This window comes from Macaca fascicularis, chromosome 6 (genome assembly GCF_037993035.2).
Source record: "Macaca fascicularis isolate 582-1 chromosome 6, T2T-MFA8v1.1".
Taxonomy (NCBI): Eukaryota; Metazoa; Chordata; class Mammalia; order Primates; family Cercopithecidae; genus Macaca; species Macaca fascicularis.
Window position 1 is genome coordinate 74887034 of NC_088380.1, and position 60948 is coordinate 74947981.

At 42.1% G+C, this 60948-nt stretch overlaps 2 protein-coding genes across 5 annotated transcripts in view; both read left to right on the forward strand.

The window, feature by feature from the left end:
- Nucleotides 1-2513, forward strand: part of KGD4 (alpha-ketoglutarate dehydrogenase subunit 4) — a 13128-nt gene extending 10615 nt beyond the window's left edge. Inside the window, exons 3-4 of the mRNA XM_005557070.4 lie at nucleotides 217-404; nucleotides 1559-2513. Of these exons, the coding sequence (XP_005557127.1) occupies nucleotides 217-404; nucleotides 1559-1576 (206 nt within the window). The 3' untranslated portion in view covers nucleotides 1577-2513. The remainder of the gene's footprint in view (nucleotides 1-216; nucleotides 405-1558) is intronic.
- Nucleotides 2514-7308: 4795 nt separating this feature from the next.
- CDK7 (cyclin dependent kinase 7) lies at nucleotides 7309-58804 on the forward strand. Of its 4 annotated transcripts, XM_005557071.5 has the most exons (12): nucleotides 7309-7498; nucleotides 7851-7910; nucleotides 27622-27655; nucleotides 29783-29850; nucleotides 30635-30703; nucleotides 34307-34417; nucleotides 36722-36840; nucleotides 39718-39817; nucleotides 49633-49719; nucleotides 53595-53744; nucleotides 58018-58165; nucleotides 58577-58804. In XM_005557071.5, exons 1-12 carry the CDS (start codon nucleotides 7433-7435, stop codon nucleotides 58603-58605), a joined length of 1041 nt encoding a protein of 346 aa, XP_005557128.1. In that variant the 5' UTR covers nucleotides 7309-7432; the 3' UTR covers nucleotides 58606-58804. The 4 variants fall into 4 exon arrangements, with proteins under 4 accessions (XP_005557128.1, XP_005557129.1, XP_005557130.1 ...); XM_005557072.5 differs by lacking the exon at nucleotides 29783-29850; XM_005557073.5 differs by lacking the exons at nucleotides 29783-29850; nucleotides 30635-30703.
- The last annotated feature ends 2144 nt before the right edge of the window (nucleotides 58805-60948 follow it).

Genomic DNA, 60948 nt, shown 5'->3' on the forward strand with positions numbered 1-60948 from the left:
CCTCCTCCTTTGTTTTTAGAAACCTTTATGAAATATATATAGCCAACTGAGTTACCCTACAATATTTACCTTTTGGAATTATAGTACTTCAAGAGTTATTTGAAGAATGACTTCATTTCAAGAATGACTTGATTATTTGATAGTATTTTAAGACTCAGTATTTTGACATCTGAACAATTTCTCTAATATGGTCTTTTTTTTTTTTTTTAATTTCAGTATCGGAAGCTTTGAGATCAGCAGGGCTACCATCTCACTCTTCTGTAATTTCACAACATTCTAAGGGAAGTAAATCACCAGATTTGTTGATGTATCAGGGTCCACCAGATACTGCAGAAATAATAAAAACATTACCTCAGAAATACAGAAGGAAACTTGTGTCTCAAGAAGAAATTGAATTTATCCAAGTAAGTCATTGCTCTTTGTCCCAAGACTATGCAAAACACCATAACATTTGGGCTTTGGGGATTTCATTTGCTGATTTACATGCTATTCCTATTGTCATGTCAGAGTGTGGTCAGAGCTAAGACAGGATGGTCAGGTAGGCCAAGACTACGAGAAACAAACCATAGTCAAATCCCTCTGTAAATATGCGTGGTATATCAATGTCAATAGATATAATCACATAAAAAAACAGTTCTTTGGGGTCCTCAATAATTTTTCAGAGTGTAAAGAGCTCTTGATACCAAGAAATTTAAGGACAGGTCAACCTTGAATCCCTTCCAGGTCTGACATTATGTTTATAAGAATTGATAAGAGGGCTGGGCATGGTGACTCACGCCTGTAATCCCAGCACTTTGGGAGGCCAAAGCAGGTGGATCACCTGAGGTCAGGAGTTGGAGACCAGCCTGGCCAATATGGTGAAACCCTGTCTCTACTAAAAATACAAAAATTAGCTGGATGTGGTGGCGGGTGCCTGTAATCCCAGCTACTTGGGAGGCTGAGGCAGGAGAATCTCTTGAACCCGGGAGGCGGAGGTTGCAGTGAGCCAAAATGGCACCACTGCACTCTAGCTTGGGCAGCAAGAGTGAAACTCCGGAAACTCTGTCTCAAAAAAAAAAAAAAAAAAAAAAAAAGAATTGATAGGAATACCCTAAAGTTTTGACTAATTCAAAACTATTTTTTAAAAACTAAAGATTGGCTGGGCGCAGTGGCTCAAGCCTGTAATCCCAGCACTTTGAGAGGCCGAGATGGGCAGATCACGAGGTCAGGAGATCGAGACCATCCTGGCTAACATGGTGAAACCCCATCTCTACTAAAAAATACAGAAAACTAGCCGGGCGAGGTGGCGGGTGCCTGTAGTCCCAGCTACTTGGGAGGCTGAGGCAGGAGAATGGCGTAAACCCGGGAGGCGGAGCTTGCAGTGAGATGAGATCCGGCCACTGCACTCCAGCCTCGGCGACAGAGTGAGACTCTGTCTCAAAAACAAACAAACAAACAACAAAAAAAAAACCACCAAAGATTACTTGCTGAAGATTGTATAAATTTGTAAAGTTACCATCAAAACATTTCCTGGGTCAATTTAACATCTAATCTTACTGCTTTATTTTTCCCTTTTCAGCGTGGAGGTCCTGAATAACCATGGTGGCTGCTGTTTGTCATCAGACAATAGAATTGTCTTTACAATAAAGGACGTCCAAAATGACAGATGAGAAACTGTATATTAAACACCTTTAATAAATACTATGAAAAAAATGAAATATAGAAAATTTAGATGGACACTTGTATTTCCTAATTTATGTATCTTGGTCAGCTTCTCCACAAGCTTACCTAATTATTTATACACTTTATACTTATTAAAATATACATTTTTAAATGTTAGCCTATTAATTTACTCTTGATTATCAAACATTACCAGTGTTGAACTATTAAAAGCACATAATGTATAGTAAACTATCATAGGATTCTTATAATTTCACTTTTCTTTCTGTTTAGACATGGAAAAATTTATCAATCAGAATTGCTGTTTTAGGTACATGATTTTCCTGAAATTGGGTAAGGATCAGTGAAATAATGACTCTATTACTTGTTCTTAATTCTCTGTTCTCTAATGTTTTTTCATTCACAAGTTTACTGGAGTATAACTGGCTTAGTAAGTGTGTCCTACTCTGAATGATAAAAATATAGTCAAGCTAAAATAGGTGACTATACTATTAAGATAGAGGAGATCATACAAAAGGTTCCAAGAAAGTCAGAGTATAAAATGGAAAATAAGAGACCAAAATGAATATAGCATAGGAATAAAGATTTCACTAGAAATTGCAATTTATTATGTTTCAGAGGTTGTAAGGAAGTCTTGTTCTTTGGTTTATTTTACTGTTTTGTGATCTTGTGTGCAAATCCTGATAACCATTAACTTTCTCAAACTTAATGTCTCAAAGCCTCATAAAATCAACATAAATATTTACTTATTAAGCAGTTTATGAAACTTGAATGGGGCCCCTCCTGTGCCAAGGGTATGTGTATTATGAAGTAAAACCTCACAAAGCTAAATAAATTCTCTTCCATACCTTTAACGATTTCCAGAATATGCTTTAAAGAAGTGGTCCCTGAGAGTTAACGGTAGCTCATGAGCAAGAAATAGAATTGGTTTTGAGTATGTTTCTGTATTTACTCAATTACCTGTGGGTTAATTTTTACTTATTTCTACTACTCCACAGAGTTGATCTACTTCTCTTATAAATTTTTTGCTGTAGCCTAGTGTAAATGTTGTTCAGCACAAATATGAGATAGGGATTGGGGTTTGATGCTGGCAATAAGCTGTTCTGGTGACTCATTGAAAAACATGATTCAGGCCAGGTGCAGTGGCTCACGCTTTGTAATACCAGCACTTTGGGGGGCCAAGGCAGGTTGATCACCTGAGGTCAGGAGTTCAAGACCAGCCTGGGTGACATGGTGAAACCCCATCTCTACTAAAAACATAAAAATTAGCCAGGCATGGTGATATGCACCTGTAATCTCAGCTACAGGGAAGCTGAGGCCAGTGAATCACTTGAACCCAGGAGGCAGAGGTTGCAGTGAGCCGACATTGCGCCACTGCATTCCAGCCTGTTCGACAGAGTGAGACTCCATGAAAAAAATAAAATAAAAACATGATTCATTTCTTTTTTTTATTATTTAAAAATTTATTGCTGGGTGTGGTGGCTCACACCTGTAATTCCAGCACTTCGGAAGGCTGAGGCAGGCGGATCACCTGATGTCAGGAGTTCAAGACGAGCCTAGCCAACATGGTGAAACCCCGTCTCTACTAAAAATACAAAAATTAGCTGGGCGTGGTGGCAGGTGCCTGTAATCCCAGCTACTCAGGAGGCTGAGGCAGGAGAATTGCTTGAACCCAGGAGGCGGAGGTTGCAGTGAGTGGAGGTCACACAACTGCACTCCAGCCTAGGCGACAGAGCGAAATTCTGTCTAAAAAAAAAAAAAAAATTATTTGGGAAAATTACTTTAGAACAACCACTGTTCTTTGCTCCTGCCCTGCTGCTATCCCTTAGTTTTCTTATTTCAGCAAAAGAAAGCCCAGGGCCGGGCCGGGCCGGGCATGGTGGCTCATGTCTCTAATCCCAGCACTTTGGGAGGCCGAGGCGGGCAGATCACCTGAGATCAGGAGTTCAAGACCAGCCTAGCCAACATGGTGAAACCTTGTCTCTACTAAAAATACAAAAAATTAGCTGGGCGTGGTGGCGGGCACCTGTAATCCCAGCTACTCAGGAGGCTGAGACAGGAGAATTGCTTGAACCTGGGAGGCGGAGGTTGCAGTGAGCCGAGATCACGCCATTGCACGCCAGCCACTCCAGCCTGGGCAACAAGAGAAAAACTCCATCTCAAAAAAAAAAAAAAAAAAGAAAACCCAGGGCCATTATTTTGCTTTCAGAAATAAATTCGGATTCAGGTAGTGAAGAATGGTATGAGTAATACTGTGAGCCAACAGTTAGAAATCCTAATGTCGAACTGTGGATGTATATCTGAAGGCAGTCTTTACTATAGCTGCTGCCATGAAAGTCAGAATGAAAAACATCTGTCACTGTTACAGAATTTGTGAGTATAGGTATGGCAAAAAGTATGCCAGTGGGAATTGCTGTCACAGGATGAGCTCCCAAGGAGAGTATTACAGACTTCTGGTGAGGCTTACAGTCAAATAGCCTGTGTTTTCATTTAGAGGTTAGGCACTTAAATATATGTAATCAGCAAATTGCTTAATTTGTCCGAGTTTCTGTTTTTCTTTCCAGTACTACACAGTGTGATAGGCAGGATCAAATTAGTGTATTATCTATTACTTTGTAACAAATGACCCCAAAATTAAGTGGCTAAACTCTTAATTTGTCTGGTTTCTCTGGGTCAGGAATTCAGAAGCAGCTTCACTGGGCAGTTTTGACTTAGTGCCTAATGCGGTTGCAATTAGAAATCACTTGAGGCTACAGTCATCTGAAGGCTTGGCTGAGGCTGGCTGATCCACCTCCAAGATGGCTCACTCACATAGCTGACAAGCCGATGCTGGCTGTTGGCAGGAGGCCTTAGTTTCTCTCCACGTGGTTGCGTGAGTGAATTCATGACATGACTGGCTTTCACCGGAGCAAATAATCCAAGCATGCAAGTCATCCTTTTATGTTCTAGCCTCATAAATCACACTTCAGCCATATTTTATTGGTCACACAGAACAGCCTGTTTCATTGTGGGAGAAGACTACGCAACAGGATTAATACCAGAAGGCAAGGATCATCATGGCCATCTTACAAGCTGGCTAATACAGACGTGTGGAAGTGCTTTTAAACTGAAAAATGCTTTGCAAATGTGTAATGCTATTTTCTTTTTTTTTTTCTTTTGGTTCAAAGTGCTCAAATGATATTTTATATATACAGTATCTCACTGTCCCAGAATATCATCTAAATGCTGTCTTCATTATCCTAAGTGTCCCAAAATGGGAATTTACTTGTCAGCAGCATGCTGTAATATACTGATTACCAACTCATATGCCATGGCACACTTGGGGACCTCAAGTCTCACAAGAGTTTCATGAAATTTAGCTCACTACCTTTTTTTTTTTTTTTTTTTTTTTTTTGAGACGGAATTTTCACTCTTGTCACCCAGGCTGGAGTCCAATGGTGTGATCTTGGCTCACTGCAACCTCTGCCTCGCGGGTTCAAGCAATTCTCCTGCCTCAGCCTCCCTAGTAGCTGCGATTGCAGGTGCCCACCACCACACCCAGCTAATTTTTGTATTTTTAGTAGAGACGGGGTTTCACCATGTTGGCCAGGCTGGTTTCAAACTCCTGACTTCAGGTGATCCACCTGCCTTGGCCTCCCAAAGTGCTGGATTACAGGCACGAGCCACTGCACCCAGCTGCTCACTAGCTTATTTCTACAAGTGAGGTTAAATTACTATTTCAGTGATATCTATCAGAAGAAACTGTGACAACAGCACCACTAGGTATGACTTGCCTCAAGAGAGATGGTGTGTTTTCTGCAACGTGTGAGTTTTGCCTAGACCCAAGTAATGACAAGGGACTGAAAGATAATGGCTAACATATAGTAAATACTTAGTTGTCAAACACTATTCTAAGGGCTTTGCAGGTGTGAGGTCATTTAAGCCTTGGAGCAGTCCTCTGAGTAGATCCTATGACAGAAGAAACTGGAAACAAAGTAAGTAATTTACTCTAGTTGTATCTAGTGGCTGAATACTGATAGGGCCACTATCAAATGCAGGCAGTGTGATTACAGAGTTTAAAAAAAAAATGACTAAATTATTGGCCTTGGTATTTTGCTACTTTCTTAAACATATCTCTGAAACTTAGGATTTTCAACTCCTAGAAATATCAAATGTAGGCTGGGCGCAGGGCTTATGCTTGTAATACCAGCACTTTGGGAGGAGGAGGAGGGAGGATCACCTGAGATGAGGAGTTTGAGACCAGCCTGGCCAACATGGTGAAACCCCGTCTCTACTAAAAAATACAAAAATTAGCTGGGTGTGGTGGAGTGGGCCAGTAATCCCAGCTAATCGGGAAGCTGAGGCAGGAGAATCACTTGAACCCTGGAGGCAGAGGTTGCAGTAAGCTCAGATTGTGCCAGTGTACTGCAGCCTGAGCAACAGAGCTAGACTCTGTCTCAAAAAAAAAAAAAAAAAAAAAAAAAGGAAAGAAAAAGAAAAAAAAAGGCAGGGGGGCTGGTGGTGCAGGGGAACATTTCCAGGTTGACAGCTGCTCTGGCTCAGAACCTTGTAATTATCCATTAGTAGAGCCATCTGGATTACTGCAATAGTTCTCTAATAGGCCTTCTTTCTTTTCCTTGTCCCTCGAAATCTATAATATAGTCTCCCATCAGAGTGTACCTTTTAAAAGTGAGTCAGGTCATATCACTTGTCTGCTCCAATCCCTCCAGTGGGTTTTTAGTGATGCCTTTCTTGTACCACCCTATTAAAAACCTCCATCCCTGCTCCTGCCCTTATTTGTTATCCTTTATCTGCTTTATTATCTCCATAGCACTTACCACCTACGTATCATAACACATATTTGACTTGTTTTTTATCTGCTCCCATTGGAAGGCAGGCATCTTTGTTCCCTGCTGTTATCTCAGATTCTACAATGGTGCTTGGCACATAGAAAACACTCAGTATCAGCAGCGTAAGAGAGGGAAAAATGAAAAAGGAAAAGCACTCAATATATTTTTTTGAATAAATGAATTAGTGTGTTTGTTATGGCAATTTGTGATAATCAAGGGGTTGGGTACTCATCACTGCTAACAGTTAATTGAGCATTGTCTCAATTAATTGAGTTAATGTCTAAGCTTTCTGCATGTTTCATTTAATATCCACAACCACCTGTGATGTAGTTCCTTATTTTTTCCATTTTACCGAGTAGAAAACTGAGGACTAGAAGCCGATTCCCACAGCACGTTTCAGTTGAGTTGGATTTTGTTTCCCTGGGCCTGCCTCTTCATAAAGGGACTGGACTAAGAATACTCTTGACCAGCCCGTAAGAACTTGGCACTCGTCTCAGTAATCTGAGATAGTATGATTTGGCGTCCATAGCAACCATGGCGACAGGACGCGCTCAAGCGAGAACCAAAAAGCGAGAACAGGTACAAGGCCAAACCTTCTACATTCACAGACACCTACCAAATCCCGAGCATGGAACACCAAATTAGAACGCTGACTAGTGCCTGGTAATGTAGAAAATACCCAAGTTAAAACGGTAACAGAGTGACACAGCAGCCATTGAAGATGCTCCACTTAAGGCACCGACAGGCGTCACGTGACGGGTGGGGAACGCCCACCGCCCGGGCCTAGCGCAGCTTCCTCCGCCCACCACGGAAGTGGGGCGGGGATACTAACGCGGCGGACCCGGGTGGACGGAAGTGGCTGTTGGAGGCTTTAAGGTAGCTTTAAATTCGTGCTGTCCTGGGAGTTCGCCCCTTTCGCCTGGAGTCGGGCTTTGCGGCGCCGGATGGCTCTGGACGTGAAGTCTCGGGCAAAGCGTTATGAGAAGCTGGACTTCCTTGGAGAGGGACAGGTGAGGCTCTCTGGAGGGACGGGGAAGGCCCCGAGCGGACAGTCTCGCGCCGCCTCCACCTTTGCCGGTTTTCCCGTGGAGGCCAGAGGTCTGGCTTGGCTGCTCATTCTCTTTGGGGGAAACCTCCCAGACGCACTTGCTGCCCCTTCTTTACATCCTGGGGGTGAATCCCTGAGCGGCCTCTCCTTGCTGAAGAGTAGCCTGGAGCTGGACGGAGACTGACCCGCCACGTTTCCAGCCGCCGCGAGTCCGCTAAGGAACTCTGGGCTCTCTGCTTCGCGAAATGTAAAAATGCAAAAAGGCAAACACAGAAACTCCCATAAACTTACGTTATTCCTATTTTTCTTTCTAGTTTGCCACGGTTTACAAGGCCAGAGATAAGAATACCAACCAAATTGTCGCCATTAAGAAAGTGAGTTACCTTTTTGTGTCGTGTTTCTTCAAGTCTCCTTGAAGATGTCTGTATTATGAATTGACTGATAGCCATTTTATTAGTCTTGACCATACTCTGATAATGAGTTACTCATGTCATGTTCAGAGACAAAATAATTAGTACTTTATGTTCCCAAACGGAACTCTAGGGTTGAACCCCTTTTAATTTCTGTTGAAATGAAGAAGCTGTATGTTATTTTCACTGCATAAACTCATGTTGGGGGTAAGTATGCCATCTTTTCGGTCTTCAGAACTATTTGATACCGTGATCTTTCCAGGTCACTGTTTCTGCCACATCTGCATCCACTCAGTGTGTCGTATCTGTATTTTCTGTGTACAGATTTACCATGAAAGATTTTCGCTAGCATTAACAACATTGATGTGAAGTCTAAAATGAGTTCAGTAGCTTCTTATATTCATTCAAAAGACTTGGGTCGGCCAGCCGCGGTGGCTCACGCCTGAAATCCCAGCACTTTGGAAGGCCGAGGTGGGCGGATCACTTGAGGTCAAGAGATGGAGACCATCCTGGCCAACATGGTGAAACCCTGTCTCCACTAAAAATACCAAAATTAGCTGGGCGTGGTGGCGCTCGCCTGTAGTCCCAGCTACTCGGGAGGCTGAGGCAGGAGAATCGCTTGAAGCTGGGAGGTGGAGGTTGCATTGTGCCGAGAGGGCGCCACTGTGCTCCAGCCTCGTGAGGGAGCGAGACTCCATCTTAAAAAATTTAAAAAAAAAAGACAGACAGACTTGGGTCATAATTACGTAACTCACATTCACCTACATTGTTTCATTTAACCTTCAAAACAATCTGTAAAGTGGTTAAAAGTAATCCTATTTTATACTTGAGGTACCTGAGGCTGAGAGATTAGGTGATTTGTCAAGATCACGCAGCTAGTAATTGCCGAAGCTAGGATTTAAATCCAGGTGTCCTGATGTTGCTTTTGTTACCGTTGCTACTTTGAATCTGCTTCTCCTCCTTCAAAAACCCTAACTCCTTGGAAGTCATTCATATTTAACATTAATTCCCCCCTTTTTTGGTCATCTTCCAGCCTCCAGGCACTCTCTTGCATTCATTTAAAACCTGACTGACTCTTCTTCTCAACTATTCTTGCCATTATTACTGTTGTTGTTATTTTTGAGACGGAGTTTCGCTCTTGTCGCCCAGGCTGGAGTGCAACGGTGCGATCTCAGCTCACTGCAACCTCTGCCTCCCGGGTTCAAGCGCTTCCCCTGTCTCAGCCTCTCGAGTAGCTGGGACTACAGGCACCTGCCACTATGCCCGGCTAATTTTTATATTTTTAGTAGAGACAGGGTTTCGCCATGTCGGCCAGGCTGATCTCTAACTCCTGACCTCAGTTGATCCACCCACCTCGGCCTCCCAAAGTGCTGGGATTACAGGTGTGAGCCACCGTGCCTGGCCATTTTTTTTTTCCACTTTTTTACTTTTGTCATGTCCTACTTTATGTTTTATGATCCACCACTACAGCCTCTCCCTTGTGAAACCCTTAATTCAGAAGAATCTTTCCTCCTCTTTCTTTTGTGGGGGCTGGGGGAGGGCTCTCTCTGTCGCCCAGGTGGAAGTGTTGGAGTTCAGTGGCACAGCCATAGCTCACTGCAGCCACGAACTCGTAGACTAAAGTAACCCTCCCACCCCAGGCTTCAAGGTAGCTGGAACTAAGGACACATGTCACCAAGCCTGGCTTAGTCATCTTTTTAATTCTGTCTCTGGTTCACTATATCATAGCCACACTGACTTTTCTGTCCCTGTACAAATTAAATTCATGCCAGTCCCAGAATCACAGGGTCATTGCATTTGGTCTGGCTTCTTGGTTGGTATATTTTCCCTCTAGAACATGGCATGGCTGATTCCTTATCCAGGTTTCACTCAAATGTCTCCTCCATAGAGGCCTTCTTTGTTCATTCCAGCTAAAACAGATATGCCTCCCTCCTTCCCTATGCTTTGCTATAGTTCTGTCATCGATGTGGCATTTGTCGAAATTTGAAATCCTCCTATCTATGAGTTTATTGTCTGTTTAATTCCATTCACACTGTACCTAGGGCTATGGCTAGTGCATTTGTAGACACTGTTAAAAATGTATTGGCCTTTCGGCTGGGCGCGGTGGCTCATGTTTGTAATACCAGCACTTTGGGAGCTCAAGGCAGGCAGACCACCTGAGGTCAGGAGTTCGAGACCAGCCTGGTCAACATGGTGAAACCCCTGTCTCTACTAAAATACAAAAATTAGCCAGGCATGGTACCCCTGCTAGTCTCCTGGCCTCAAGTGATTGTCCTGCCTAGGCCTCCCTAATTGCTGAGATTACACCTGTGAGTCACTATACCTGGCCTATTTCTTGAGGTGTTTCTTTCCCCCAGTTTTAGACGTTGTATATACTTTCTACTATGAACATTGAGGATTTGGTGTTGTAGACCTTATTCCAACACTCATAATTTCTACTCCCATTCATTTGCTAGCATGTGTTTAATTTTATAAAAAGGGAAGGAATCATTAAATAAGCTACTCTGTACTCATTCACCTGTTGCGTCTTGGACTTTAGAAATACTGATTATCTCACCCTTTTAAAAAGATTATGTGGAATTTGTTTCCTAATTTATTTAACCAATCCCCTATTGATGGCCTTTGGGGTTATATCTCATTTTTCAGTGTGTGTCTCAAATCTGTGTATCTCAAAACAATATGTAGTATTGCATACTTTTTTTTTCCTTTTTCTTTTTTATTTTTGAGACAGCAACTTGCTGTGTGTTTCCCTGGCGGGAGTGTAGTGGCACAATCATAACTCACTGAAGCCTTGACCTCCTGGTCTCAAGCATTCTGTCTGCCTCAGCTTCCCAACCAGCTAGGAGTACAGGTGCATGCCACCATACCCCACTAAATTTTTCCTTTTTTTGTAAAGACAGGGTCTCACTAAGCTGACTAGGCTGGTCTTCAACTCCTGGGCTCAAGTGATCCTTCCACCTTAGTCTCCCAGAGTGCTGAGATTACAGGTGTGAGCCACTGTACTCAGCCAGTATTGCATACTTTAAGCTATATATGTATATTTGGTATATTCTTCTGCACTTTGTTATTTATTTTTATTTATTAGTTTTTGAGATGGGGTCCTGCTCTGTCACACAGGCTGGAATGCAGTAGCGTGATCTTGGCTCACTGCAACCTCCACCTCCCAGGCTGAAGCAGATCTCCTGCCACAGCCTCTCAACTGCTGACCTCAGGTGATCCGCCCACCTTGGCCTCCCAAAGTTCTGGGATTACAGGCGTGAGCCACCACACCCAGCCTGCAACTTGTTATTCTGAGTCAACATTATTTCCGAAATCCTCTGTATCATATGATACATGTAGACCAATTGATTCATACTCATTGAGTATCAGTTTCCATTATATGTCTACACTGAAATTTTCTATCCAAACTCCCGTTGATAAACATTTAGGCTGCTTTTTAATGTTTTCCTCTAATACATTCCTTCTCTGGGTAGTCATCTGTGAGTCATCTTGTATGCAGGTTTGAGTTTCTCTAGAGAATGTATCTGTAATTGAAACAAATTATGAATTGTTGCTTCAGAGTATCACAACCATCATCTTCACCAGATATGGTCAAATTGTTCTCCAGAATGATTGGACCAGTTCACTGTCCCACCACATTCTCAACATCATTTGCATTGTCAGACTTTAAAACATTTGTCAATTACATAGATTGAAAATGATATGTACTTATGTTCGAATTAACATTTTTCTGATTACTGGTAAAGTTCATCATCTTTTCTTACACTTACTGGCTTCTTAGATTTTCTCCTGTTTTTCTGTTGGATTACTTACTTTTTTTGTCCTATTGATTTATTGGACTTATTCTTATTCATACTTTTTGGTTTTTTTTTTAATAAAGACAAGGTTTCACTTTGTTATCCAGGCTTTTGTCAAACTCCTGGCCTTAACCAATCCTCCAGCATCAGCCTCCCAAAGAACTGGGATTACAGGTGTGAGCCACAGCAAGCAGCCAGAATTCTTTATATATCATCTCCCAGTCTTTGGCAAGACTTTTAGTTTATTTATGGTATCTTTGAGGTACTGAAAGTTAAAATTTTAATATGATTGAATTTGTTAATTTTTTTCAAACCTTCAAAGGCTTCCTTTTTATGTGCTTTCCTGTTTCTGGATTACAAAGAATTTTCCTGTATTTTCTTCTAAAATTTTTTTTTTTTTTTTTTTTGAGACGGAGTCTCGCTCTGTCGCCCAGGCTGGAGTGCCGTGGCCGGATCTCAGCTCACAGCAAGCTCCACCTCCCGAGTTTACGCCATTCTCCTGCCTCAGCCTCCCGAGTAGCTGGGACTACAGGCGCCTGCCACCTCGCCCGGCTAGCTTTTTGTATTTTTTTTAGTAGAGACGGGGTTTCACCGTGTTAGCCAGGATGGTCTCGATCTCCTGACCTCGTGATCCGCCCGTCTCGGCCTCCCAAAGTGCTGGGATTACAGGCTTGAGCCACCGCGCCTGGCCTAAGATTTTTAAAATATTGATTTTAATACTTAGATCTTTATTTCACCAACAAGTTTTTTCTTTGTTGTATGATATGAGGATCCAGTATTTTTTCTCTTTTTTTTTTTTTTTTTTTTCCAATAGAGACAGGGTCTTTCTGTGTTGGCCAGGCTGGTCTTGAATTCCTGTCCTCAAGCCATCCTCCTGCCTCAGCCTCCCAAAGTGCTTGGATTACAGGCATGAGCCACTGTGCCTGGCTAAGATTGAGTATTTTTTCTCCAGTTGTCCCAGTACTATTAATAGTCTGTCATTTTCCCAATGAGTTGTAATGCCAAATTCCCCATACCCTTGCCATACCAAGTTCCAGTGTCGGAACTTGGGTCCAATTTCTGGGCACACTATTCTGTTCCAGTGGTGGGTTTATTTTTTGTTTTGCTTTGTTTTTCCCATTGCTGCTGAAATACTACAGTGTCTTTAAAAAGTCTTGAAATCTGTTAACTCCCATACACCTCGTTTTTCTTCTTCAGAATTGTTTTGGCTACTCTATGAGACAATTGGGAAATCTGAATCAGGAAAATTTGAGTAGGAACTAGATATTAGATGATACTGTAGCATTATTGTTAATTTTGTTAGATGTCAAAATGGCATAGTTATGTAAGAATGTCCGTATTTTAGAGATGCTTACCTAAGTATATTGGAGTGAAATGACATGAAGTCTGGGGTTTTAAAATACTTTAGCCAACAAAAAGGAGAGGTTGGATGAAGTAAGTGTGGCAAAATATTGGTCACTGTTGAATCTGGGTAATGGAGTAGAGGGTTTTATGAAATTACTCTATTTTTTATTATGTGTGGAAAATGTAAGAATTTTAAAATCAACTGTTCTTAGCTCCTTCCTTTTCTTTCTTTTTTTTTTTTTTTTTGTTTGAGACGGAGTCGCCCTCTGTTGCCAGGCTGGAGTGCAATGGTGCAATCTTGGCTCTCTGCAACCTCTGCCTCCCAGGTTCAAGCAATTCTCCTGCCTTAGCCTTCCAAGTACCTGGGATTACAGACACGTGCCACCATGCCCAGCTAATTTTTTGTATTTTTAGTAGAGACAGGGTTTCACCATGTTGGCCAGGATGATCTGTATCTCCTGACCCCAAGTGATCTGCCCGCCTTGGCCTCCCAGAGTGCTTGGATTACAGATGTGAGCCACAGTGCCTGGCCTCTTTTTTATTTTTGAGTAGTACTCCTTGTGTGCATGTACCACATTTTCTTTATTCATTCATTTGTTTGACAGACGCATAGATTGCCTCTAAATCTTGGCTATTGTGAGTAGTGCTGCAATAAACATGGGAGTTAAGATATCTCTTGGACATACTGAATCCGTTGGCATATATACATAGTAATGGAATTGCTGGATCATATGATAGCTCTATTTTTAGTTTTTTGAGGAACATCTAAACTGTCCTCCGTAGCAGTTACACTAATTTATATTCCCACCAACAGTGTACCTAGGGTTCCCTTTTCTCCACATCCTCACCAGGATTCATCCGTATCTTTTGGATAAAAGCCATTTAAACTTAGGTGAGATGATCTCTCATTGTAGGTTTTGTTGTTTTTGTTTTTGAGACAGTCTCACTCTGTCACCCAGGCTGGAGTTCAGTGGCACAATCTCGGCTCACTGCAACCTCCGCCTCCCGGGTTCAAGCAATTCTCCTGCCTCAGCCTCCTGAGTAGCTGGGGTTACAGGTGCGCACCACACCACCGCACCCAGCTAATTTTTGTGTTTTTAGTGGAGACGTGGTTTCACCATGTTGGCCAGGCTGGTCTCGAACTCCTGACCACGTGATCCACCCGCCTCAGCCTCCCAAAGTGCCGGGATTACAGACATGAGCCAGCGGCCCCAGCCCTCATTGTAGTTTTCATTTGCGTTTTTCTGATGCTCAGTGATGTTGACCACCTTTTCATATGCTGTTTGCCATCTGTATGTCTTCTTTTGAGAAATATCTATTCAGATCTTTTGCCCATTTTTAAATTGGATTATCAGATTTTTTTCATATAGAGTTGTTTGAGCTCCTTATATATTCTGGATATTAATCCCTTATCAGATGGATAGTTTGCAAATATTTTCTGTCATTCTGTGGGTTTTCTCTTCACTGTGTTGTTTCCTTTTTTCTCCAGAAGCATCTTAACTTGATGTGATCCCATTTGTCCACTTTTGCATTGGTTGCCTGTGCTTGTGGGGTATTACTCAAGAACTCTGTCCAGTTCAATGTCCTGGAGAGGCTTTCCAGTGTTTTCTTTTAGTAATTTCATAGTTTGAAGTCTTCAATTTAAGTCTTTAATCCATTTTGATTTGATTTTTGTGTATGATGATTGATACGGGTCTAGTTTCATTCTTCTGCATATGGATATCCAGTTTTCCCAGCACCACTTATTTATTTTGTTTGCAGCAAAGAAAGAGTTTAATTGTCACAGTGCCAACCAAGTGAGGAAGACAGTAGATAATTCTCAAATCTGCCTCCCTGAGAATTCGGAGGCGAGGGTTTTTCAAGGGTAGTTTGGGTAGGCAGTGGGCTAGGGAATGGGGAATGCTGATTGGTTGGGTCTTGGATAAAATCGTAGGGAGTTGCCCTGTCTTCTTGCGCTGACTCAGTTCCTGAGTAGGGGTCACAGAACCGGTTGAGTCAGTTTCTTCATACGGGCTCCTGGTCCAAGTGGCGCCAATTGGTCCATCAAAATGCAAGGTCTGAAAGATACCCCAACTACCAGTTTTATGTTTTACGGTAGTGATGTTATCTATAGGAGCAATTGTGGAGGTTACAAAATTCTTGTTACCTTTGGCTACATAACTCCTAAACAATAATTTTAACCTCGTGTAATTTTACAAAGATGCTTTTAGTCTCTGAGCAAGGAGTGGGTTAATTTTGGGAAAGGACTGTTATCATCTTTGTTTCACAGTTAAACTCTACCCTGAATTTCTCCCATAGTTAGCATTGCCAACACTCAGGAATGAGCAAAAAGCTTGTGAGGTTAAAAGCAAAGATAGGGCCAGGCGCAGTGGCTCACGTCTGTAATCCCAGCACTTTGGGAGGCTGAGGCAGGTGGATCACCTGAGGTCGGGAGTTCCAGACCAGCTTGACCAACATGGAGAAACCCCATCTCTACTAAAAATACAAAATTAGCCTGGCATGGTGGCGCATGCCTGTAATTCCAGCTACTTGGGAGGCTGAGGCAGGAGAATTGCTTGAACCCAGGAGGCGGAGGTTGCGGTAAGCTGAGCTTGCACCTTTGCACTCCAGCCTGGGCAACAAGAGCAAAAACTCTGTCTCAAAAAAAAAAAAAAAGCAAAGATGGAGTCACCTATGTCAGGTTTTGCTCACTGTTGTAATTTTTGCAAAGGTGGTTTCAAAAATATGCCTCTTTGGCATGTTGATTATTGTGAGCTGGTTATCCTGAGAAACTGCAGATACAGGAGTAGATCTGAAAAGCTGCCCTTTTTTAAGGGAATTGTACGTTTATAAAGGAGTATCTCTTTGACAGGGCATCTCCTCTGCACCAGGAAGAGAAGAAAGACTAAATCTCTAGAGACTATTAATGCAGAAGGCATCAACTTAAATCTGTACAGCAAACCTAACCTCTGCTTAAGGCACAGCACCATTTATTGAAGAAAATGTCTTTGCCTCATTGTATGTTGTTGGCACCATTGTTGAAAATGAGTTTGCTGTAGATGTATGGATTTTTTTCTGGGTTCTCTATTCTGTTCCACTGGTCTGTGTGTGTGTTTTTATGCCAATATCAAGCTGTTTTGGTTATTATAGCTTTGTTATATGAAGTCGGGTAATGCGATTCCTCCCTTTTGTTCTTTTTTCTTAGGATAACTTTGGCTATTCTGGGTCTTTGTCGTTCTACACAAATTTTAGGATTGTTTTTCCTATTTCCATGAGGAATGTCATTGGTATATTGATAGACATTACATTGAATCTGTAGATTGCTTTAGGTTGTATGGGCATTTTAACAATATTGATTCTTCCAATCCATGAATATGAATTATCTCTCCATTTTTTTGGTGTGTTGTCTTCAGTGTCTTTCACCAATGATGGTTTTTTGTTTTGTTTTGTTTTGTTTTGTTTTCCCGCGACAGAGTCTCACACTGTTGCCTAGGCTATAGTGCAATGGTGTGATCTCAGCTCACTGCAACCTCCGCCCCCCGGGTTCACGCCATTCTCCTGCTTCAGCCTCCTGAGTAGATGGGATTACAGGCACCCTCCACCACACCCAGCTAATTTTTTGTATTTTTAGTAGAGACAGGGTTTCACTATGTTGGCCAGACTAGTTTCAAACTCCTGACCTCATGATCCACCCGCTTTGGCCTCCCAAAGTGCTGGGATTACAGGTGAGAGCCACCGCACCTGGCCAATAGTTTTTATTTTAGAGAACTTTCACTTAATTTGGTTAATTCCTAGATATTTAATTTTATTTGTAGCTGTTGTGAAGGAGATTACTTTCTTGATTTCTTTTTCAGATTGTTCACTGTGGGCATATAGCAGGGTTATTGATTTTTGTGTGTTGATTTTTGTATGCTGCAACTTTTGTGAATTATCAGTTCTAGTCATTTTTTGGTGGAGTCTTTAGGTTTTCCCAAATATAAGATCATATCGTCTGCAAACAAGAAGAATTTGACTTCTTCCTTTCCAATTTGAATGCCCATTATTTCTTTCTCTTGTCTGCTTGCTCTAGCTAGGACTTCCAGTGCTATATTGAATAACAGTGGTGAAAGTGGGCATCCTTGGTGTGCTTCAGCTCTTAAAGGAAATAAGTTTTCCCCCATTCAGTATACTGGCTGTGGGTCTGTAGTATACGGCTTTTATTATGTTGAGGTATGTTCTTTCTATACCCAGTTTTTTAAGAGTTTTTATCATGAAGTGATGTTGGATTTTATCAAATGCTTTTTCAGCATCAGTTGAAATGATTATATAGTTTCTGTCCTTCATTTGTTGATATATCACTTTGATTGATTAGCATGTGTTGAACCATCCTTGCATCCCCAGGATAAATCCCACTTGGTCATGATGAAGGATGTTTTTATGTATTGTTGAATTCAGTTTGCTAGTATTTTTTTGAGGATTTTTACATCAATGTACATCAGGGATATTGGCCTGTAGTTTTCTTATTTTGATGTGTCTTTGTCTGATTTTGGTATCAGGGTAATACTGGCCCCATAGAATGAGTTTGGAAGTATTTACTTCTTTTCTGCTTTTTGGAATAGTTTGAGTAGTATTGGTATTAGCCCCCTCCCCTCCTCCCCCTCCCCTTCCCTTTTCCCTTCCCCTCTCCTTCCCCTCCCCTCCCCTACCCTCTTCTCTTTTTTTTTTTTTGTCTCTCTCTATTGCCCACCCAGACCTGGAGTGCAGTGGCATGATCTCAGCTCATTGCAACCTCCACCTCCTGGGTTCAAGTGATTCTCCTGCCTCAGCCTCCCAAGTTGCTGGGATTACAGGCATGCACCACCACGCCTGGCTACTTTTTATATTTTTAGTAGAGATGGGGTTTCACCATGTTGCCCAGGCTGGTCTCGAACTCCTGACCTCAAGTGATCTGCCTGCCTCGTCCTCCCAAAGTGCTGGAATAACCACTGTGCCCAGCCTAGCCCTTCTTCAAATGTTCGGTAAAATTTAGCATTGAAGCCATCAGGTCTTGGGCTTTTTGCTGGGAGATTTTTTATTATGGCGTCAATCTTATTACTGTTAATGGCCTGTTTAGGTTTTCAATTTCTTCATGGTTCAATCTTGGTAAGTTGTATGTGTCTAGGAATGTATCTATTTCTTCTAGGTTTTCCAGTTTCTTGGTGTATAGTTACTCATAGTAGCCACTAATGATCCTTTGGATTTCTGCGGTATTGGTTGTAATGCCCCCTTTCTTCACATCTGATTTTATTTATTTGCATCTTCTCTCCTTTTCTTTTAGTCTAAAGGTTGGGTAAGGTTTTTAGTGGTCAGGATTTTTATTGGAACTGGTCATGCAGGCATTTTCTGCCTAGCATGTACCAAAAATCCATACTCAAATCATGGTGGAAGCAAGGCACCTCTTCTTATGGTGGCAGGAGAGATTTTTGTTTTTCCTAGAGCAGGAGTGCAAGTTTGTTTATTTATTTTTTGAGATGGAGTCTCACTCTGACGCTAGGGTGTAGTACAGTGGCGTGATCTCGGCTCACTGCAAACTCCACCTCCCAGGTTCAAGTGAGTCTCCTGCCTCAGCCTCCTGAGTAGCTGGGATTACAGGCGCGCACCACCAGGCCTGGCTAACTTTTGTATTTTTAGTAGAGATGGGGTTTCACCATGTTGGCCAGGATGGTCTCGAACTCCTGACCTCGTTATCTCCCTGCCTCGGCCTCCCAAAGTGCTGGGGTTACAGGTGTGAGCCACTGTGCCGGCCGGAAGTTTATTAAAAAGCTTTAGAGTAGAAAGAAACAAAAGTGCACTTGGGAGAGATCCAAGTGGGCAACTTGAAGAACATGTGTCCAATTTTGATGGTCTTTTCAAAACACCAACTTGTTATTTTGTTGATCTTTTGTATATTTTTTTTGTTTCAATTTCATTTATTTCTGCTCTGATTTTTATTATTGTCTTCTAACTTTGGGATTGGTTTGCTCTTGCTTTTTTAGTTCTTTGAGATGCATCATTGTTTATTTGAAAGTTTTTTTTTTTTTTTTTTTTTTTCATGTAGGCAGTTGTAACTATAAACTTTCCTCTGAGTACTGCTTTCCCTGTATCCCAAGGTTTTGGTATGTTGTGTTTCCATTATCATTTCTTTCAAGAAATTTTTCAATTTTCTTCTTCATCTATTCATTGACCCACTGGTCATTCAGGAGTGTATTGCTTAATTTTCATGTACTACATAGTTTCTAAAATTCCTCTTGTTATTGATTTCTGGTTTTATCCCAGTGTGGTCAGAAAAGATACTTGAATCAGATTTCGGTTTTTTGCAATGTTTTAAGATTTGTTTTGTGGCCTAACATATGGTCTGTCCTTGAGAATCATTCATTTGCTGAGGAGAAGAATGTTTAATCTGCAACCATTGGATGACATTCTCTATAAATATCTACTAGGTCCATGTGGTCTGTGGTGTGGATTAAGTCCAGTGTGTCTTTGTTGATTTTCTGCATTGATCTGTCCAGTAGTGAAAGTGGGGTGTTGAAGCCTCCAGCTATTATTATATGGGGTTTGCCTCTCTCTTTGATGCTAAAAATATTTTATATATCTGAGTGCCGCATTGTTGGATGCATATATTCAATTTTTATATCCTCTTACTGAATTGACACCTTTATCATTATATAGTGACTTTGTCTCATTTTATAGTTTTTGCTTGAAATGTGTTTTATTTAATATAACTACTCCTGTTCTGTTTTGGTTTCCATTGGCAGTGAATATCTTTTTCCATCTCTTTATTTTCAGTCTGTGTGTGTCTTTATAGTTAAAGTGTTTCTTGTAGGCAACAGATCATTGGGGCTGCTTCTTTTTTTTTTTTTTTTTTTAATCCATTCAGTCACTCTGTGCCTTTTGATTGAAGAGTTTAGCCCATTTATATTCAGTGATATTATTGATAAGTAAGAACTTTTATTCCTACCATTTTGTTATTTGTTTTCTGGTTGTTTTATGGTCTTTTCTTCCTTCTTTCCTTCCTTCCTGTCTTGCTAGTAGTAAAGGTGATTTTCTCTGGTGGCACGTTTTAATTTCTTAATTTTTATTTTTTGTGTATCTATTGTATGTTTTTAGATTCGAGGTTACATCAGGCTTGCAAATAATATAACCCATTATTTTAAACTGATGACAACACTGATTACATAAACCAACAAGCAAAAATAAAACTAATAAAAACTCTACATTTTAACTTTGTCTCCCCACTTTGTTGTACTATGTCTTGAACAATTGTTATTGTTTTTGATTGTTTCATGTTTTTTTTGTTTTGTTTTTTTTTTTTTTTTGAGACGGAGTCTCGCTCTGTCACCCAGGCTGGAGTGCAGTGGCGCAATCTCGGCTCACGGCAAGCTCCGCCTCCCGGGTTCACGCCATTCTCCGGCCTCAGCCTCCCGAGTAGCTGGGACTACAGGCGCCCGCCACTGCGCCCGGCTAATTTTTTTCTATTTTTAGTAGAGACGGGGTTTCACCATGGTCTCGATCTCCTGACCTTGTGATCCGCCCGCCTCGGCCTTCCAAAGTGCTGGGATTACAGGCGTGAGCCACCGCGCCCGGCCGATTGTTTCATGTTTTTATCTTTCTGCTGGATATGAGTAGTTTACATACCGCAATTACAGTGTTATAATATTATGTGGTTTTCTGTGTAATTACTATTACCAGTGAGTTTTGTACCTTTAGATAATTTCATATTGCTCATTAACATCTTTTCTTTCTGATTGAAGAACTCCCTTTAGCATTTCTTGTAGGACAGGTCTGGTGTTTATGAAATTCCTCAGCTTTTGTTTGTCTGGGAAAGTCTTTTTTTTTTTTTTTTTTTTTAATTTCTTATAAATCATTTAAATTGTAATTATTTCCTTTTTTTTAAATTTATTTATTATTATTATACTTTAAGTTGTAGGGTACATGTGCATAACGTGCAGGTTTGTTACATATGTATACTTGTGCCTTGTTGGTGTGCTGCACCCATCAACTCGTCATTTACATCAGGTATAACTCCCAATGCAATCCCTCTCCCCTCCCCCCTCCCCATGATAGGCCCCGGTGTGTGATGTTCCCCTTCCTGAGTCCAAGTGATCTCATTGTTCAGTTCCCACCTATGAGTGAGAACATGCGGTATTTGGTTTTCTGTTCTTGTGATAGTTTGCTAAGAATGATGGTTTCCAGCTGCATCCATGTCCCTACAAAGGACACAAACTCATCGTTTTTTATGGCTGCATAGTATTCCATGGTGTATATGTGCCACATTTTCTTTTTTTTTTTTTTTTTTTTTGAGACGGAGTCTCGCTGTGTCTCCCAGGCTAGAGTGCAGTGGCGTGATCTGGGCTCACTGCAAGCTCCGCCTCCCGGGTTCACGCCATTCTCCCGCCTCAGCCTCCCAAGTAGCTGAGACTACAGGCGCCCGCCACCACGCCCGGCTAGTTTTTTGTATTTTTAGTAGAGACGGGGTTTCACCATGTTAGCCAGGATAGTCTCGATCTTCTGACCTCGTGATCCACCCGCCTCGGCCTCCCAAAGTGCTGGGATTACAGGCTTGAGCCACCGCGCCCGGCCCTGTGCCACATTTTCTTAATCCAATCTGTCACTGATGGACATTTCGGTTGATTCCAAGTCTTTGCTATTGTGAATAGTGCCGCAATAAACATACGTGTGCATGTGTCTTTATAGCAGCATAATTTATTTATTTTTATTTTTGTTTGTTTGTTTGTTTTTGTTTTGAGACGGAGTCTCGCTCTGTCGCCCAGGCTGGAGTGCAGTGCCCGGATCTCAGCTCACTGCAAGCTCCGCCTCCCGGGTTCACGCCATTCTCCTGCCTCAGCCTCCCGAGTAGCTGGGACTACAGGCGCCCGCCACCTCGCCCGGCTAGTTTTTTGTATTTTTTTAGTAGAGACGGGGTTTCACCGTGTTAGCCAGGATGGTCTCGATCTCCTGACCTCGTGATCCGCCCGTCTCGGCCTCCCAAAGTGCTGGGATTACAGGCTTGAGCCACCGCGCCCGGCCAGCAGCATAATTTATAATCCTTTGGGTATATACCCAGTAATGGGATGGCTGGGTCATATGGTACATCTAGTTCTAGATCCTTGAGGAATCGCCATACTGTTTTCCATAATGGTTGAACTAGTTTACAATCCCACCAACAGTGTAAAAGTGTTCCTATTTCTCCACATCCTCTCCAGCACCTGTTGTTTCCTGACTTTTTTTTTTTTTTGGAGATGGAGTCTTGCTCTGCCGCCCAGGCTGGAGTGCGGTGGCCGGATCTCAGCTCACTGCAAGCTCCGCCTCCCGGGTTTACGCCATTCTCTTGCCTCAGCCTCCCGAGTAGCTGGGACTACAGGCGCCTGCCACCTCGCCCGGCTAAGTTTTTGTATTTTTAGTAGAGACAGGGTTTCACTGTGTTAGCCAGGATGGTCTCGATCTCCTGACCTCGTGATCCGCCCGTCTCGGCCTCCCAAAGTGCTGGGATTACAGGCTTGAGCCACCGCACCCGGCCGTTTCCTGACTTTTTAATGATCGCCATTCTAACTGGTGTGAGATGGTATCTCATTGTGGTTTTGATTTGCATTTCTCTGATGGCCAGTGATGATGAGCATTTTTTCATGTGTCTGTTGGCTGTATGAATGTCTTCTTTTTTTTTTTTTTTTTTTTTTTTTTTTTTTTGAGACGGAGTCTTGCTCTGTCACCCAGGCTGGAGTGCAGTGGCGGGATCTCAGCTCACTGCAAGCTCCGCCTCCCGGGTTTACGCCGTTCTCCTGCCTCAGCCTCCCGAGTAGCTGGGACTACAGGCTCCCGCCACCTCGCCCGGCTAGTTTTTTTGTATTTTTTAGTAGAGACGGGGTTTCACCGTGTTAGCCGGGATCGTGTCTCGATCTCCTGGCCTCGTGATCCGCCCGTCTCGGCCTCCCAAAGTGCTGGGATTACAGGCTTGAGCCACCGCGCCCGGCCAGAATGTCTTCTTTTGAGAAATGTCTGTTCATATCCTTTGCCCACTTTTTGATGGGGTTGTTTGTTTTTTTCTTGTAAATTTGTTTGAGTTCTTTGTAGGTTCTGGATATTAGCCCTTTGTCAGATGAGTAGATTGCAAAAATTTTCTCCCATTCTGTAGGTTGCCTGTTCACTCTGATGGTAGTTTCTTTTGCTGTGCAGAAGCTCTTTAGTTTAATTAGATCCCATTTGTCAATTTTGGCTTTTGCTGCTGTTGCTTTTGGTGTTTTAGACATGAAGTCTTTGCCCATGCCTATGTCCTGAATGGTACTACCTAGGTTTTCCTCTAGGATTTTTATGATATTAGGTCTAACATTTAAGTCTCTAATCCATCTTGAAAGTCTTTATTTCTCCTTCCTGTTTGAAGGATATTTTTGCTGAATATGCTATTCTAGGTTGAAAGTTACTTTCTTTCAGCACTTCAAATATATTCTGACACTCTCTCCTAGCCTGTAAAGTTTCTACTGAAAAGTCCGCTGCCAGACATATTGGGGGCTCCATTATATGTTATTTGTTTCTTTTCTCTTCTTGCTGCTTTTAGGATTCTTTCTTTTTCTTTTTTTTTTTTGAGACGGAGTTTCGCTCTTGTTGCCCAGGCTGGAGTGCAATGGTGCGATCTTGGCTCACCACAACCTCCTCCTCCCGGGTTCAAGCGATTGTCCTGCCTCAGCCTTCCCGAGTAGCTGGGATTACAGGCATGTGCCACCATGCCCGGCTAATTTTGTATTTTTGGTAGAGACAGGGTTTCTCCATGTTGGTCAGGCTGGTCTCGACTTCTTGACCTCAGGTGACCCACCCTCCTCAGCCTCCCAAAGTGCTCAATTACAGGCGTGAGCCACAGTGCCTGGCCTAGGATCCTTTCTTATTCCTTGACTTTGAGAGTTTGATTATTAAATGTGTTGAGGTAATCTTCTTTGGGTTAAACCTGCTTGGTATTCTGCAACTTTTTTTTTTTTTTTGGAGATGGAGTCTCATTTTTCTTGCCCAGGCTGGAATGCAGTGGCACAGTCTTGGCTCACTGCAACCTCTGTCTCCCAGGTTCAAGCAATTCTCCTGCCTTAGCCTCCTGAGTAGCTGGGATTACTGGCGTGAGCCACCATCCCGAGCCCTATGTTCCATAACTTTCTTGTACTTGAATATTGGTACCTATTTCTGCGTCTCGGAAGTTTCCTGTTATCCCTTTGAATTAACTTTCTACCTTGCCTCTCCTCTCTACCTCCTTTTTAAGGCCAAAAACGCTTAGATTTGCCCTTTTGAGCCTGTCTTCTAGATCTTGTAGGTATGCCTCATTTCTTTTTTTTTTTTTTTTCTTTTGTCTCCTCTGTTTTTAAATATCCTGTTTTCAAGCTCATTAATTCTGCCTTCTGCTTTATCAGTTCTGCTATTAAAAGGCTGATGCGGCTGGACACAGTAGCTCATGCATGTAATCCCAGCACTTTGGGAGGCCGAGGTGGGTGGATCACTTGAGCTCAGGAGTCTGAGACCAGCTGGGCGACATCATGAAACCCCATCTCTACAGAATATAGAAAAATTAGCTTGACATAGTGGTTTGTGCCTGTGGTCCCAGCTTCTTGGGGGGTCTGAGGGGAGAGGATGGCTTTAGCCTGGGAGATGGAGGTTGCAGTGAGCCGAGATTGCACCACTGCACTCCAGCTTGGGTGACAGAGTGACAGAACAAGACTGTGTTTCAAAAAAGGAAAAAAAAAAGGGTTGGGCATGGTGGCTGACACCAGTAATCCCAGCACTTTGGGAGGCTGAGGCGGGTGGATCACTTTAGGTCAGGAGTTCGAGACCAGCTTGAACATGGTGAAGCCTCGTCACTACTAAAAATACACAATTAGCTGGGTGTGGTGGTGCATGCCTGTAATTCCAGCTACTTGGGAGGGTTAGGCAGGAGAATTGCTTGAACTCAGGAGGCAGAGGTTGCAATGAGCTGAGATTGTGCCGTTGCACTCTAGCCTGGGCAACAAGAGCGAAACTCTGTCTCCAAAAAACAAAGACTGATGCATTCTTGAGTATGTCAGTTGCATCTTTCCACTCCAGAATTTCTGCTTAATTCTTTTTAATTATTTCAAGTATTTGTTGAACTTACCTGATAGGATTCTGAATTCCTTCTCTGTGTTATCTTGAATTTCTTTCAGTTTTCTGAAAACAGCTATTTTGAATTCTCTAACTGAAAGGTCACATATCTTTCTCTGCAGGATTGACCCCTAGTGCCTAATTTAGTTCATTTGGTGAGGGTATGTATTTCTGGATGGCCTTAATGCTTGTGAGTGTTCATTGCCATCTGTACGTTGAAGAGTCAGGTATTTATTATAGTCTTCACAGTCTGGACTTGTTTGTACCATTCTTATTGGAAGGCATTCCAAGTATTCAAAGGGAATAGAGTGTTGCGATCTATGTCATTGGTCACTGTAACCATATCTGCATTAGCGGGTACCCCAAACCCAGTAATGCTGTAGTTTTTCTACACTCATAGAGGTACCGTCTTGGTGGTCTTGGATAAGGTCCAGAATTCTCTGTATTACCAGACTCTGTATTACCATTCTTTCTTCCCCTTTCCTCAGGTGGAGGAGTTGCTCCTGTGTCCACCAGCAACACAGGACCATGGGGGAGGGAGTATTGCCAGGGTACCACCAACGTTCACTTAAGGCCCAGGGCTCGTCAGTCAGCTTACGCTGCATGCTGCCAGGCCTGGGACTCACCTTCAGGGTAGTGGGTTCCCCTCTGTTCCAGGGGTAGGTCCAGAAATGCCATCCAAGAGCCAAGGCCTGGATTCATGGACCCCAATAGCCCACCTGGTACTCTTCCCCAGTGCAACCAAGCTGGTCCCTAAGCTGCAAGACAGAATCCCCTTTACTCTTCCCTCTCCTTTTCTCAAACAGTAGTCTCTCCTGGTAGCCACTACAGCTGTGAATATGCTGTGTCATACCTGAAGCCAATATGTCTCACAGTTTCACCTGAGGCCCATGGTGAGGCCCTGGTTACCACTGCTGATTATTCAGGGCTCAGGGACTCTATAGTGAGCAAATCATGAATCCTAAATGGACTACTTTAAATAAGAAATTCTGTGTTGTTTTTTTGTTTGTTAGAAGTAGGATCTCCTGTTCTGTTGCCCAGACTGGAGTGCAGTGATGCAAATATAGCTCACTGCAGCCTTGAACTCCTGGGCTCAAGCAGTCCTCCTCCTTCAGCCTCCCAAGTAGATGGGACTACAGGCACATGCCACCGTGCCCCAATAACTTTTTAAATTTTTCTGTAGTGACAGAGTCTTGCTTTGTTGCCCAGACTGATCTTTAACTCCTGTACTCAAGCGATCCTCCTACCCAGGCCTCCCAAAATACTGGGATTACAGGCATGAGCCACCTGTATGTTTGTTTGTTTGTTTGTTTGAGACAGTCTCTCTCTGTTGCCTAGGCTGGAGTACAGCAGTGTGATCATGGCTCACTGTAGCCTGCCTCAGTCTCCTGAGTACTTGGGACTATAGGTGTGTGCCAATACTCCTGGCTAATTTTTAAAAATGTTTATTAGTCACAAGGTCTTGCTATGTTGCCCAGGCTGGTCTTAAACTCCTGGGATCAAGTGATCCTTCCACCTTGGCCCATCAAAGTGTTGGAATTTACAAGTGTGAGCCACCATGTCCCGCCAGTCTTTTATTGATTGCTGACATTTTTTTTTAAAAAACAGAACATTTTTTTTTTTAAATGTTCTTTACTCAGGTAATTTATTTTGTGTAAGACTAAACCTGTTAATGTAAGTTGTTATGTTTATTCAGAGTAACAACATTTTAACCATCACAATTTGTAATTTTGCTTTTTGAAAAATGTGGTGTCTAGGCCGGGCACGGTGGCTCAAGCCTGTAATCCCAGCACTTTGGGAGGCCGAGACGGGCGGATCACGAGGTCAGGAGATCGAGACCATCCTGGCTAACACGGTGAAACCCCGTCTCTACTAAAAAATACAAAAAAAAAACTAGCCGGCCGAGGTGGCGGGCGCCTGTAGTCCCAGCTACTCGGGAGGCTGAGGCAGGAGAATGGCGTGAACCCGGGAGGCGGAGCTTGCAGTGAGCTGAGATCTGGCCACTGCACTCCAGCCTGGGCGACAGAGCAAGACTCCATCTCAAAAACAAAAAAAAGAAAGAAAAATGTAGTGTCTAAGAGCATATTATTGGACTTATTACCAACTATACAGCATGTTATTTTCTGTATCTTTCCCTCCAAGTAGGCTAACTTGAAGTACATATTTATTTTTAATCAGGGTACCCTTAGTTATTTAGTTCACATTGAACCTTGAAAAGGTAATTCTTAATTTTATTATTTGAATGTGTAGTTCGGAAACTTAAGGGACAAGGGTAGGTGTTTGATTCTTATATTGTTAATTTTATCTTTCCGATCATGATTCCTACTCTCTTTTTGCCTGCTAGGTACATATCGGTTGCTAATTGTGTTTTTGCTGTGGTGAAGTATTTGAAATGTTTACATATTATTTGTTGATTCTAAATAATTTAACACGTTTTTAATATATTTGGTTTTTTTTTCCCTCTCTACCAGATCAAACTTGGACATAGATCAGAAGCTAAAGATGGTAAGTATTTCATGTAATCTGACAGATAGGAAAAGTTTTATCCTTTTTTTTAAAAAAGGACAGGGTCTTGCTCTGTCACCCAGGCTGGAGTATAGAGACACAATCATAGCTCACTGCAGCCTCAAGCTTCTGTACTCAAGCAATTCTACCACCTCAGCCTCCTGAGTAGCTAGGGCTATAAACATATGCCACCACTTGTGGTTAATGTTTTATTTTTTGTAGAGATGGGGTTTGGCTGTGTTACTCAGGCTTCTCTCAAACTCCTGGCCTCAAGCTATCCTCCCACCTCGGCCTCCCAAAGTGCTGGAATTACAGGCTTGAGCCACCATGCCCAGCATAAAGTTTTCATTCTCACTGAAGAAACTAGCAAAGTATTAATTAATAAGAGTTAGCAGTGGTTCTGGATAGAGTTACTGCAGTGTCCCCGAAGAGTAAAGATAGACTCAGGATAGAGGAGTAGTATTTGGTGATTTTTACCAATTGGATGTTCAGAAAAACATTCTAAATCACCCACATAAATGGAAGGCAGCAAGCTTAATTAGTTTGTCTTTCTGTCTTCATTACGGTTTTACGTGTTACAAGCCATTGTTTTTTCTGTTTCTGAGTTTCTAATTTGAAAATTCAGGATACATTTTCATGAAAGTACATAAAGCTAACTATGGAATAGATATATGGGGAAAGGATTTCATTAAACTTTCTTCCAAAGTCTTATTTATTAGGAGTCATCATAAAATAGCTCTTATAAAAGAGACCCATTGTCTGTGTAAGTGCCAATACTATATCTTATTTTTATTTTATTTATTTATTTTTGAGACAGTGCCATGCTCTGTTGCCCAGGCTGGAGTGCAGTGGTGCGATCTCAGCTCACTGCAACCTCTGCCTCCCGGGTTCAAGCCATTTTCCTGCCTCAGCTTCCTGAGTAGCTAGGATTACAGGTGCGTGCCACCACGCCCAGCCAATTTTTTGTATTTTTAGTAGAGATGGGGTTTCACCACGTTGGCCAGGCTGGTCTCGATCTACTGGCCTCAAGTGATCTGCCCACCTAGGCCTCCCAAAGTGCTGGAATTATGAGCCACCGCACCTGGCCTATATCTTATTTTTAATTTTGAAATCTGTCATTTGTATTGGAATATATACTGTCTTATTACTAGTTTGCTTTTAGCACAAACAATATGCCACTAACATTTGTAGGGCAAGAGTAGGGAAGCTTATCATCTATATGCTGCACACTTATATATGTTCTTAGTCTGATGGTCTTCAGATCCTGATATCCTATAGATAAAGTGAAATTTTTTTCACCATTTGTCATAGTCTTTGTTAAGCTATTTTTTAAAAAAAGCAATATAGGCCTGGTACGGTGGCTCACGCCTATAATCCCAGCACTTTGGGAGGGTGAGGCGGGTAGATCGCCTGAGCTCAGGAGTTCGAGACCAGACTGGCCAACATAGCAAAACCCTGTCTCTAACAAAAGTACAAAAAATTAGCCAGGCGTGGAGGCACGCACCTGTGGTCCCAGCTACTCGGGAGGCTGAGGTGGGAGAATCACTTGAATCTGGGAGGTGGAGGCTGCAGTGAGCTGAGATCATGCCACTGCACTGCAACCTGGCTGACAGAGTGAAACCCCATCTCAAAAAAAATTAATAATAAAAATAAAGCAATGTAAAAGAACAACAGATTTCACATAAAAATTGTCAAAGTAGCCCTTATTTTTGTGTGGAATGTTCACTATTTTCTGAGGTGACTAACCTTTCTTTAAAAATATATGTTTGTGGCTGGGCGCGGTGGCTCACACCTGTAATCCCAGCACTTTGGGAGGCCGAGGCAGGTGGATCACGAGGTCGGGAGTTCGAGACCAGCCTGACTAACATGGTGAAACCCTGTCTCTACTAAAAATACAAAAATTAGCTGGGCGTGGTGGCGCATGCCTGTAATCCCAGCTACTCAGGAGGCTGAGGCAGGAGAATTGCTTGAACTCGGGAAGTGGAGGTTGCAGTAAGCTGAGATCACGTCACTGCCCTCCAGCCTGGACAACAGAGTGAGACTCCATCTCAAAAAAAAAAAAAAAAATGTGTTTTTAAGGTTTGAGATTTCAGAATTACTCACATTTTGCTTTGCCTTTTTATATAGGTATAAATAGAACAGCCTTAAGAGAGATAAAATTATTACAGGAGCTAAGTCATCCAAATATAATTGGTGTGAGTATGATCAAAACTGTTACTGGGATTTGGGACTCTGCCTTTTCTTAATATAATGGATGTTGATTAAAGGCTCAGCAAGATGACTTGTTCTAGATGAGCCTTACAGAAGCTTAAAGGAAATACATTTCCTATCCCAGTTGTTTTGGTAGACGTTGTCTTTAAAACTATACCACTGATTAAATAAATGAAATATTGACATGTAGGCTAATTTTGTCAGAAATAATTTTGAAGTCTAGGGAGCTCTAGCATATAGTGGCTGAGAGTGTGAACCTGAATTCAAAACCTTTCTTTCTGCCTGTGTGAGACCTTGAGTGTGTTTACTCACAACTCCCCGGAGTCCCTGCCCCATAGGGTAGTTGTGAGACTAGCCAATTGAACAGATGTATCTGGAATAGTGCCTGCCATGGAAAATGTATTCATTCATTCAATGATAGCCGCTGTTATTTAGAGGAGTTCTTAAGAATCACATTTGGGACTTTTCTTTTAAATTGGAGACTGGAATGAGGTTTTCACTGGTTAATTTCTTAATTATAACTCCAAATATTTGGGGAAAGAGGTTGGGTATTTTTTTTAAGTAAAATTTAATATTTTTGTGCTTCAAAATACTAATTCCTTTAGTACTGTCCAAAAAAGGAAAATGTCAAATTAATCAAATGATTTAAGCTTTATAGGGAATTACCAACAGTTTAAATGCTTTTTAAATTTTAAAAAATTGCCTCAGTTGCTATCATACTGTCAGGTATTAAATAGTGAATCACATTTTAATTTTTTTACTTTGCAGCTCCTTGATGCTTTTGGACATAAATCTAATATTAGCCTTGTCTTTGATTTTATGGAAACTGATCTAGAGGTAAGATTAAGATTCCTGGAGAAATTCCTTTGTCCCAGTTTATCAAACAAGAACCTAAATACTTGTTTTCTACCTAAGAAGATACTGCTAGTAAAAGGAAAAAAAAAGCTTAATTTTGTTGAAATTTGGATATACTCTAAGTCAAAAGGATCTCTTGAGTTATTTTCTTCTAATCATTTAGTGATATTCCCAGTGTTACATACAAAGATTTGGATTTCATTGGCCTTTCTCCCTTCCAAGTTCCCATAGCTAGTTGACGTCATTTTTGGAGAAATGAGCATTAGACCTGTAAGTTTTTTTTTTTTTTTTGAGATGGAGTCTTACTCTATCCTGGAGTGTAATGGCATGATCTCAGCTCACTGCAGCCTTCACCTCCTGGGTTCAAGTGATTCTCTCACTTCAGCCTCCCAAGTAGCTGGGATTACAGGTGCCAGCATGCCTGGCTAATTTTTATATTTGAAGTAGAGACGGGGTTTCACCATGTTGGCCAGGCTGGTCTTGAACTCCTGACCTCAAGTGATCCACCCTCCTCAGCCTCCCAAAGTGCTAGGATTACAGGCATGAGTCACCATGCCCAGCCAACGTATAAGAATTTTATTTCCGGACAGGTGCAGTGACTCACGCCTGTACTCTGAGCACTTTGAGAGGCCAAGGCAAGAGGATTGCTTAAGCCCAGGAGTTCAAGACCAGCCTGGACCACATAGTGAGATCCTGTCTCTACTTTAAAAATTATATTAAAAAATAAAGAAGCTTATTTCCATGTAACCAGAGTAATGTCATTCTTTTGAAAGCCAAGTTTGTTTTGTTTTTTGGTTTTTGTTTTTGAGACAGAGTTTCGCTCTGTTACCCAGGCTGGAGTGCAGTGGCGTGATCTCAACTCACTGCAACCTCTGCCTCCCAGGTTCAAGCGATTCTTGTGCCTCAGCCTCCCGAGTAACTGGGATTACAGGCACCCATCCCCATGCCCAGCTAATTTTTGTATTTTTAGTAGCGATGGAGTTTCACTTTGTTGGCCAGGCTGGTCTCAAACTCCTGTCTCAAGTAGTCCACCTGCCTTGGTTTCCCAAAGTGCTAAAATTACAGGTTTGGGCCACTGCATCTGGGCAAGTTTCTTTTTAAAAAATATAAAATTCATTAATATTAGTTGAATCTCAAAAATCGAATAATCCAAGGATATGGAACGGCTGGAAGTTTGTTGTTGGTTTTTTTGTTTGTTTGTTTGTTTGTTTTTTGAGATGGAGTCTCTCATTGTCACCCAGGCTGGAGTGCAGTGGTAAGATCTTGACTCACTGCAACCTCTGCCTCCCAGGTTCAAGCAATTCAACTGCCTCAGCCTCCCGAGTAGCTGGGGTTACAGGTGCCTGCCACCATGCCTGGATAATTTTTGTATTTTTAATAGAGACAGGGTTTCGCCATGTTGACCAGGCTGGTCTTGAACTCCTGACCTCAGGTGATCTGCCTGCCTCAGCCTCCCAAAGTGCTGGGATTACAGGCGTGAGCCACCTCGCATGACTGGAACAGCTGGAATTCTTTTTTTTTTCTTTTTTTTTGGGGGGACGGAGTCTCGCTCTGTTGCCGTGGCACGATCTCAGCTCACTGCCACCTCCACCTCCCGGGTTCAAGCGATTCTTCTGCCTCAGCCTCCCGAGTAGCTGGGATTACAGGTGCCTGCCACCATGCCTGGATAATTTTTGTGTTTTTAGTAGATACGGAGTTTCACCATATTGGCCAGGCTGATCTTGAATTCCTCACCTCATGATCTACCTGCCTCAGCCTCCCAAAGTGCTGGGATTACAGGCGTAAGCCAGCATGCCCAGCCCCAACAGCTGGATTCTTATACACTGCTGGTGCGAAAGCAGTGAAATGATAAAGCCACTTTGGAAACAGCTTGGCAGTTTCTTATACAATTAAATACACACCAGCCAAATTAAAGCAAAAAAAGATTTCACACAACACATCAGAAAGTAATAGGAACACACTAAATGCTCAGACTGGTGGTGATTGAGTCCATAGCCTATTGTGATAGGTCCTTCCAGCATCAGTACCACTAGTATTATGATCTATAATAGCATCACTAATATTGTGATTGATAATACTAATCAATAATCTTGTGATCTAGCAATACCTCTGCTAGGTATTTATCTAAAAGAAAGAGGCCGGGCACAGTGGCTCACACCTATAATCCCAGCACTTTGGGAGGCTGAGGCAGGCAGATCACCAGAGGTCAAGAGTTTGAGACCAACCCGTCCAGCATAGCGAAACCCCATCTGTACTAAAAATAAAAAAATAAAAAAATTAGCTGGGCGTGGTGGCGGGTGCCTGTAATCCCAGCTACTTGGGAGGCTGAGGCAGGAGAATCAATTGAACCTGGGAGGTGGAGGTTGCAGTGAGCCGAAATTGTGCCACTGCACTCCATCCTGGGTGACAGAGTGAGACTCCCATCTCAAAAAAAAAAAAAGCCAGAATTCAGTTGGTACACAGATGTTGGGCTTTATTAATAATTGTCAAAACTGGAACAATCCAAACATCCCTCATTCTGACTGTACAAACAAACTGAAATACTATTCAGGTATAGAAACAAACTATTGATAACTGCAACAACATAGATGAATCTGAAATGCGTTATGCTAAGTGAAAGAAGCCAGGCTAAAAAGACTATGTATTGAATCATTTCATTTATATGATATTCTGGAAAAGGCAAAACAAAAGGAACCAGAAACCAGATCAGTGGTTATGGGAACTTTGGGGTAAAGGAAAGGAGTAAGTACAGAGGGGCCTCAGGGAATTTTGGGAGGTTACGGAACTATGCTTTGATTATAGTGGTGGTTACATGACTGGATGCATTTGTTAAAACGCATGGAACTATACACTAAAAAGGGTATGCTTTACCTTAAATCTGATTTTAAAAAAAGAAAAGGGGAACTTTTAGTTCCTAACTGATAAATCTAGAAATAAACTGACATTAGGCACAGCTCACAAATAATGCCATCAAAACTCAGTCTTACAGTTTAACTCAGCTCTGTTTTCTTCTCTGTTGCCTTCTTCATGTGTACAGTTCTCAATATGGTGTTCCAGATACTTCTAGGTATATGTTTGTAGAGTTTAATAATACCTGAGGAATGAAAGTGCTTTCTTTTCTTTGATTCTAGCACACTTGTCTTGTATCTCTGAACCAGTCACTTGGCCAGGAGACTGCAGTGTGATAATGGGGATGCCTGGGTCATGTGCCTACCTCTGGAGGCCTTAGGTTGGCTCAGTCCTACCTTAACCATGTGGACTAAGCTGAGAAGAGATGGCTTCCCAAAGGAACACTAAATGCTATTGTTAGAAGCATTTAGAAGATGCAAGCAAAAACAACAGGTGTTTGCTACTTTCATGCGAAAGCAGTAGAGGACAAAGTACTGCTTTCTTTCCAAACCAGAAATGCTCTCCCTACCCATCTAACTCTGGAGATTCTGACAGTGCTTCCTGAGGAAACTTAGATAACCTCTCTTGAGAGTCTCCTGTATTGATACTTATATTTTAAGTCTATAAATTGTTTTATATGGTAGAGTTTATTTGAAATAATAAAGGGTACCTGTATATTGTATACTTGCTTTACAGGTTATAATAAAGGATAATAGTCTTGTGCTGACACCATCACACATCAAAGCCTACATGTTGATGACTCTTCAAGGATTAGAATATTTACATCAACATTGGATCCTACATAGGGTAAGGTTTTTAATATTGCTTCTTTATAGCAGTCAAGTTTTATAGAGCCAATTTAGTACATAATGGCCTGAACATGTAAATTGTTTAACAATATGAATTTATAGCTGACCGTTTTATCCCATCTTTTACCTATATATTGTTCTCTTCAGTTGTTCCAGCAGTTGGTGCTGTGAAGACTCCATATTACTATGTGAAATTTAGAACTAGAAGAGATCCAGTCATTCTTTTTTTTTTTTTTTTTTTTTTTTGAGATGGAATCTTGTTCTGTCACCCAGGATGGAGTGTAGTGGCACCATCTTGGCTCACTGCAAGCTCCGTCTCCTGGATTCACGCCATTCTCCTGCCTCAGCCTCCCGAGTAGCTGGGACCACAGGCGCCTACTACCATGCCCAGCTAATTTTTTGTATTTTTTTTAGTAGTGATGGGGTTTCACTATGTTAGGCAGGATGGTCTCAATCTCCTGAACTCGTGATCTGCCCGCCTCGGCCTCCCAAAGTGCTGGGATTACAGGCGTGAGCCACTGTGCCCAGCCCCCTCATTTTTTTTTTCTTTTTTTTTTTTTTTTTTGAGACGGAGTCTTGCTCTGTCGCCCAGGCTGGAGTGCAGTGGCGTAATCTCGGCTCACTGCAAGCTCCACTTCCTGGGGTTCACACCATTCTCCTGCCTCAGCCTCCTGAGTAGCTGGGACTACAGGCGCTTGCCACCAAGCCTGGCAATTTTTTTTTTTTTGTATTTTTAGTAGAGATGGGGTTTCACCGTGTTAGCCAGGATGGTCTTGATCTCATGACCTCGTGATCTGCCTGCCTCGGCCTCCCAAAGTGCCGGATTACAAGCATGAGCCACCACGCCCAGCCCCGGCCCCGGCCCCCTCATTTTATAATAGACAAAGAGCTAAGTTGCTAAGTGACCTGGCCATGGTTATTTTTTTTTTCAAGGTTAGCTGCTGATAACAGACAGAGTATTAAAACATGGGTTTTGGCCCAGGCGCAGTGACTCACTTCTGTGTTCCCAGCACTTTGGGAGGCCGAGGCAAGCAGATATCTCGAGCCCGGGAGTTCTAGACCAGCCTGGGCAATATAGTGAAAACTCATACAGAAATTAGGTGGGTGTGGTGGTGCACACCTGTAGTCCCAGCTGCTCAGGAGGCTGAGGTCGGGGAATCACCTGAGCCCAGGAGGCGGGGGTTGCAGTGAGCTGAGACCTCACCACTGCACTCTAGCCTGGGTGACAGGAGTGAAACCCTGTCTCAAAAAAACAAAAAAGAAAATAAGTCTTTTGGCTTTAAGTTCAGTATTCTTTGCGCTACAATGTTGTGGGGGAAAAAATACAGTTATAGTGATTGTCTTGGATTAACTCATACAATGCCAAAATACAACTAGAAAAGTAATGTTTCTTGTAGCTCTGAAATTCAAGGTACAAAATACAGTTTATGAAATAGTGGGAATATTCAGCTTTTAGAACAAAGCTGATGATTTAGCTAGGTAGATGCTAGCTACCTAGCTATTTAGATAAGTAGTTAAGAATATATAATTTGTAACTAGTAATTCTCATATCGTAAGTTTGGAATCCTTTTTAGGTTATTGCTGATGTCTTTTTAGCATAGATTTTGAAGAATGTCATCCTCATTCTTATACATTAACAAATGTATATTATGAAAGTTCTGGCCGGGCGCGGTGGCTCACGCCTGTAATCCCAGCACTTTGGGAGGCCGAGGCGGGCGGATCACAAGGTCAGGAGATCGAGACCACGGTGAAACCCCGTCTCTACTAAAAATACAAAAAATTAGCCGGGCGAGGTGGCGGGCGCCTGTAGTCCCAGCTACTCGGGAGGCTGAGGCAGGAGAATGGCGTGAACCCGGGAGGCGGAGCTTGCAGTGAGCCGAGATCGCGCCACTGCACTCCAGCCTGGGCGACAGAGCGAGACTCCGTCTCAAAAAAAAAAATAAAAAAAAAAAAAAAAAAAGAAAGTTCTTATTTATTATTAATAGTAGGAACCATTTATCGAGTGCCTACTATGAGCCAGTTATTACACTACACTACGGAAAATATCAGATTTAATCCTCACAGAAACTCTACGAAGTATGTAAATTGAGGCTTGGTGAAATTAAGTGCCTTACCAAGATTATATATTATAACCAATCCAATTTTGCTTTGATGGGATTTTATATCAGTGGAAAAAATATTGATTTTTTAGATTTCAGGTGTTACCGTTTTTGCTAAATTTAAAGTTATGCCAACTAAATGTAGCACTACAGTGTTCTCCCCTACCCTGCTTATTTATTTGTTTAAAACTTCTGTCATATAGGATCTGAAACCAAACAACTTGTTGCTAGATGAAAATGGAGTTCTAAAACTGGCAGATTTTGGCCTGGCCAAATCTTTTGGGAGCCCCAATAGAGCTTATACACATCAGGTTGTAACCAGGTAAGAATCCCTTAAAGCTACATGTGCAGGAGATTAATCAGAAATGAGCATCAACTGGCTTCTCTGAAATATCTTGGCAGAGTTAAGGAATCATTGTTGATAGATATCCTCTTAAAAAATACTGCCATTTGGCCAGGCGTGGTGGCTCATGCCTGTAATCCCAGCACTTGGGGAGGCCGAGGCAGGTGGATCACGAGGTCAGGAGTTCAAGACCAGCCTGGCCAATATGATAAACTCCCGTCTCTACTAAAAATACAAAAAAATTAGCCGGACGTGGTATGGTGGTACACGTCTGTAACCCTAACTACTCAGGAGACTGAGGCAGGGGAATTGCTTGAACCTGAGAGGCAGAAGTTGCAGTGAGCTGAGATTGCGCCACTGCACTCCAGCTTGGGTGACAGAGAAAGACTCCCTCTCAGAAAAAAAAAAAAAAAAAAAAAAAAACTGCCGTTTTTATGTTAGGTATACTTTACCGCGATGAAAAAATACACAGCCCTTTTTCAGACAGAGTTTAGCTCAATCCTAAGACATTTACCTTGTAAATGGAAACAATTTATACTTTTAGTTAGATAATCTAGAATTTCAGTGGCTATTCTTCTACCTAATCATCTGATTTATTGGACCCATGTTTATTATTATGTTGATCAGTCCTGATTCTGTATCCTTCTATGTAAAGGAAAATTCTCTCGACAGAGCAATGTCTTGATATTTGAATTTTTCATATTGATAATTATATTTCCATTTGTATTTTTGATGTGTAAAAACAGAAAATCACATTAAATAGGAATGATAGATTTTATAATTTTTGTCCCAATGGCATTTTGTTAATTTCCAAGACCCTTTTAAGGATCTGCAAAGATTTTCAAATTCTCTATTTTTTCTTTCTGTTTTTTTTTGTTTGTTTGTTTGTTTGTTTTTTTTTTTTGAGACGGAGTCTCGCTCTGCCGCCCGTGCTGGAGTGCAGTGGCCGGATCTCAGCTCACTGCAAGCTCCGCCTCCCGGGTTCCCGCCATTCTCCTGCCTCAGCCTCCCGAGTAGCTGGGACTACAGGCGCCGCCACCTCGCCCGGCTAGTTTTTTTGTATTTTTTTAATAGAGACGGGGTTTCACCGTGTTAGCCAGGATGGTCTCGATCTCCTGACCTCGTGATCCGCCCGTCTCGGCCTCCCAAAGTGCTGGGATTACAGGCTTGAGCCACCGCGCCCGGCCTCTTTCTGTTTTTTGAGACAGGATCTCACTCTGTTGCCCAGACTGAAGTGTGGTTGTGCAAACAATACTCACTGCTGCCTTGACCTCCTGGGTTCAAGCGATCCTCCTATGTCAGCCTCCCGAGTATCTGGGGCCACAGGTATACCCCACTATGGCTGGCTAATTTTTTAAAGTTTTTATAGAGATGGGTTTCACCATGTTGCCCAGGCTGGTCTCAAAGTCCTGCACTCAAGCGATCCTCCCACCTCAGCCTCCAGTAGTTCTAGGATTACAGGTGTGAGCCATTGTGCCTGGCCCCAAATTCTCTATTTTAAATTATTTCACTACCTTCTTCCAAATAGATGTCACTGACTATAAATCACCTAAGCCCTGAGGAGGAAGTAGGGGATGTGAGTAATTGTTTATGTAATTGCTAGAAGAGTTAAGCTCATCATTCAGGAACTCATAGAAACAGGGACCTGTGTACAAGAGCATTGTTAACTGGTGCTTTCTCATCTACCAGTTTCTCATATTTTCTCTGTCTATAAATCAAATACTGCTGGTAAGTCAAATTAAGATGAAGACTCTGAGAATTGACAATGGGATTTAGCAGTATGGACATGACTGATAAGCTTGATAAGAGCAGTTTTGGTGGAATGGTAAGGATGAAAGCCTGATTGAAAAGGTTCTTGTGTGTGTGTTTGTTTTGTTTGAGACAGAGTCTCGCACTGTCGCCCAGGCTGGCGTGCAATGACGCGATCTCTGCTCACTTCAACCTCCGCCTCCCGGGATCAAGCAATTCTCCTGCCTCAGCTTCCCAAGTAGCTGGGACTACATGGTTGAGACTATAGGCGCCTGCCACCACACCCAGCTAATTTTTTGTATTTTTAGTAGAGATGGGGTTTCACTATGTTGGCCAGGCTGGTCTCAAACTCCTGACCTCATCATCCGCCCACCTCAGCCTCCCAAAATGCTGGGATTACAGGCGTGAGCCACCATGTCTAGCCTGGAAAGTTTTGTTGTTGTTGTTGTTGTTTGTTTGTTTGTTTTTTTGAGACGAAGTCTTGCTCTGTTGCCCAGGCTGGAGTGCAGTGGCATGATCTCGGCTCACTGCAACCTCCGCCTCCAGGGTTCAGTGATTTTTCTGCCTTAGCCTCCCAAGTAGCTGGGACTACCGGCATGCACCACCACACCCGGCCAATTTTTGTACTTTTAGTAGAGATGGAGTTTCACCATGTTGGCCAGGCTGGTCTCGAACTCCTGACCTCATGATCTGCCCGCCTCTGCCTCCCAAAGTGCTGGGATTACAGACATGAGCCATAGCGCCCGGCCTGAAAAGGTTTTAAGAGAGGATGGAAGAAAAGGAATTGGAGATAGTAAGAATAGACAATTCTTTGAACTAACCAGAGAATGAGGAGGCACCTGTTAGGGGAGATAGGGTCCAAAGAAGTTTAAGGCTGGAAAAATACTAGTATGTTTGTACATTGCTGGGAAAGGTCTAGTAGAAAACAAAAGACTGATGTTGTAGGAGAAAAAGGAGAGAACTGCAAGAGTATTAAAACTTCACAGAAGAGTATGGTATGCAGTCCTTAAAATAAGGGATTGACTTTAAAAACAGACAAGGATCATTCATCTCTAAGAAGTGCTTTGATAATTTCATGCTAAAATGATACTAATTTTTGTTCTTTAGGTGGTATCGGGCCCCTGAGTTACTATTTGGAGCTAGGATGTATGGTGTGGGTGTGGACATGTGGGCTGTTGGCTGTATATTAGCAGAGTTACTTCTAAGGGTAAGTCTAAATTAATGTACACACTTTAATATTGTTGTTGCAATTATTTGTTCTTATAGTTTGTATAAGAATTCTTGTCCTAGGCCAGGTATGGTGGCTCACACCTGTAATCCCAGCACTTTGGGAGGCCAAGGCAGAAGGATCACTTGAGGTCACGAGTTCAAGGCCAGCCTGGCCAACATGATGAAACCCCATCTCTACTAAAAATAAAAAAATTAGGTGGATGTGGTGGCGGGTGCCTGTAGTCCCAGCTACTGAGGAGAATCGCTTGAACCTGGGAGGCAGGGGTTGCAATGAGCCACGGTCGTGCCACTGCATTCCAGCCTGGGCAAAAGAACAGGGCTCCATCTCAAAAAAAAAAAAAAAAAAAACAATTCTTGTCCTACCAATGTCCTTACAACAAAAAGCCTACAAATAGTCCAATTTTTAAAAAGCCAAATGCCGCATTTTTTTTTTTTTTGAGATGGAATCTGGCTCTGTGGCCCACGCTGGAGTGCTGTGGCGCAATCTCAGCTCACTGCAAGCTCCGCCTCCTGGGTTCACGCCATCCTCCTGCCTCAGCCTCCCGAGTAGTTGGGACTACAGGTGCCTGCCACCACGCCCGGCTAATTTTTTGTATTTTTTAGTAGAGACGGGTTTTCACCGTGTTAGCCAGGATGGTCTCGATCTCCTGACCTCGTGATCCACCTGCCTCGGCCTCCCAAAGTGCTGGGATTACAGGCGTGAGCCACTGCGCCCGGCCCAAATGCAGCATTTTTAAATGTTAATATGAAATGAGAATATCTTCCATTTAGGACAGTAAGAACTTTGTTGTAGATAGTTTTATACCTCAGAACATAGAAATTCACTTGTAATATGGCAGTAGCTCTATAATAATTAAATATGTTCAGATAAACTTTTGTCCTCCTGAGGGGTTTTTTGTTTGGGGGTGTTTTAAGTATGCTTTAGGAGATACGTAATACCAACCACTGCAGCTACCACTCTTAAACCTTGTGTGAGACCATTATTTTAGTTCTGTTGAAACAGAACGGATACAATGTTACTACAGCATTTCTGTGACTGAGACCATCATCTTACAGAAAAAAATCCCCTACTTCCCCTCACCAGAGAGAAAGATGCTGTCTTGGAACCTTTCTTTAGCTATAAAGTTTAGATCTCCAGAAAGACTAGCCCTTATGAATGATGAAGGTAAAGGGATATTGGGGAATCCTTCTGAAGCTGGGAGTTTTTTTCTCTCCATATTCCGATCCCTGCTCTCCCTCTCCTCAAGCCATATGTATTTAAAGAAATTCAAACCGAGATTGAATAGCTTTTTTTATCTCTTTGAACACAGAAAAGAACTTCCGTACACCAAAGAGAAAAACACTAAACTAAAAATGTTTAGTTTAAGCATAGTGGTGGCTCTTGCCTATAGTCCCAGCTACTTGGGAAGCTGAGGTGGGAGGATCACTTGAACTCAGGAGTTTGAGGCCAGCCTGGACAATATAGAAAGACCCCAATCTCTTAAAATTAAAAAAAAAAAAAGTAAACTCTGTGTATCATTTTGAGAAACGTACCCAATGGGCATTTGTAGAAGAAACCCCCACATTCAAACTTGGAAGGCAATATGGGAATCACAGTGCTAACAGGGGGTCCTATGAATCAGCTGGCATGATAGCTCTGCTACTTATATGAACAAGAGTATACCAGAAATCACACTGAGAATGTATCAGCCACCACAATCCATTCATGGCCAAGAAGAAAACAGAATTCCATAGCCCCTAATATTATGACTGATCACTCCATTGAAAAAGCAAGTGAAGAGAGAGAGCAGTTGAGAATACACAGGTTAGAGATTGTGAACCTGTTAACATACTTGCAAATTTGTTAGCCATTGGCATTGTTGCTGGAATCATGTTTAAAGTTATAAGGAAAATGACATGCAGACTAAAGAATAGTACTCTTCTGCCATACTTTTTGTCCTATTTTAAGCTGTCCCTGTGCTCATTTGAAAAGGTAGAAATGTTGCCCATATGAATGCTTAGCCAGGGATCACCAGATAGTTATTAAGGATCTTCAGACAGTATTGAATACTTCCAAAATGAAAGGCAGACTGAAACAAACTAAAAAGAAACTTGGAAAACATGGAAACAACAAAGCAGAAGAAAATTCACCACCCCCAGCCCGCTTTCCAAATCTTCAGAGACCTAACAGATTATAGTTCATCTATAGAATAAGCACATCATACTTTTTTTTTTTTCTTTTTTTGAGACACAGTCTCACTCTGTCGCCCAGACTGGAGTGTAGTGGCATGATCTTGGCTCACTGCAACCTCTACCTTCCGGATTCAGGCAATTCTCCTGCCTCGGCCTCCCAAGTAGCTGGGACTACAGGCGCCCGCCACCACGCCCTGCTAATTCTTGTATTTTTAGTAGAGATGGGGTTTCACCATATTGGGCAGGCTGGTCTTGAGCTCCTGACCTTGTGATCCGCCTGCCTTGGCCTCCCAAAGTGCTGGGATTACAGGCGTGAGCCACTGTGCCCGGCCCACACCATACTTTTTTAAAAGGGAAACAAATAAGAGATACTTGAAATATTAAAAGTAGAGGATAAGCCAAAGGCAAACAAAAACAGTGAAAGGAATGGGAAAGTAAGCTGCAAAACTCTTTCATAAGTAAAATCAAAAGATAAAGAGATGGCCAGGGACAGTGGTACACACCTGTGGTCCCAGCTACGTGGGAGGCTGAGGCAGGAGAATCTCTTGAGCCCAGGAGTTCAAGACCAGCCTGGATAACATTGTGAAACCCTGTCTCAATAAAAAGATAGATGGACTGTAGTAGAGAAAAGATAAAATTAACAGATTGATCCAGGATTGATTCTAAAATGTACCAAGAGAAAACAAAGAAAATGGAGGGTAGGAAATCTCAAACTACTGAAGCATTGCTAGATGTGAATCATCAGACTAAAAGTGCCATGAAGAGTACCATTATGAGGCCGGGTGCCGTAGCTCACACCTATAATCCCAGCACTTTGGGAGGCTGAGGTGGGCAGATCACCTGAGGCTGGGAATTTGAGACCAGCCTGGCCAACATGGAGAAACCCTGTCTCTACTACAAATACAAAATTAGCCGGGTTTAAGCCGGGTGCGGTGGCGCACACCTGTAATCCCAGCACTTTGGGAGGCCAAGATGGGCGGATCACGAGGTCAAGAGATTGAGACCATCCTGGCTAACACGGTGAAACCCCGTCTCTACTGAAAATACAAAAAAATTAGCCAGGCGTGGTGGTGGGCGCCTGTAGTCCCAGCTACTCGGGAGGCTAAGGCAGGAGAATGGCGTGAACCTGGGAATCGGAAGTTGCAGTGAGCCGAGATCGTGCCACTGCACTCCAGCCCAGGCGACAGAACGAGACGCCATCTCAAAAAAAAAGAAAAAAAAATTGGTCAGGTTTGGTGGCACACACCTATAATCCCAGCTACTTAGGAGGCTAAGGCAGGAGAATCGCTTGAACCTGGGAGGTGGAGGTTGCAGTGAGCTGAGATCACGCCATCGCACTCCAGCCTGGGCAACAAGAGTGAAACTCTGTCTAAAAAAAAAAAAAGAAAAAAAAAGAGTACAATTATAAAAATTACAAAGAAAACTTTTTTTTTTTTTTTTTTTTTTTTTTTTGAGACGGGTCTGGCTCTGTCACCCAGGCTGGAGTGCAGTGGCACGATCTCGGCTCACTGCAAGCTCCGCCTCCCGGGTTTACGCCATTCTCCTGCCTCAGCCTCCCGAGTAGCTGGGACTACAGGCGCCCGCCACCTCGCCCGGCTAGTTTTTTGTATTTTTTAGTAGAGACGGGGTTTCACCATGTTAGCCAGGATGGTCTCGATCTCCTGACCTCGTGATCCGCCCGTCTCGGCCTCCCAAAGTGCTGGGATTACAGGCTTGAGCCACCGCGCCCGGCCTAAAACTTTTTTTTTAAAGCATTCTAAAGGCTCTGCATAAATAAATGAAAAAACAATACTTGTACCAAGACACATTATTATGAAATTTTAGAATACGAAGGGATAAGGAAAATATTTCCACAGAGAGGAAAAGTAGCATACACAGAAAAGAAAATAAAGTATTAGGGAGAAAGAATGGCATGAGCCTTCTCAACAGCAGCACTGGACTCTGGGAAGTCTTCACATTGTGAGGGAAAATGATGCTCAACCCACAATTCTTTGCCTGTTCATATTTTCAGTTAGCTCTGAGGGTAACTACAGTTTATTACATCAGAAATTTACATCTAGGCCAGGCGGGGTAGCTCACTTTTGTAATCCCAGTACTTTGGGAGGCCAAGGCAGGTGGATTGCTTGAGCTCAGGAGTTTGAGACGCACTTGGGCAATGTGGTGAAACCCTGTGTCTACCAAAAATACAAAAATTAGCCGGGCACAGTATTGAGTACCTTTTTTCCCAGCTACTCAGGAGGCTGAGGTGGGAGGATCACCGGAGCCTGGGAATTTGAGGCTGCAGTGAGGTGAGATCATTACACATCACTCCAGCCTGGGTGACAGAGCAAGACACTATCTAAAAAAAAGAGAAAGAGAGAGAAAAAAATCAAGAAATTAGCCTGACATGGTAGTGCATGCCTGTAGTCCCAGCTGCTTGGGAGGCTGAAGTGGGAGGATTGCTTGAACCTGCGTAACGAGGCTGCAGTGAGCCATGTTTGTGCCACTGCATTTCAGCCTGGGCAACAGGCTAGGGTTCACCTTTAATTTGGCTCTGCAGGCGCTTCCGTGCTCTCCACCTGGTGTGTATAGGGCATTTGGGGCCTTTAGAGGGCGCACTTGCGGCCAGCAGGCTAAAGAGGCTGCAGCGAAGGCTGGGGAGCTGAACTGAGCTGGTGCAGAGACAGCACAGGAGAAAAACAGAACCAAAAAATTCACACTGAATTAGGGGTGACAGACCTTGTCTCAAAAAAATCAAAGTTTAGGGCCGGGCACGGTGGCTCATGCCTGTAATCCCAGCACTTTGGGAGGCCGAGGCGGGTGGATCACCTGATGTCAGGAGTTCAAGACTAGCCTGGCCAAGATGGTGAGACGCCTTCTCTACTAATAGTACAGAAATTAGCTGGGCGCGGTGGCGGGCGCCTGTAATTCCAGCTACTTGGGAGGCTGAGGCGCTTGAATGCAGGAGGCGGACGTTGCAGAGTAAGCCAACAGGAAGACAGGAGATGCAGGGAACATGAGATTCAACACAGGAAAGAGGCAATTCAAATTCTTATTTAATAGTGAAGGAAAGTTCTGAGAAAGCAGGTATGCATCAGGTCTGGAGAGTAGCTAGTCCAGATTGGAGCAGTTGGGGTGAGGACTTCAGCAGGGGTGGCTTCCAGGAAAAAAAAAAAAAAAAAAGTGGGGCAGGACTGATGAATATGATTGGTTTAGTCATATAGACATTGATATTTAATAACTGGAATATTTAGCTTATATATAAACCATGTTGCCAAAGAGCGGGCGTTAGGAGTTGGCAATGGAAGGCTAGGAAATCATTACCTTTAGGAAAACCACATTGTATAAGAAGGGGATTTTGGCTCTGCACTGAGCAAAAGTTACATAGTTATCAAAAATGAGAGGGAGATGATAGGTCAAAGAACCAATTTTTATTATGTCTTTAGTACTATTCAGTGCTTTAACAAGGTTCATGTATTTAATATAAATAAGTCATTTTAAACACACGGTTTAAGTTCCAAAGCAGCTTTTTCTTTAGGGAAAAAGTTTTTTTAGTATGGATATTTTCAAACATGCAAAAGCAAAGACTAGTAAAATGAGCCTCTATCTGTACTCATCAACCAGTTTCAAAAGTTTCAAACATATCCATTTTATCAGTATTCTCCCACACTAGATATTTTTGCCACAAATCCCAAACATGTAATTTTATCCACGTTTCAGTATTTTTCTCTATAAGGATTCTCTCTCTTTTTTTTTTTTTTTTTTTTTTTTTTTGAGGCAGAGTCTCACTTTGTGGCCTAGGCTGAAATGCAGTGGCGTGATCTCAGCTCATTGCCACCTCTGCCTCCCAGGCTGAAACAATTCTCGTGCCTCAGCCTTCCAAGTAGCTGGGATTACAGCCATGTGCCATGACACCTGGCTAACTTTTGTGTTTTTTAGTAAAAATGGTTTCGTGATGTTGACCAGGCTGGTCTCAAACTCTAGCCTCAATTGATCCAGCCGCCTCACCCTCCCAAAGTGCTGGGATTACGGGAGTAAGGCACCACACCCGGCCATCTGTAAGGATTCTTTAATCATAACCACAATACCATTGTCATCTGAAAAAAGTGAACATCAATTCCTCAATAAAATTAAGTGTGTATTCAGATTTTCCTACTTTTTCTCATAAATGTTTTTATATAGGCTTGTTCAAATTGGGTTGTAAAATCCATACATCAAGACAGCTTAGTTTCATTTTTACATCATACAAAAGCACACCAATCCTTAAAATTGCAAGCTTGTCCACAATTTGGCCTGCAAAGTGAGGGTACAGGTGCCCTACAAAAGACAAAAGATAAGATAATCTTTTTGGGTATAAGAAGCAAATTAGCATGTCTAAAAATAGTTGTAATATTATTTAATATCCTTGTAGGATTTTTTTTTTTTTTTTTTTTTTTAAAGATGGATTCTGGGCCGGGCGTGGTGGCTCAAGCCTGTAATCCCAGCACTTTGGGAGGCCGAGACGGGCGGATCACGAGGTCAGGAGATCAAGACCATCCTGGCTAACACAGTGAAACCCCGTCTCTACTAAAAAATACAAAAAATTAGCCGGGCGAGGTGGCACGCGCCTGTAGTCCCAGCTACTCGGGAGGCTGAAGCAGGAGAATGGCGTAAACCGGGGAGGCGGAGCTTGCAGTGAGCTGAGATCCGGCCACAGCACTCCAGCCTGGGCGACAGAGCGAGACTCTGTCTCAAAAAAAAAAAAAAAAAAAAAAAAAAAAGATGGATTCTTGTTCTGTCGCCCAAGCTGGAGTACATGGTTCCATCTCTGCTCACTCCGTCTCCCGGTTCAAGTGATTCTCCTGCCTCAGCCTCCTGAGGAGCTGGGACTACAGGCGTGTACCACCACACCTAGTTAATTTTTGTATATTTGGTAGAGACAGAGTTTCAGCATGTTGGCCAGACTGGTCTTGAACTCCTGACCTCGGGTGATCCATCCACCTCGGCCTCTCAAAGTGCTGGGAGTACAGGTGTGAGCCACCACACCCAGCCAGCATCCTTTTAGTTTCTGTTTTTCGTGTATACTTAATATACACAATATAATAGTACAGTGTTACATACTTTAGGAATTATACTAAGTCTAGGTCCAGTCAGAAAATAGAAACCATACGTTGATCAGGGAAGTATACAGTATGAAGAAGTATTAATTATGGTGGGGGACTGGAGTAATGGATTGACAAATAAGAAGTTAGGAGAACTCTAACAATGCAGGAATAGCAGATATAAGGACCTACTACCACTAACCCCTGGGGCCAAGACAGATCACCCAGGGGAGACTGTCCCCAGGGCTGAGATCTAGATCCAGTTGAATACGGCATATGTGGCTCACCAGAAGGCAGAGAAATTACTGTTGCTTTTTGCTGGTGAGACTTGCTAGAAATCTGCTTACTGGAAAGGGCTGGCAATCTGTGCTCTAGGGTGCTGGGGAAAGGTGTCCCTCTGGAAGCACCCTGCTAGAAAACTGCTTGGCAGGATGAAGTAGGGGCTAGCTGGCCTCTGTGTGCTGCAGGAACAGCACTGGAGAAACTGCCCTTTCTGCCCATGCTGCAGAAGCCTGTTGCTAGAGAACCTGTGGGTGCTGCAGGAGTCAGCTGAGCAAGCAAACTGGAACCAGGAAGCAAAACCTTTTCCTTCCTGTACTGTCTCTCCATCATCCTCTACTGACAAAGCATGTTTCTTGGCAAGGGAAAAATATTTAAAGAGCCCAGAACCATTTTCACAAAGCAGGTAAAAAAGGTGAATTTGGAACTGAAAAGCAGTACATTGGTAACTGGTACTGGGGTTGGTTGTCTTGTTTGTTTTTGCTGGTAAGAGTCGACAATAATCAAAATGTTGGAGATATGATACTTAATGTCATGTCTTCTCAGTGAGTCTATAAACTGTTCCAAGGCCCTTAACAGTGCTGGAGGCCATTATTGTTCACAGTATATCTTTCATATATTTACATAGATGTCTGAGAGTGAGTTGGACAGTAATCTCTATAAATAGCAGGGATATTGACCCTGTCTCATCAGCTCACCAATTTTTTTGAGGTTCTAATGAAGGTTACTAATTTTTAACTTGTAATTATTTGTCCTCTTCTGAAGTTTGTCTTTTTTTTTTTTTTTGAGACGGAGTCTCGCTCTGTCGCCCAGGCTGGAGTGCAGTGGCGCTATCTCGGCTCACTGCAAGCTCCGCCTCCCGGGTTTATGCCATTCTCCTGCCTCAGCCTCCCGAGTAGCTGGGACTACAGGCGCCCGCCACCTCGCCCAGCTAATTTTTTTTGTATTTTTAGTAGAGACGGGGTTTCATTGTGTTAGCCAGGATGGTCTCGATCTCCTGACCTCGTGATCCGCCCGTCTCGGCCTCCCAAAGTGCTGGGATTACAGGCTTGAGCCACCGCGCCCGGCCTGAAGTTTGTCTTTACACCTCTTCAAAGAAAGAGTTTGTTAAGAAATTGCATAAATATGATTGGTGTATTCTCTTCCTTCTCAGCTTTGTGCCTGCCTTTTGCTAGAATAGTTTTCTTCTTCCAACTTAGACTGTTCCTCAGGCTAACTCCTATTCATCCTTCACCTTTCATGCCACTTGCTCTATGAAGCCTTCCCTGACCCATCTAGAATAAGTTAGGTGCTCTTTCAGTGTGGTCTAAGATCTTATACTTACTCAACACACTGAATTGTAAATGCTTGTTTATGTGTATCAGCATTGCTTACCACATCCACCTCAGGGGAGGGCAGGGAATGTCTTATTTTCCTCTTTTAATTCCTGAGGCTTAGCACAATGTCTGTTATATGGTGAGTGTTTATTAAAATTTGGAGTGAATAAAATGGATAGTAAAGGTGCTGTTTTGTTAGTTAGCAGTGGCAGGATCTAATAACATATCCAATATACTTCATACTAAATTTTCAATATTTGTTGCAGAGTTTTTTAGTTTTTCTTATTAAATTTATAGTATTTGTCTAACAAATATCAAAAACCACCTCGAAGGCTGAGCGTGGTGGCTCACCTATAATCCCAGCACTTTGGGAGGCTGAGGCAGGCGAATCACAAGGTCAGGAGATTGAGATCATTCTGGCTAACATGATGAAACCCCATCTCTACTAAAAATACAAAAAAAAAATTTAGCCAGGTGTGGTGGCGGGCATCTGTAGTCCCAGCTACTCGGGAGGCTGAGGCAGGAGAATGGCATGAACCCAGGAGGTGGAGCTTGCAGTGAGCTGAGATCACGCCACTGCACTCCAGCCTGGGTGACAGAGCGAGACTCTGTCTCAAAAAAAAAAAAAAAAAAAAAAACCACCTCAAAGCCTGGTGTGTTGGCTCATGCCCGTAATCCCAGCACTTTGGGAGGCCAAAGTGGGCAGATAGACTAGCCTGGCCAACATGACAAAACCCCATCTCTACTAAAAACAGAAAAATTAGCCAGGCATGGTGGCGTGCCCCTGCAGTCCCAGCTACTCGGGAGGCTGAGGCAGGAGGATCGCTTGAAACGAGGAGGTTGCAGTGAGCCAGGATCGCATCACTCACTGCAGCCTGGGTGACAGAGCGAGACTCTGTCTCTCTAAAAAAAAAGAAGAAAAAAAACCACCCACCTTGAAAAGTCTCCCTCTTACTTTCTTTCAGGTTCCTTTTTTGCCAGGAGATTCAGACCTCGATCAGCTAACAAGAATATTTGAAACTTTGGGCACACCAACTGAGGAACAGTGGCCGGTAAGCCTTTATGCATTTTCTTTGAAATGCAATTAGGACTCTATAAAGTTCTTAAATTGTCATATGCTTTATATAATGCTGTCACATGAATATTAAAGACATTTATTAATTATAATTTACTTATAATATGTACTCAGAACATTTTAAATGATAAAGTATATAAAGTAAAAAGTTACAATTGTGATATACCATCCACCCTCTTGTATACCTGTAGTCCTTTCCCCCGACCCCAGTAATCCCGACCTTGGGGTAATTACCTTGGGGTAATTCAGTGTAAAGCTGTGTTAGGAGTGTATATGCACACTACAAACATAAAAGAGTTGCATGTTCTTTCACTCCTTAACAAAAGCGGTTTCACATCTTACATATACACGATGTGAACCCACGACATATATAACCCATTACACACACACACACACGTAGGTGTACATATATGTATATATGATGTTTCTCTTAGATTTTTTTAAAATTAATTTTTGTATATGTATATTTTTTATATTGATGGGGTTTCACCATGTTGCCCAGGCTGGTCTCAAACTCCTAGTCTCAAGCAGTTCTGCCTCAGCCTCCCAAAGTGCTGGGACTATAGGCATGAGCCATCGTACCTGGCTAACATGATTTTCTAAATAGCAGTTGCTTACTGATGTTTCTCTTCTATTTTTTAAAAATTAAACTTCTTGGTGGGGTGCGGTGGCTCACGCCTGTAATCCCAGCACTTTGGGAGGCCGAGGCAGGCAGATCATTTCAGGCCAAGAGTTTGAGACCAGCCTGGGCTATGAAGCGAGACTCTGTCTCCAAAAATAAAAAATAAAATTAAAAAATAAACTTATTTTGAGAATATTATTCACGTGCAATTGTGAATATATAATTCACAATTATGTATCGTGGCTGGGCACAGTGGCTCACGCCTGTAATCCCAGGACTTTGGGAGGCGGAGGTAAATGGGTCACTTGAGCCCAGCAGTTTAAGACCAGCCTGGGCAACATAGTGAGACTTCATGTCTATGAAAAATAAAAATTAAAAAAAATTACCAGGCATGGTGGTGCACACATTATGGTCCCAGCTACTCAGGAGGCTGAGGTAGGAGGATTGCTTGAGCCCAGGAGCTCAAGGCTGCAGTGAGCTGTGATTGCGCCACTGTGCTTTACTAGCCTGAGTAACAGAGTGAGTCCCTGCCTCAAAACGATAATAGTAATATTGCAGACATATTTCACAGACCCTTTACCCAGCTTTTACAAGATGGGAGCATCTTGTAAAATCAGTGCAGTATCACACTAGGATGTTACAGTCAAGATACAGAGTATCACCACAAGAATCTCTCATGGTATTCTTTTATAGCTTTGCTTACTTTCCTCCTACCCGCTCCTTAACTCTTGGCAATCACTAATCTGTCCTCCAACTCTGTAATTTTGTCATTTCAAGAATGTTATGTAAATGGATAAATGGAATCACACAATACATAACTTTTTGGGATTAACTTTTTCATAGCCGTCATAAATGGAAGTTCATTCAGGTCATTGCATGTTAATAATTCATACTCTCTCTCTTTTGTTAACTGCTGAGTATTGTGTGGATTTATTTCACAGTTTCTTCAACCGTTCACCCATTGAAGGACATCTGTATTTGTGTTGTTTCCAGTGTGGGGCTATTACCAATAAAACTGCTCTGAACATTTATGTACAGTTTTTTATATAAGAATATATTTTTATTTCTCTGGGATAAATGCCCAGGAGTTCAGTTCTTGAATCATATGGTAGTTCCATATTAATTTTTAAATAACCTGTGAAACTCCAGAGCAGCTATACTCTTTTACATTCCCCCAGCAGTAAATGAATGCTCCAGTTTCTTGGAATCCTCTCCAGCATTTAGTGGTGTCACTTTTTAATCTTAGGCATTCTAATGAGTGTGTCATGATAGCTCATTTTGATTTTAATTTTCACTGCCCTAATGGCTAATGGTGTTGAATATCTTTTCTTGTGGTTATTTGCCATCTTGAGTTAAATGTCTCTTCCCCATTTTCTGATTGGATTCTTTGATTTTTGACTGTTGAGTATTGAGAGCTCTTCATGTATTCTAGATAGTAGTCCAAAAAGTATATGTAGTTTGCAGATGTTTTCCCTCATGCTGCCTTTTCATCCTCTGCAAAACTGTAATCAGGTTTGTTACTTTTTCTTTAATTGATCATCCTTTTGGTGTCAAGTCAAAGAGCTCTTGTGCCCAGCCCAAAGATTTTTTTTTTTTTTTTTTGAGACGGAGTCTCGCTCTGTCGCCCAGGCTGGAGTGCAGTGGCTGGATCTCAGCTCACTGCAAGCTCCGTCTCCCAGGTTCACGCCATTCTCCTGCCTCAGCCTCCCGAGTAGCTGGGACTACAGGCGCGTGCCACCTCGCCCGGCTAATTTTTTGTATTTTTTAGTAGAGACGGGGTTTCACCGCGTCAGCCAGGATGGTCTCGATCTCCTGACCTCGTGATCCGCCCGTCTCGGCCTCCCCGCAAAGATTTTTTGACAATTTTTTTTTCTTTTTTTTTTTTTTTTCCGAGACAAGATCTGGCTCTGTTGCCCAGGCTGGAGTGCAGTGGTGTGATCTCAGCTCACTGCAACCTCCACTTCCCGGGCTCAAGCCATCCTCCCACCTCAGCCTCTTGAGTAGCTGAGACTGTAGGCGTGCACCACCACGCCCAGCTAGTTTTTGTGTTTTTTGTAGAGATAGGGTTTCTGCATGTTGCCCAGGCTGGTCTGAAACTCGTGAGCTCAAACAGTTTGCCCGCCTTGGCCTCCCAAAGTGCTAGAATTACGGGCATGAGCCACTATGCCCTTGGCCGTGACAATTTTTTTTGTATTTTTTTTTCAACAAGATTTTTTTTGTAGTTTTACGCTTAAGTCTAAGATCTATTTAGAGTTTACCTTTATATGATGTATGAGACTTAAGGCAAGGTTCAGTTTTTGTTGTTTTTTTTTTTTTTGGAGACGGTCTTACTCTGTTGCCCAGACTGGAGTGGGGTCTCACTTTCTTGTCCAGACTGGTCTCGAACTCCTGAGCTCAAGTGACCCTCCTGCCTCAGCCTCCCAAAGTGCTGGGATTACAAGCGTGAGCCACCATACCCAGCCAAATTCAGATTTTTGCACATGTATGTCCTAGTGCTCCAGCAGCATTTCTTGAAACGACTGTCTCTTCATTGATTTAGTTTTTCACTTTTTTCAAAAATCCCTTTGGCAAATTTGTGTGGATTTCTCTCTCTCTGCCAATACAACACAGTCTTAATCAAAGTAGCTATATGTTAAATCTTGAAATCAGGTAAAATGAGTCCTCCCACTTTATTGTTCTTTTTCAAAATCATTTTAGCTACTGTAGTCCTTTGCCTTTCCATATAAATTTTAGAATAATTGGTTTTACATCTAAAATAATTTTGCTAGGATTTTGATAAAAATTATATTAAACTTGCAAACCAATTTGAGGATAATTAACATCCTTCCTCTGTTGAATATTCCAATATGTGAACATGGTATGTTTCACCATTTATTGAGATCTTTTGATGAATTTCATCAGCATCGTATAGCTTATAGTATATTAACCTATACATGTTTTGTTATATTTTTCACCTGTTTCATTTTTCTTTTTGGGGTGATTATAAATAGTATTGTGTTTTTAATTTTGATGTCCACATATTCATTGCTAGTATATAGAATTATAATTGATTTTTAAATTTTCATTTTATATCCTTTTCAGCCTTGCCTTACTACTAGTTCTAGGACTTTTTAATAGATTTCTTGGAATTTTCTATATAAACCCATCATATTACCTGAAAATGATTTATTTCATTTGTGATCTATGTGCCTTTCAATCCTTAAGTTTGAATTATAAAATTATTTTTACAGGACATGTGTAGTCTTCCAGATTATGTGACATTTAAGAGTTTCCCTGGAATCCCGTTGCATCACATCTTCAGTGCAGCAGGAGACGACTTACTAGATCTCATACAAGGCTTATTCTTATTTAATCCATGTGCTCGAATTACGGCCACACAGGTATTTTAGTGTATCTCTTTTTATACTAGGAAATATAAAAATAATCTTAACTGTAGCATTAATTAAAAACAGAATTTCATAAAATTAACATTTTTTAAATACTGGAAAGATGTGTTTTTGTTTTAAGAAACAACAAACTTTGTATCTTTTCTCCAAACTACAAACACTATTAAGACTGAGATTAAATTATATGCACACAGAGATACAGGAGAGTTGACACTTATTACACTTGCTTAGGAACATATAAATACATGTCCATTTCATATAATTGGCTTGTATATACTTTACCTAGAAGGGAAAAGAAAACCAAGGCTTTTTATTTGTTAAGAAACTGGTATATTTCAGTTGAGCTCTTACAAATTTATTTAAATCTTGTAGTAAGCCTCATGCTGAAAGTAGTTTGTTCAGCTTATTTTTTCTTCCCTATATAATGCAATCCAGGTATGCATGCTGGTCATTTTCACATTCAGAAAATGGTAATGGGGAGGAAATGTATAGTCAGATATAACTGTATGCTTACAAAAGCTTGAAAAATATTTGAAATAAAACAAAAACTGAAACTAACTGCTGTTTAAAGGAAATAACAATCAAACTCACGAAAAATTTGTAAGACCTAGAATAACTTAGGGCAGAGCAGTGTACAACACAGTGCTGTGATTTTACCTCATGAAGGGAGAGACTAATCAAACTGAAATGTCACAGGTCTTTATGGAAACATATTAATGTACAATAATATTAAGCATACAAAATAGATTTTTTTCTCTTTAGGTTTGTTCCAGGCTACAAAATCATTGTTTAATGTGTTTGCTTGTATAAGTCTTCTCTTTTTAGCAATATGTGCTATGTGAATGTATATGGAGATGAATGGATGGATGGATAGATAGATAGATAGATAGATAGATAGATAGATAGATAGATAGATAGATAGATAGATAGATATAGATGAATAGGTAGGTAGGTATATGCTGGGTATTACCATTAGAATTACTCTTCTAATTTCTTTTTTTTAATTTTTTCTTTATTATTTTTATGTCCGCATGTACACATACTCTTCTAATTTCAACCAAGTAATTTGTTGCCTTTTCACTCTTCTATGTATGTTATTTCCATCATAATAAACTTGAGACCACATTTAATTATCTAGAAAGTTGTTTTCATTGGTAGTATCGTTTGAAACTTAACAGAAAAATACTAGTTGTTATATTTGGGTTGTATTTTAATAGAATGAAGTTTTTTTTTTTGTTTTTGTTTTTTGTTTTTTGTTTTTTTTTGTTTTTTGAGACGGAGTCTTGCTCTGTCGCCCAGGCTGGAGTGCAGTGGCGCGATCTCGGCTCACTGCAAGCTCCGCCTCCTGGGTTTACGCCATTCTCCTGCCTCAGCCTCCTGAGTAGCTGGGACTACAGGCGCCCGCCACTGCGCCCGGCTAATTTTTTGTATTTTTAGTAGAGACGGGGTTTCACCGTGGTCTCGATCTTCTGACCTTGTGATCCGCCCGCCTCGGCCTCCCAAAGTGCTGGGATTACAGGCGTGAGCCACCGCGCCCGGCCTAGAATGAAGTTTTTAAGGTGAGTTTTGTTTCATGGATGTCTTTATTAAAGTTGGAATGAGGTGCTTTCTTAGATCTTTATGTAGCCCAGAATTAGCCTAATTTGCATATAGAATTGCTGTGATTTAGAGGTAATGCTTTAAAAATGCAGCTGTAGGCCGGGCGCAGCGGCTCACACTTGTAATTCCAGCACTTTGGGAGGTCAAGGAGCAAGGATAGCTTGAGCCCAGGAGTTGGAGCCCAGCCTGGGCAATGTGACAAGACATCATCTCTACAAAAAATAAATAAATAAAAAATAAAAATGCAACTGTTGAAGTAAGGAATCTCTAAATTACTGCAAATAATATAATATTGGGGGTCGTGAGGAATGCTTGCAAAGTTTATCTGGGCTTCATCTTTCTTAAAGGATTATCCTAAAGGAAGTATTTATTTTTGAGATGAAGTCTTGCTCTGTCGCCCAGGCTGGAGTGCAGTGGCACGATCTTGACTCTCTGCAACCTCTACCTCCCAGATTCAAGCAATTCTCCTGTCTCAGCCTCCCTAGTAGCTGGGATTACAGGTGCACACCACCACGCCTGGCTAATTTTTGGATTTTTAGTAAAGACAGTGTTTCACCATGTTGTCGAGGCTGTTCTCAAACTCCTGACCTCAGGGGATCCATCCGCCTTGGCCTCCCAAAGTGCTGGGATTACAGGCATGAGCCACCCCACCCTGCCAGAAGTATTTTAAATCATTGTAGCCACTGGACAGCACTATGCTGCTGATGTAAATAGACAAGCATGCAAACCTGGGAGGTGGAGGTTGCAGTGAGCCAAGATTATGCCACTGCACTCCAGCCTGGACAACAGGGTGAGACTCTGTATCCAAAAATAAAAAAATAAAAAATAGACAAACATGACCTGACAAACTTGTCATTTAGGATATAATTATTTTTATCAGAATTGTGGACCCAAGTCAAGAAAATGTCATATCTACAGCACTATATTAGGGGGAAAAAAAGAGAAAATGTAGTATAGAACATTGGCCTGGTAATTAATAGAAATAATCTTGGACAAGCCCTTCTAAGTAAAATTTCTGTCCATTTGCGATGGATTGTTGAATTAGAATCCATTGGTTCCAACCTACTGTATTTTTTAAAAAGTCTTTCTTATTTTTAAAGAATTTGTATTTTATTGGCCGGGCGCGGTGGCTCAAGCCTGTAATCCCAGCACTTTGGGAGGCCGAGACGGGTGGATCACGAGGTCAGGAGATCGAGACCATCCTGGCTAACACAGTGAAACCCCGTCTCTACTAAAAATACAAAAAAAACTTAGCCGGGCGAGGTGGCAGGCGCCTGTAGTCCCAGCTACTCGGGAGGCTGAGGCAGGAGAATGGCGTGAACCCGGGAGGCGGAGCTTGCAGTGAGCTGAGATCCGGCCACTGCACTCCAGCCTGGGTGACAGAGCGAGACTCCGTCTCAAAAAAAAAAAAAAAAAAAAAAAAGAATTTGTATTTTACATGACTTGGAATTTGAATATATATGGATAGTGTGGCAAACTTGTAAGTTCTTTTTAAGTTTCTCTCTTTGCATTTTGAACTGTACAGCTCAATATGTAGAAAATGGAAATGTACAATATTTCACTAAGGATAGCTCATAATTAGTATTGGTTGAGCATCCTTAATCCAAATATCCAAAATCTGAAATGCTTCAAAATCCAAAGCTTTTGGAATGCTGACATGATGTCACAAGTGGAAAATTCTACCCATAAGGACATTTACACAAACTTTGTTTTATGTACAAAATTAAAAATTTTGTCAAATTAAAAATATTTTATAAAATTACCTTCAGCCAGGCACAGTGGCTCACGCCTGTAATCCCAGCTCTCAGGGAGGCAGAGGCGGGAGGATAGCTTGAGCCCAGGAGTTCAAGACCTGCCTGGGCAATATAATGAGACCCCATTCTCTACAAAAAGGAAAAAAAAAAAAAAAAGACCAAAAAAAAAAAGTGTAAAATTACCTTCAGTTTATATGTATAAGCTGTATATGAAACATAAATTTCATTTTTAATCTTGGCTCCCATCCCCAAGGTATGTCATGTATATGAAAATATTCCACAATCCCAAATCTGAAGCACTTCTGGTCCTAAGCATTTCAGATAAGAGATATTCAGCCTGTATAGGCTATTTAATTATGGAAAAATTAGAAGGGAGTCTCTTTTTCTTTTCTTTTCTTTTCTTTTTTTTTTTTTTTCTTTTGAGATGGAGCCTTGCTCTGTTACCCAGACTGGAGTACAATGGTGTGATCTTGGCTCACTGCAACCTCCGCCTCTGGGTTCAAGCAATTCTCCTGCCTCAGCCTCCCAAGTAGTGGGGTCTACAGACATGCATCACCACGCCTGGCTTATTTTTGTATTTTTAGTAGAGATGGGGTTTTGCCATGTTGGCCAAGCTGATCTCGAACTTCTGACCTCATGCGATCCACCTGCCTCGGCCTCCCAAGGTGCTGGGATTACAGGCGTGAGCCACTGCGCCCAGCCAGTCTTTTAATGGAATTATCAGCCAATCTTAGGATCCTAGATGTTTATTTGTAGTAATTTGCATTTGCAAATACTTGACATTAATTTTGTTTTGTTTTTGGGAATGAGGGCGTTCACATAGTATTTTTAATGTTCCCTATAATCTTGAAGGTAATATTTTCCTTCACACATTTCAGATACTCACCTACCTTACTTTTGGTATCTTTTAAAAGGCACTGAAAATGAAGTATTTCAGTAATCGGCCAGGGCCAACACCTGGATGTCAGCTGCCAAGACCAAACTGCCCAGTGGAAACCTTAAAGGAGCAATCAAATCCGGCTTTGGCGACAAAAAGGAAAAGAACAGAGGCCTTAGAACAAGGTAAAATTCCCACTTTTATAAGAAATTAAATGAATTCAGAAAACTCCAAATAGCCCATGTATGGCTAGCGACTGAACAACAGCAAAGAAATGTGGCTTGCTAGCTGTTTAATTTTTATAAATTTAAATTGTATAGAGAGACTGTGCTGTTTTAGGTATGTTTACTTTCATTGAGAACTCTTCAGCAACTTTTGTGTATACCTCAGAATTATGGGAACTGTCTATGTGTGCCTTGTTCCCTTCATAAATTCCTTCTGTGAACTGCATGCTAAATGTTTAACAAGTGCTACTGGAAAAGTGTGTCAGTGAAATAATGTAGTTGGAATGCAGTGACTGGTTAAAATTGCTATGAGAATGTGAACTTTGTTAAATGTGAACAACTTCTTTTTTTTTTTTTCTTTTTGCTTTCTAGGAGGATTGCCCAAGAAACTAATTTTTTAAAGAGAACACTGGACAACATTTTCCTACTGAAGGAAATAGCCAAAAAAGGCAAATAGTGGAAAAATAGTAAACATTAAGTAAATGCTGTAGAAGTGAGTTTGTAAATATTCTACACATGTAAAATATGTAAAACTATGGGGTTTTTTTATTAAATGTATTTTAAAATAAAAATTCTGTTTTTTCTGATTAGACTGCAAAAGTGAGAAAAGTCCAATTCTCTTGAAATGTAGAATTGAAAATGCAGTAGGGAAAACTTAATAAAAATTATTACCAGTTATTTTGAAGATCTGGCCCCTATAGTACCACAAATCTGTAGTGGCATGCGTAGTGTTTAAAAATAAAAATGTAGTAGTGGTGTAGTAAATACTACTCAAACTGAACAAATGTTAGTATACAGAATGTACTGAAAAAAGAAAACATTACAGATAAAATTGAGATTCCTCCCAACCTTTTTTCTGAGGCGGGGGACAGTCTCACTCTGTCACTTGGGTTGGAGTGCAGTGGCGCAATCCCGGCTCACTGCAAACTCTGCCTCCCAGGTTCAAGCGATTCACTTGCTTCAGCCTCCCAAGTAGCTGGGATTATGGGCACACGCCACTATACCTGCCTAATTTTTTTTTATTTTTAGTAGAGATGGGGTTTCACCATGTGAAACCGGGCTGGCCGCAAATTCCTGACCTCAAGTGATCCGCCCACCTCGGCTTCCCAAAGTGCTGGGATTACAGGCATGAGCCACTGCACCTGGCAAGAGGTTCCCTCTTAATACTTCTTTATTTCTATTTTTTTCTTTTTCACTTTCCCCAAAGGGAAATGACTCTGTGAAATTGGTATGTATCTTTCCATGATTTTATGCTACTATTCTGTAAGAATGCATGTAGTGAGATGCATAACAATGTACAGCATTGTTTTGAGTCTCAAAATTGTATATACATGAATAGAATCTCTTCTCTCCTTTCTTTTTTTGTGAGATAGTCTCACTCTGTTGCCCAGGTTGGAGTGTAGTAGTACAATCATGACTCACTGCAGCCTCGAACTCCTGGGCTCAAGCCATCCTCCCACCTCAGCCTCCCCAGTAGCTGGGACTACAGGTGCACACCACCGTGCCTGGTTAATTTTTTTTTTTTTAATGAGACAGAGTCTTTCTCTGTTGCCCAGGCTGGAGTCAGTGATGCAATCTCAGCTCAATGCAACCTCCGAATCCTGGGGTTCAAGCGATCCTCCCACCTTAGCCTCCCAAGTAGCTGGGATTACAAATGTGTACCACTATGCCCAGCTAATTAAAGTAACACAAATGTATTAGTTCACAGTTCTGTAGGTCATGTATCTGGCTCAGCTGTGTTTCCTGCTTAGGGTCCCACAAGGCCAAAATCAAGGTTTTAGATAATACTTTTATTTGGAGGCCCCTGGGCTACCAAGCTCATGTAGTTTTGTTTTTGTTTTTGTTTTTTTTTAGACGAGTCTCACTCTGTTGCCCAGGCTGGAGTACAGTGGCGCAATCTCGGCTCACTGCAAGCTCTGCCTCCTGGGTTCACGCCATTTTCCTGCCTCAGCCTCCTGAGTAGCTGGGACTACAGGCACCTGCCACCACACTTGGCTAATTTTTTGTATTTTCAGTAGAGACAGGGTTTCACCATGTTAGCCAGGATGGTCTCAATCTCCTGACCTTGTGACCCGCCTGCCTCAGCCTCCCAGAGTGCTGGGATTACAAGCGGGAGCCACCGCGCCCGGCCGCTCATGCAGTTCTTATAATTCTTGTGCTCCATTGTCCCCATTTCCCCTTTGACTGTTAGCCCAGGGCCTCTCTCAGTTGCTTAAGGAAGCTTCCATGCCTTTGTCCTGTGGCATTCACCATCTATGAGCCAGCAGCAATGCATCAAACCCACTTGTGCTTCAGATCTGTCTGATTTCCTCGTGTGTGTGTGTGTGTGTGTGTGTGTAGACGGGGAACTGCCAAGAGGGAAGCAGCCAAGCAGCTAAGGGTCCGGGAGATAATAGTGCCAAAGGCATCTGAGGACACTCATAAAATGTGTCTTAACACATGAGGCAGGATAGGAGTGTATTAGTCCATTCTCACACTGCTATAAAGATACTACCCAAGACTGAGTAATTTATAAAGGAAAGAGGTTTAATTGACTCACAGTTCCACATGGCTGGGGAGGCCTCAGGAAACTTACAGTCTTGGCAGAAGGGGAAGCAGGCATGTTTTACATGGCAGCGGGAGAGACTACCATGTATAAAACTATCGGATCTCATGAGAATTCACAATCATGAGACCAGCATGGGGGGGGTACCAACCCCATGATCCAGTCACCTACCACCAAATCCCTCCTTCAACATGGGGGG

Excerpts from the sequence above, each read along its gene's own strand:
- CDK7 (XM_005557071.5), top strand. The coding sequence starts at position 7,433 with ATGGCTCTGGACGTGAAGTCTCGGGCAAAGCGTTATGAGAAGCTGGAC. Across the intron at positions 7,499-7,850 it reads ACTTCCTTGGAGAGGGACAG|TTTGCCACGGTTTACAAGGC; the intron begins GTGAGGCTCTCT and ends TTTTCTTTCTAG. Across the intron at positions 36,841-39,717 it reads ACACATCAGGTTGTAACCAG|GTGGTATCGGGCCCCTGAGT; the intron begins GTAAGAATCCCT and ends TTTGTTCTTTAG.